This window comes from Tiliqua scincoides, chromosome 5 (assembly GCF_035046505.1).
Source record: "Tiliqua scincoides isolate rTilSci1 chromosome 5, rTilSci1.hap2, whole genome shotgun sequence".
Classification (NCBI taxonomy): domain Eukaryota; kingdom Metazoa; phylum Chordata; class Lepidosauria; order Squamata; family Scincidae; genus Tiliqua; species Tiliqua scincoides.
Genome location: NC_089825.1, coordinates 142,496,829 through 142,568,917, shown reverse-complemented (window position 1 = coordinate 142,568,917; position 72,089 = coordinate 142,496,829). Strand labels below are relative to the sequence as shown.

At 47.3% G+C, this 72,089-nt stretch overlaps 1 protein-coding gene and 1 pseudogene across 1 annotated transcript; both read right to left on the bottom strand.

Annotated features, from left to right (window-relative positions):
• Nucleotides 1–23,828: 23,828 nt before the first annotated feature.
• LOC136654018 (vomeronasal type-2 receptor 26-like) lies at nt 23,829–25,742 on the bottom strand. Its single transcript, XM_066630879.1, has 2 exons — nt 25,584–25,742; nt 23,829–24,674 (listed from the first exon to the last, which is right to left on the bottom strand). Exons 1-2 carry the CDS (start codon nt 25,740–25,742, stop codon nt 23,829–23,831), a joined length of 1,005 nt encoding a protein of 334 aa, XP_066486976.1.
• A 20,913-nt stretch (nt 25,743–46,655) lies between these two features.
• On the bottom strand, nt 46,656–60,505 carry LOC136654017 (vomeronasal type-2 receptor 26-like; annotated as a pseudogene).
• Nucleotides 60,506–72,089: the final 11,584 nt, after the last annotated feature.

Sequence of the window (72,089 nt, the reverse complement as noted above, 5' to 3'; positions counted from 1 at the left end):
AACAGGATAAGTGAAATACAGTATTGAGATCATACTTATTTCTTTTACATAACATAAGAACATAAGAACAGCCCCACTGGATCAGGTCATAGGCCCATCTAGTCCAGCTTCCTGTATCTCACAGCGGCCCACCAAATGCCCCAGGGAGCACACCAGATAACAAGAGACCTCATCCTGGTGCCCTCCCCTACATCTGGCATTCTGACTTAACCCATTTCTAAAATCAGGAGGTTGCGCATACACATCATGGCTTGTACCCCATAATGGATTTTTCCTCCAGAAACTCATTCAATCCCCTTTTAAAGGCGTCTAGGCTAGATGCCAGCACCACATCCTGTGGCAAGGAGTTCCACAGACCGACCACACGCTGAGTAAAATTTTACTGAGTAAAATTTTCATATTTTGCATTTAGCTTTTTGCCTAGCATAGAAAATGCTAACAACCCGATCCTGTATGTGCGACAAGCTGGTATAAAGGGAGCCTTGCCAGCATTCTGCCGGCAGAAGACAGTTTCTGCTGACAGACGTAGACCTAGTGTCAGCCAAAATGCTGCACCACCACGTATCAAACACAGACGAGATGCTAGTGCAATCCCAGCAACATGATGGCATTCCATGGGTTTGTCACGGAGTACGGCAGTGCCAAATCCGATCCCTGCCCCGCTTCTTGGGTCTTTCTGGGGCCTTTCTTGGATAGGTGGGTGCTTCTCTCTCATAGGGCTCTCTATGGGCCCTAGAAGGGAGGGTTTGTCTCTGGGGTGGTGCAATCCCTGGCCCACTTTGCACTCCCCTTCACTAGCTAATATACTGGGCTGTGATGGGCTCCTGGATGGCAGTGCCCCAGGAACTGCTGGGCTGGCTTTGCATCGGTGGGTGGGATGTCCATGGCCCTGAGCCCCCTTCCCCATCAGCCAGGGCTGCTGTGTTCTGCAGGCCATACTGTGGAACATGGCACAAACACCTTGGTGACCTTGGTCTTCATCAGAAGCCCCCTGGATAGTTGCAGGCACCAGAAGAACATCTTCAGCATCCCAAACACACACACCACAGTCATGGATGGTATGCCATGTTGAACCTGGCCATAGGCCTTGGGGGCTCCACCACATAAGGCATCATGGGCTATGGATGGTACGCCATGTTGAACCTGGCCATAGGCCTTGGGGGCTCCATCACATAAGGCATCATGGACTAAGGCCATGGGGGTAGCCATGGTTAAGATGGAGGCAGCTGGCTATCGCCATGTGACTGCACGGCCCTCCAACTCCAAGTCCCCACACCTACCTAGGGGCTGGCTCTTCCCCTCTGGCCATGACGCTAAGGTGGCCTTGATGGCCGAAGTGTCAAGAACCTGGGCACCATGGATGCTGCCAGGGAACTTGGCAGTGATGCTTGGCAGTGATGCTGGGGACTGAAGAGTCCCCAGGCATCACAGGTTGCCTAGACATTCAGGGTGTGCTGCTGATGTCTGTTGCAGTTCATCCTGGGCACTTCAGGTGGAGTGGATATACCCACATGTGTCACATCAGCAATGGAGATGAATTTGAGAAACACCACAACACCATAGTATTCTTAATGCAGGTGATGCAGCTATGCCACAGCAGTGAGGAAGGTGACATAGACAGACAGGTGCAGGAAGTTGGCACTGAGGAACTCATCAACAGATCAACTGGTAGATAATTAGGCAGTTCCTGTATTGACATGTGATGACCCCTGGAAGCTTTCAGTCCCCAGGTAGTGGAGGGCCATCAGGAATTTCCCGAGGAAGGGGATGCTCTTTCGGGTTGGGACTGGATCCTGGGGCTGAAGAGCTGGCACAGTCCCCTATCCAGCTGGTACGCCTGGATGCAGGACACATGTGTAAGAAGGGCCTGATGGATGAGAGGCAGGGTCCTCTAGGGGCGGTACCATGTATGCCATTCCTCTCGCTCAACGAGGTAGTGTGCAGGAGTGGCACATGCAGGGGGTCCTGACAATTGCTGGGAGGGAGGAGTGCCACTGCAAAGAGCTTCCCCAATGGAAAAATGAGCCCCGTGGGATGTGACCTGTGGTTTTTGTCCCGCTGGTGCTGCCATGGCCTGCTGCTCCCAGCCCCCCCACCCCCGGCTGTGCTTGCCACATACTTGAGTCCAGACCAATTGCTACACCTGGTGCTGCTTGCACAACCTATCCAACCTGTTCCAGCCAATCTTCCCTCAATCCCCCCCCCAAACCATAACCTGCCCTCATGACCCACAACTTCCTTCCACCTCTGACTTACCTGTTCCAGCTGTGCATCTGGAAGTTCACAACATTGCCACAGCTTTTGTGACATGGTTAAGAGGACATAACAGCACTAGAGTGTGAGATCTGCTGCTGTGGGCTCTCTATGGAATTGGGTTGCCCGACTGCTTTATTCCATGAGTCTGTGAGCCCACCAATTTTCTCTCCCAAGGAACTTCCATGGAACAGTGAGGCACTACCAATCTTTTTGTTGCCTGTGAATTATTTATTTTAAACATTTGTATCCTGCCTTTCCTATGCTGAAACAAAAGCGGAAGGTGGCTTTTGAGTGGCAAAGTGCAACTTTTGAGTGGCAACTTCAGCTCAGCCCTCAATTTAACTTCCCATCAAACAGAAGGAAAAAGTTTCATTTGCTTTAGTTAATAGAGTAATGTTTATAGAGAGATGGCTTCATTCAACATCACCATTGATTATCTTTTGACTATGAGGTGCTTCACAAGCATAAAGGTGGACCAGATTTTGCACATGGCCTATAGCCTTAAACAAGATAATAGACAGTACGGAAAGTGCAACAGTGATAAGAGGAAAGGAAGAATTTAGGGAGGGACCAAAATTACTTTTTCCTTACTGTCTGTTCTTTGGTGTTCAACTCAGGCCTCAGTACAATAATGTAGACTTTAGGGATGAAGATGCAACCCAGCAATCCAGCACTGGAGGCCAAGATGAAGAAGATCTCCACGGCCACCATGTATTTCCCCTTGGTGCTCAAGTAGGCCGGGATAAATGATACCCAGACACTGCAGAACACCAGCATGCTGAAGGTGATCAACTTGGCTTCATTGAAAGTATCTGGCAGTTTTCTGGCAAAGAAAGCCACGGCAAAGCTGATGATGGCCAGAAAGCCCATGTAGCCAAGCACAATGTAGAACATGGTGGGTGCACCTTCGTTGCATTGCACTATGATCTGAGTGGGCTGAGAACGCATGTCTGATTCTGGGAAGGGGGGAGACGTGGTCAGCCACACTGCACAGAGGCAACTCTGAGTCAGAGAAGAGAGTATGATGACCGACACTGCCAGTCTTTTCCCTACCCATTTCCTCATCCTGTTTCCAGGCTTGGTGGCCATGAAGGCCACCACCACAGTGAGGGTTTTGGCCAACACACAGGAAACAGCAGTGGAGAAGATGATGCCAAACACGCTTTGGCGGAGAAGGCAGTTCACCCTCCCAGGCTGGCCAATGAACAGAAAGGAGCAGAGGAAGCAAAGCAGCAGAGAGCAGAGGAGGGCACAGGTGATGCTCCAGTTGTTGGCCTTGACTATGGGAGTATCGTGGTGTTGAATGAAGACCCACATCACTATTCCAGTGACTGCAGAAAAGAAGAGAGCCAAGGAAATCAATGTCGTTCCCAAGGGCTCTTGACTCGACAAGTAAGTTATTCTTTTAGGGATGCACTGATCCTGCTTCCTGTTTGGGTGGTGATCTTCTGGGCACTTGTGGCATTCTTCTGCATCTGGAAATAACAAGCAAATTCATACAAATATAGTACAGGAGCACTTGCACACAGTTTGTGATTTTATTGAGTGTGCAATCCTAACCCCTTATGTCAGTGCTTTCCAGCACTGGCTTAGTGGTGCCAATGGGACGTGTGCTGCATCCTGCAGTTGGGTGTCACTCACGGAGTCCTCCTCAAAGGAAAGGAATGTTTGTTCCCTTATCTCGGAGCTGCATTGCCCTTATGTCAGTGCTGGAAAGCACTGACATAAGGGGTTAGGATTGTGCCGTTAGTTATATATCCACATACTGGTATGTAAGTATTGTTATATTCTCCCTATGGATTATGGCAAAACTTTCATCACCAGGATTGGGCTGTTGCGTGGAGCTACTTATGACAGCAGAAGACATCCTCTGTCGTAAGGTGGCTGCCAGCAGAGTACGCAGCACTCCGTTGGTGGCCATTTTGTGAGCGCTGCTTCAAGAGGCAGTAGTGCTGCAGCTCAGCCAAACAGACCCTGCAGAACCAGGTAAGGTCACAGTGGGGGGAGGTGATGAATAGGAGCAGGGAGGGGAGGGGTGGCTACTGGCAAAACCGGGTGAGGAGGGGGAGGACCAGGGGCATGGAGGCAGCAGGAGTTGATGTCCCTTTGTATTCTTTTACTTACCTGTCTGGACCGAGATGCCATCTTCAGAGCACTGAGCGCAGTCACAGCAACACACCTGAGCACCCTGACGAACAATCCTGCCGTGTCCAGGAAGGCAACTCTCCACACATCTGGAGTGTGGAAGCATCTGTCAGTAAGTAGAAGGGATGGGGTTGAGAGTGGAGATCATCTGTTTCTTTTCCTCAGCTCCACAAAGTGAGGTTCCCATCCATTTTACACAAGAACACACTAATGACTAATCCATAGTGAATATCTGTGGAGCAATCAGTGTTCACAGCAATGTTCTCTGTGATTTACTAGGCTTTTGATTTGTCTTTCTACATTTTACTTTTTGTTTTATCTTTTACTCTCTGCTCTGTTTTCCATTTGCAGTTCAGCCTCACCAGCCATAGGAACTTATACCATCTGCTAGACCAGTGATTTTTCAACCAGTGTGACATGGCACATTAGCGTATCATGAATGGTCCATAGGTATGCCGCAGGAATTTGGGAGAGGGTCACTTATTTGTGGGGCCATTGGGGATGTGAGCCCCCCATCGGTCACATGAGGTGCCTTGTCAACTCTCAAAAAACTGATAGTATGCCTTGACAACTTCACTGCATTGTCAGTGTGCCATAAGGTGAAAAGGGTTGAAAATCGTTGTGCTAGATACATGGTCCCTCTAGACCAGGGGTGCCCAAACCCCAGCCCAGGGGCCACTTATGACCTTTCGGGACTCCCAATTTGGCCCCCAGGGACCCCCCCAGTGTCCAATGAGCCTCTGGCCGTCCAGAGACTTGCTGGAGTCTGCATTGGCCTGATGCAACTGCTCTTAGCATGAGGGCAACTGTTCAACCTCTTGGCATAGAGTCATCCCTGAAAAGTTGAAATCAGAGAAGGGAACGGGAAGGGAGAAAAGGCAAGAGCCTTTCTCTGTTCTTTTTGAACTGGGGATTGTATACTTTAGAAACATGCTAGTGTTTCCCACCTGCTTAAACTTGTGATTCCACACTATGGCACTTTGGTTGATAGTGAACTCTTTTCCTTCAGAAGTCCAGGGATCCATCTTTCCCACGCAGATTCTATGAAAGGACTTATTCGGATAAGTGACTGTGTTCATGATATCAAACGGAGCGGCAAAATCCATATTTTCATCAAAAAATATTTCATCCCCAGCACTATTGTTGAAATGAATGTTTTTCAGAAAGGAGTGAAGCTATCTTGGAGGAGAGGAAGAAAGAAATGAACTCGGGTCAATGACCAAGAACAAGCTTGAATGCAATTTCTTTGACATTTGACATTTTCTAGAAAATATCTGACTAGCTAACACTTAAAGCCTCTTTCTTACTTTTCTGTGACGTATAAATTCCAACCAACGTAAATTATTTGTATCTTCCAGTCATCCTAAGAAGAAGAAACTGTGCAAAAATGTAATCCGTGGCTGAGATTTCCATCATAAGCTTCTCATATCTTTGAATCTGGTCATTTGAAAGAGTTCCCTTCTCCACGTCGGCCTGTTTTGCAGCCCAGTCCGGTCCAAATTTCCAGCACTGGGGCAGACACAATGCAGCCCCGAGGTAAGGGAACAAATGTTCCTCTACCTTGAGGAGGCCTCCAAGACTGCCTGCCCTACACAGGAAGCAGTGCATATCCCATAGGCACAGCAGCACTGACACTGGAAAATTGGATAGGGTTCAGCCCTTATTCGCTGCACTCATCAAGGCATGGCACCTGCTGGGCACTCCTTCAGTCCAAGGTGAGCAGGGTGACAGGGATGCAGGGAGAGGAGCACCTTTTAAACAATGTTCTTTCCTATACACCTCTCACGTCTTCAAATATGCTTTCTGGTTGCAGGTGAAGCTGTTTCTAATCTCCCAGGCTCTTCATGTCTGATGGGCTCTAATATTTACTATATTTACTGTGCTGTTTCAGGGCCGAATCCCATCCCATTTTCCAGTACCGGTGCTGTTGTGTCAGTGGGGTGTGTGCTGCATCGTGTGGTGGAGGGATAATCACTGGGCTCTTCTCAAGGTTTGGGAACATTTGTTCCCTTACCACGGGGCTGCATTGTGGCTACACTGGAGCTGGAAAGTTGGATAGGATTGGGCCCTTAGTTTTCTCTGTTGAATGTTGAATATATTTAGTGATTGAACTAAGGGGAAAATGCAGGATACTCTTGATGAAACCCACAGGTCCACTCCCCCAACACTCTCCAAATTACAGCTGAACATGCAGTCTTCTTAAAACAGTAATAAATGGTGCCAGCACAAAACCTAAGGTGAACGAGCCCCACCTGCCCCTTGAATAAAGCACTTTGGACCCAGTCCTATCAATTCTTCCCATCCTGGAGCCTCCTTGCATCTCATTCCTCCCCTTCCATGCCCCATTTCGCTTCCTCCCTGCCCCTGCTGCTGGCAGGTTTGTCAACAGATGGGGAGCACTGCTCCCTCTTGTGGCAGCACTCCCAAAATGTCTGCCGACAGTTGCACCAACAGCAGCCATTTTATGGAATCATAGAGTTGGAAGGGGCCTAATTGGTCAATTAGTCCAATCCCGACAGTGGAACTGTTTCTTTTCCTACTCACCAGCACCTATAGTCCCCATTTTTTTTTAACCTTGACTGTACCGGGGCCTGAAGATGTGAAATAACATAGGTAGATTAGAGGTCAGAATGTGGTTGCCAACAGGAACCAGTCACTGGTCAGATCAGCAGTGAATCAAGAAGAATTTGTTTGCTGTCCCCAAAAAGGTGTGGTAGTTCTGCAGGTCTCAGTAACGATTCCAAATAACCCCCCATTTTTGCAACCTGTGAAAGGAGCAGCATACATGGAGGCTGCTATTCATAACATACCTGGTGACAACATCAATTCTCCCAGACAGTTGCAATTGCCAAGAGAATCCACCCTACCTGCCACCGCTGGACATTCCGAAGATCCCATGTGCCTCCATCCCCCTTCAGCTTCTGTTTGGACTTTGATGACTCCATGGCATGGAGAGCATGCGCTATAGCATAAACAGCATTGTAGATACCATAGCTCTGCCCAGACATTTTCATTTCAAAGATGGACTTGGGCAGGCTGCTCAATTTCTCCTCCCCAGTGCAATCTTCTGCTCCTGGTATATGTAGACCAACTGAAGGCACAAAACACCGACATACAGTAGACCAGAAGAGTCTGAAGTGATAAAGATTAAAATTGTTAAGATTTATTTTCTCAATGATTCCCTGGTATCCTGCCACGTCATTTCTGTGCAGTGAAAAGGACAAAGTGCCATTGAAGGACTGTGGTGTGAACAGATCCAGATGGAATACGGAAGAGAAATCCCAGTGAGCTGTTATGATCCAGACCCTCTCTATTGGTTTCATTTCATCACGTTCACTTTTGGACAGAATCTTGCGCAAACCCTCCATAGAGCATAAACCCCCATGAACAAGAATCACATTGCTTTTGGCTGAGGAGATGGTAGAACGTGTTCATTCCAGTTGGTCATGAATCTGCTTCTTCATTTCTCCCAATAAGGACTTGAGCATTGGAACAACTTCCCTGAAGGGAAAACCAGAGATGTTTTCAGAGCACAGTAGAATCTTTCACAATCTGCAAATGTCAATCAATGCCCCCAAATGTGTGACACAATAGAAGTTTGATTTCAATTTGTGTTCATTGTCCAGCAAATATTGTGGAGACTTCTGATGCTGCAGTCTGCGCAGGACTACTGGAGTCCTAATTATATTTTATACATAATTTCACATCTCAGAGTCTAATTAATATTTTTAAAACGTTTAGGAATAGGGATTTGGAGCAGAGAATTGGGTGATATGTGCTTAGCTCTTTCCCTACTTACAGTTTCTCTACTAAAAATTCACTTATATCTTCCCCCCCCCCTCAGGATTCCAAAGAAAGGCCAACACATGTTAGGGGTTTCCCAGGGAGAACTGGGGCTGGAATCCAGCAGGAGCCAGGAAGGAGGGGAGAGGAGAGAAGCTATGGGTGAGAGACAAAGAAGAAGATGGGTTCCTGGAATTTGGGCTGCAGCTGAAGGCAGGATCTTTTTATAGTTGCCTGTAGTCTGAACCAAAGGAGGCCTGGAGGATGTGAGACCTCTTGCCATCTGTCCTGCTTCAAGGCACACTACTGGCTTGGGTCATGCTCTCTTGGGAGGTACCCAGCACCACATGCATGTGGGGCTCAAAATAAAAAGAAATAAAAGTGCTTCTCCAGCAACACAGCAAAGGAGATTAGATTCTGCTTGGTAAAAAAAAAAAAAAAAAAAAAAAGGCACCAGGGCTCTAATGCACATTATACCCAGAAATTCAGGTACTGCATTATTTAATACCTGATGATGAATACCTGAATATTTAACATGTTGTGGGCTAAACAAAGCAGAGCCATTTTAACTCATAAATCTTGATGGGAAACATGCTTCTGACTAAAGATAAATTTAGTAATGAAGTATTTTTTTTCTGAATGTACAGGAGGATATTTGATCAGACTTTTCACTTGGACAGAAGTTCACTTTTCAAATATTAGGTACTACTTACTAGCTCCTGCCCCGCCCAATGGGTAGGGATGGCCCAGGAGCTTTACCCCCTCTGGCTGGCTCCTTGTCCTCCCAGGGCATTCCCCTGGGGGGTTCCCTTGGGCTGTGCTCCCCCTCCTTCGGCTCGCCTTCCTTCGTCCTCCTCCTTCCCTGCTGTGCATCACTGTCAGGGTAAGTCCCTGGGAGACAGGTACTCAGGTAGGTTGGCACAAAGGACACCCAATCACTGCAAAAGTCAGCCTGGGGCTATTAACTTCACCTGGGGGTGGGGGGTTCTGCTGGCCTCCAGAAAAGTCCAAAAGACTCAGAGATTGGAGCTCTGTGCAGTCATGGGGGCTGTGAGCCTCCTGGACCCTGCTAGAGGCCACTGCAATCCTACCAGGTAAGGCGAAAAGCCCCTGGGTCCCCATGGTGTCATGATTACTGCAGCGCTATTGGGGCCTGTCAGTATTGCTTCATCTTCAAACTACATAAATGTCTTTAATTTACGCTTTTATTGGTTTGGATTCTCCATAATGTCTGGTGCAAAAGATCTTCGTACTCCACTATAAGAACACAAACAGGAACTTCTTTTGCTATCTCTGGAAGGGAAATGGGCCAACAATAAATGCATCAACAGAGAAAGGCACTCATCATGATTTTATTATCTAGTGATTGCTTAAAACATACTAAATGATTTTCTAATTATGAAGAAGATACAACCTTGTCCATAGGATTACATTTTAAAATGCAGTGAAATAGACAAGGAAAGAGGAAGCATGTGATGAACTGGGAACATTAGTCAGTACTGCAGATACTTGTTTCTTACCAGCTGCGCTCTGGTATTTAGGATAGGTCTCAATACAATAATATAGCACTTGGGGAGAAAAATGCATCCTAGTAGCCTGGTACTGGAAACCAAGATGGAGAAGATCTCCACGGCCAACATATATTCCCCCTGGTGCTCAGATATGCTAGGACAAAGGACACCCAAACACTACAAAAGACCAGCATGCTGAAGGTGATCAGCTTGGCCTCATTAAACGCATCAGGCAATGACCTGGCTAAGAAAGCCACAGTGAAGCTGATGAAGGCCAGAAGCCCCAGGTAGCTCAGGACTAGATAGAACATCTATCTAGAACAATAGGACAACACCTTGGAGGAGAAGGGAGGAACGAGAAATTAGATTGACCCTGAAATGTCAGATTGGTGAAAGTTGAAATGAATCTCAGGATTATGTCCAAGAGGAATAGTTGGGAATATAGAAGGAAATCACATGAGTTTCTATAAAACAATGGACATATCTCAAGGGGTTCATGCACAATGCTACGGATGAAGGTACTCAAGCAATTCAGTCAGGTGACAAAATTCTTTTTCCTTACTAAGTTCTCCTTGGTGTTCAGCTGGGGCCTCAACACAATAATGTAGAATTTGGGGAGAAAGATGAAACCCAACAATCCAGCACTAGAGACCAAGATGGAGAAGACCTCCACGGACACCATGTATTTCCCCTTGGTGCTCAGGTAGGCTGGCACAAAGGACACCCAAACACTGCAAAAGACTAACATGCTGAAGGTGATCAGCTTGGCCTCATTGAAAGTATCTGGCAGTCTTCTGGCCAAAAAAGCCACCCAAAAACTGACAAGGGCCAGAAATACCATGTAGCCCAGAACAATGGAGAACATGAAAGTTGAGCCTTCGTTGCACTGAACGATGATCTGAGCTATCAGTGAGTGTGTGTCAAGCTCTGGGAAGGGGGGAGACACTGCCAGCCACGCTGCACAGAGGCCAGTTTGGATCAGGCAACACACCATGATGACGGACATGGCCAATCTCATCCCTAACCATTTTCTCATCCTGTTGGCTTGTCTGGTGGCCATGAAGGCCAGGACCACAGTGAGGGTTTTGGCCAACACTGAAGAAACAGCCCCAGTGAAAGTGATGGCAAACAAGGTCTGCCGGAGAATGCAGGATGCCTTTCTGGGCTGCCCAATGAACAGAAATGGGCAGAGGAAGCAACACAGCAGGGAGAACAACAGGGCTCGGGTGATGTTCCAGTTGTTGGCTTTGACAATGGGGGTGTTCCTGTGCTTAATGAAGCTCCACACGAGCACAAGTGTGATGGTAGAGAGCAGCAGAGCAGAAGAAGCCAGAACGATTCCCAAGGGCTCTTCATAGGACAAAAAGGTTATGGCTTTGGGGATACAGTGATCCTGGTTCCTGCTTGGATGCTGGTCCTCTGGGCAGTCACTGCAATGATCTGCATCTAAAAGAAACATGCAGAGATTCAACAGTTCAAAGTATACTTGCGTCACCTGAGCCTGTCTGGCAACAGTGCAGTGCAATCATAGGATGAAGTGTGCTAATGAATACATACAAAAGAAATCACTCACTCAAATGTTTCTTTGTCTACATCCATGTATGTAACATATCTAGGTATGTTTGAATGTCAACCCTCAATAAATCTGGCATCAGGCTTTACCCAAATGTCAGCTGTGCTGTACCTAGGAAGTGTGTGCTGTCATGGGGGGCAAACAGCTGGCCAGCAGAGTTGCGTATAGGCTGCCCAGTCACCTGTAGGTCTCCTCCTCCATTTTGCTGATGCGCTTCCGAGGAGAGTCAGGGAGTGTTCCAAGGTAAGGTTCAAGGATTCGATCCTGGTGCATGTTGCTGCCACCAGGATCCACCTCCTCTCTCCCCTGGCCTGATCTCTCCTCACCCACAACATGCCCCACTTCTGACTTACCGGCATCTGCAGCAATGTGGTTCCAGATCTGTAGCTGCTTTGAAGCAGATGCTTGGTTTGGCCCAGTGGTGGCACCAGCTTCACGCCATCACTGGGCCTTTGACAACAGTAGACACCTGCCCCACTGTCATAACAGTCCCATAGGACTGGGCCATATGCTCTGCTGAATTGTTGCTTTACTGACTGCATCAGTATGATGAATTGAGGATTCGTCCCTAATAGTCCAATCCTAAAGGTTCCAAGCACCAGTGTTGAGCTCCAGTGCTGGCACTGGGTGTTGTAAACATGTCGTAAAGCACATTTACGGCACCCTTGGAGTAGGTAGTTCTGGATGAAGAATGCCATGTGACTGCGTGGAGAAAAGTGGAACTGCCAGGCAGTGGTATGGCCTTTCGGTTTTGGGATGGCGTTGTGAGCGGGGGAAGGGGAAATTGGGGAAGAGATGGGGTGGGAGGGTTGTGGGAGTGGCAGAGGCCTCCTCCGCCAGATCCCATCCTCTGTGTCCAACCTGTCAACCAATAGCTTGACATGAAGGTTCTCACATCAGTGCCTGCAAAATAGATGGTGCAAACATGAGAAACCCCATTGCGGGACCTGAAACAGTCCTTGGGGAAAGGGGACAAAAGTTCCTGGATGCCACAGTTCCTCTGAGTGCTGGGAAAGAAAAGATTGGGCTGGAAGACCTTTGAGGAGCTCATTTCCACAAACTTCTGGCACACCGATTGGATGGAGCATCTCCTTCTTCACTTACCCAGCTGGCTGGAAATCCTCCCTTCAGAGCACTGAGCACAGTCATAGCAACAGATCTGCTCCCCCTGGCGTACCACCTTTGTCTGTCCAGGATGGCAGCTCTCAGTGCATGTTGATCGGGGCAGCATCTTCAAAAAACCCCAGAGGAAATTGGTTTAATATGGAAATCAACTGTTTTCTCTTTGCGGTGATGTTTGGTTTGGTTTGGTACTGAGAATACAGTAATGACATATAAGTCACGTTTCTGTAAACATCTATATTCGACATGTGCTCCTCTGACCTCATATACTGATTAATTTACTCCTATATTTATATATGTTTCTTGCCAGATATTACTCAAGGTGGTTTACGTAGGCAGGCTGTAGACCCAATAAGTGTCCTTTCAACATTGTTCTATATATGAATCAAGATGTTTTCGCTCCTTGGTTACTTACCCTATGTACCATCCCTTCACCATATTCAATTCAGCCTCACAATTCATAGGAAGATATGGATAAACACAAAGACAAAAGAGCATAGATATCATATGCCTGGGCATGCATGAGCTTTGCATGTATTATCCATGGTTATTCATCCTATTCTACAAGCACAAGCATTACAACAAACCTGCCCCATTTGTCCGTGTTATTCTTGCATCACTGTTATGATAACCACAGAAGTCTGGCAGATCCAGAGTAAATCCCAGTGAATACCATAGGGCTTGCTTCGGAGTAAGTGCAGCATGCACTGGAAGATGAATTCCCAGACATCTGCTGAAGGGTACTTCCATGTTCTTCTGCAACTGTGGAACTACAGATTACATAAAAGATCCTTCCCACCTGATCAAACTTCTGATTCCACACAATGGCACTTCCATTAACGGCAAACTCTTCTCCTTCAGGAGCCCAGGGGTCCACCTTTCCCACCCGGATTCTTTGGAAAGACAGATTGTGGAATGTGATGGTGTTGACAATATCAAAACCTGTTGCCTATTCCCCATTTTTATCAAAGAATATTTCTTCGCCTGCACTATTGTTGAAGCGAACATTTCTCAGAAAGTGGTGAAGCTGATTGAAGAAAAAGAAAAATAATAGGGGTAAACTGTTGAGCAGGAGTTCTTTTGATATCACTGGAATCTGCGACCTTGACCTTCTGGCACTGAAGAGACTGTGATTATACATGCAGGCGCATGGCTAGGTCATTGGACACCTGGGGCCCATACATTATTGACACCTCCCCCTGTATATGACATAATTATTTTCAGTAGTAGTCATGACATGAAATTAATAATAATCAGGGCCAGAAAATAAATACTGTGAACATTTCCTGAAAGACTGCATACAAGCAAAACCTATGAGAACATTTTTTTCTATGTGATGATTATAAACATTACATAGTTAAACTTTCCCAGAGTTATTCTCACCCCCTCCTCCAACTCCCAGTCCCCATTTCCACCAGAATTCACAATTCATTTAATAACCCCAAAAGTTATCCTTCAATCTATTGCTCCTCTAAATTAAGTCCCTTTCCAAATGGAAAGGACTCCGGCTTAGACAAACTAAAGTGAAAATATTGTCTCACTTTTCGCTCAGTCCAGTTGCATTGCACGAATGGATCCAAGTCCATCCATGGGAATGCAGGGGTGATCGTACACATTAAAGGCTTACAGGAAAATCCTACCTGCCATGGCTGAACAGCCCAAACATCCCCTGTGCCTCCAGTTCCCTTTAATCTATGCTTGGATATTGAAGAGTACATGGATTGGAGAGCATGTGCTACGGCATGAGCAGCATTGTAGATATTGTAGCTCTCACCGGACATTTTCATTTCAAATACGGAACTGGGGAGACTGCTCAGCTTCTCCTCACCAGTGCAGTTCCCTGTGGCTGGTAGATACCAGTTGAACTTGGGGAGTGAACACCAAAATGCAACTGACCAAAACTTATGTATGAAAGAAAACACAGGCTGATGTGGATTTATTGCCTCAAGGAAGTCTTCATAGCCAGGCACGTCCTTTGTGTGGGGTGTGAATGACAAGGTACCATTGAAGGATTTGGATGTGAATAGAACCGGGTTGAATACTGTTGCAAAATCCCACTGAGATGTCTTGATCCAAACTTTCTCTGTTGGGTCTTGCTTCGCTTTTTCATAAAATGTTAGAATCAATTGCAAACTCTCCATAGATTGTGACTTTCCATGAACAACAATCACGTTGCTCCTGGACATGGAGACAATAGATCTTACGCCTTCTAAACGGTCATAAAAGGGTTGGTTCACTTCCACATACGTCTTTAGTCCTGAAAGAACTTCTGTAAAAGCCACACAAATGTTGTTTTGGAGGAGCCTGGGAATGAGAGTCCTCAGAAATGTTTCTCCAGTGTCATTGTCTGAAACAAGGAGGCCAATCCAGTTCCATTTGAAATGCCGAATCAGTCGAACAATCCCAGTGTACTGAGATCTTGCATTTGGGACCATCTGGTAGAGGGAAGGGAACTGTGTTCTGTCACCCAGTGCAGAGTCAAAGAAGTCATAATTGAGCTAAGGGGAAATGAAATGAGCTTTTTAGGGCAGACAAACATCTGATGATTGCTAAATAAAAAGGTCCTCTCTCAAATGCCTGGCAGGGTATATAGTAGAGTTTTTTGTACTTGATCCTGTAACTAAAATTTGGAAGTCTCCATTTTCTGGGGTGTAGTGTTTTGGGCAGGATGACCAAGAGGCTTAGGATAATTCATTCAGGCTCCAATTCTGTCCACACTTTCCTGGGAGTAAGCTCTATTGATTATCATGGGATTTACTTCTGAGTAGACAGGCATAGGATTGGGCTCTCAGAACCCACTCCTGTCCAACTTTCCAGCTTTAATTCCGCTGTCAATGTGTTATGCACTGCATCCTGAAGTGTGGGGCATTCATGGAGACTTCCTCAACGGAAGGTACTGGAGAAAATATTTTGCCCACATACATTTGCCGCTAATTCAGTACAAATTATTCCCTCCTTAAAGTGGTTTTTTAAGAACTTAATCAGGTTTTGACATTTTCACACATCACTTGATTAACATTTGATTCCAACTCTGCTAAATGGATAGAGAAGAGTCTTCTGTCTTCACTTATTGTAGCCCAGATTGTCTGCTCTCCTAGCAATCCTAGTGGCTGTACCTCTCTCTAGATTAGGGAACACACATACCTGTGGGATCCTGTAGATATTTAAGATGTGGGGCATCAACTTTGAGTTCTGAGGAATGAGCCCCCCAATGACGACAATGAGCTCCTTTTCCTTGCTGCAGACGTAATTAAGGGGATGCCCCTGACCTGTGAAAAGGAGACGCATAATTCCAGAACAGGACCCCCTGGCATTGTTAGCGTTTTCAATCGGTAAAAAATTCAATGTCTTGTTTGTCAAGAGGTTGACATCTTTCTCGATTTCGAACCTGGCAAACTTCATGGCAAAGAGACGATGGAAGTACTTCAGAATTACGCTGAAATGTGACAATCATGTAGTCTTAGGCTCTGGTTCATAGTCAATATGGTGAATGGAAATGCTTCATGCTCTTTGCATAGCCCTTACTTGTGCTTAAAATCAGGTTGATGGGCCCATATGCAGCTCTGCTTTTCTGAACTTTCTAGCTCTCACTATGCTCAGTTACAGGCAAGGAATTCCTGGTAACATCTTTTGATGCCCAACAAGGAAAAGAGATGGAAAATAATATAATCCTATCACACTAGTTCCTTCTGAACAAAAGTCCGAAGGGATCTGGTCACCTGGCCCGCTAGATGTGTCCACTCATCTTCCCATAGTTTATGGGTGGTTGAACAGGATGACATTTTCTTCTCCTGGAACAAGCCAATGAGGAAAGTGGAGTCTCAGTTCCCCAACTCCTGACAAGGGAAGGCTGGCTTGAGAGGTTTTGTTTCTGTCATGGAAGAGCCCTTTGCTCATGCCTAGATGACCTTCAAGGGTAGAAAGGGACAAACAGATCCCCTTATAGTGCAGGGATTGTTTCATTAAAAACTGGTTTTGTGTTATTTTGAAGATGCTCTAAGAGGATTTCCTACTTGGAGGCAGGGGTTTGGACTAGATGATGCTTTAGGTCCTTTCCAGCGCTAAGATTCTATTATTCTTTACTTTGCCAATGTATGCATGTCTCCTCATTGTGTTCAATGGGGCTTACATCCAGGTCAATGTGAATAGCCATGCAGCCCTAAGGCCTAATCCTATGGGCACCTTCTGTTGATGGAGCAAGTGTTCCATCACTGGAATCCCTCCCCACTACACAAGCAGTGACAGTGCATGCAATGGAGCCACCAGTGTGAATGGCTGGCAACCGTGTGTGTGCACCACCAGAAACCTCAAGCTCCCCCCAGAGCATGCAGTGTGCACCTCCACCTTTGAGAGTGGCAGGGGATGGGATTGGACAAAGTCTCTCTAATCAAGTATCCATTTTGCCTCTTTTGATCTATTTCCTTCTGCATTTTAAACTCTTCCAGCTTTTAAGAAACCAGCTTTGTTGCTGACATAGATCCAAGTGACTGCATTCGACCCGGTCTGGGGGCTTAGCCTACTGGCACCACCACTGTCACTGAGGCTCTCCCTCAACATGCCTCCCAGCCTGATCCTTCCTCTGACCCTCCTCTGCAGACTCGCCTGCTCTGGAATGGGATCTGCACTTCTTCCGTGTTCAGGGCCTCCAGCCATTTGTGCTGGGGGCCTGTGCACCGCCTCAGCCCAAGCCTTGGGCTGAAGAATTGCAAGTGCCATCAGCATAAGGCCCGGATCACACAGGCCAGTAGTCTTGGCAAATTCGCCCCATGATTCCTGCAACTCTTCAAACTCCTGTAGCAGATACAGATAGACCACCTTTAACAAGCCTGGCCAGTGACTCACTTAGCCTCTCTAGCTTCTTGTCACGTTTGCAGCCACGTTGAGGACACAATTAGCACCTCCATCATGTTCTCCTTGACATATCTGAGTCCAGGACTCTTGTCTAGGTTGGAATCATTTAAGGGGGAGGCCTGAGATCAGCCTCAAGCATTCAACATATGATATGAACATGTGGTCAGTGTTTATGGGATTGCAGCCCTAGCAACTGCTTATGATGATGCCGAGTTGTATGAGTGAGTAGTGAATACACTGCAGCAATTTTCAACCCCTGTGAGTGGCACATTGGTGTGCCACGCACGGTCTGTATGTGTGCCGTGGACGTTTGGGGAGGGTCATTTATTAGGCCACTCGGGGATGTGGGCACTCTGACTGGCAGCTGGGTGTGCCTTGTCCAAGAACCCATGGTGAGTCTTTACAATTTTACACCCCTGACAGTATGCCATGAGCTGAAAAAGGTTGAAAATATCCTATACACTGTATTGCTTTGTATTTTGAATGCACATTTTTGCTGTTGCATTATTATCCCCACAATAAAAGTGATCTATTGTTACACCCTCACCATTGTGCCCCATAGCTCTTGTATGTCATTCCACTGTTGTGCCATTGACCTTCACACTCGAACCTGCAGGCCTAATAGCTTTCCTCCATGTGTGGTCATGTTCCAGATGTCTTTAAAAGTACACCCACTAGCAAAACCACTTTAGTGCACTGGCTGCAGCTCACATAACCAAATGTTCTGTTCCTTCCTACAAAAAAACTTCTCCACACAAGGATAATGAGCAGGGAACATCAAATGAGTTCAAGACTAGTGCTCACCCTGACATCCTAGTTCTCTAGGTGTAGGGGTCTTTTGGTATATGTGAACTTGAACTCACTCCAAGCCACCTCTAGTGCCCCCACTATTGCCACCAGTCCCAAAGTATGTAATCCCAAGGAATTTTTCTATATTTACAACACTGATTTTAATCAGAATTACTAGACATCAAAACCACAACCCAACTTACAGTCTTTCCAGGGAAGATAAATCTGGAGTTTCTTTAAAAGAGAGATCTTTCTGCTCAACAGTACCGAAAGAGGCAAAGACACCAATAGTTACGTCTGGAGACAGATGGGTGTTCTTCTGCCTACCCCACCTGGACTGGCAGTTGTTGACGACACTGTAAGGCAGTTGCAGCAGCAGCACTGTTGACCATCTGAACAGCAGCATGTCTGAACCTCAGCCCCACAGCATTCAATCAATTTCCAGTGACTTCCACACATGAGACACCATGAACACAATCATCAGTCACGAGGAGAAATGACCGTAGAGGGGCTGAGCAAAGCCCCACTGCCAAGTTTCTCACATGAGGTCTTCATACTCAAGCGACAGGCACCTGGCTGTATGCAGTGAATACGCTACACCTGCCTCGTGTAGCTGGCTTTTCAAAAGCTGAAGTGCACATTTTATCCTCAACTCCCAAGTGGATTCAGCTGTTTTTGTTATGAATTTTGAAGGTGGCTTCAGATTATCCCTGGGACTTCTCTAACGGAAGGCAGTGATTTCGATAATGACCAGGCATATGATCACATTGAGAAACTTTTTCAGATGTCTGCAAGGCTGAAGAAGCTGTGTGTGTGTGTGTGTGAAGAGCCCTACACATGTAGGACCTAATGTTTTGTGTTGGATGGGTGGGTGGTGATCAACAGATGGAGGAGGTTTAGGACACAATCCTAACCCCTTAAGTCAGTGCTTACGTCAGTGCTTACGTCCTACCCCTTACGTCAGCACCAACATAAGGGCAATTCAGCTCTGAGGTAAGGAAACATACATTCCCGGACTTTGAGGAGGGCTCCATGAGTGACACCCAACTGCAGGATGCAGCACACATCCCATTGGCACCGCTGTGCCAGTGCTGGAAAACACTGACATAAGGGGTTAGGATTGTGCCCTTAGAGTCCAATTTTCAGCTTCTGGACATCCAGAGGAGCAGCAGCACCTAAAGGCAACCGCTGCATCCTGAGTTCCAAGTATGTGCCTGCAAAATAACCGTCGCAGTGTTGAGAGGTCCCATGTCAGACCTCTCCACTGCATGGATCCACTGCATGGATGCCCGATGCATTGTTCTTGATCCAGCGGAGCAGAGCTCCAACAGTCCCGCCCCTCTCCCTGCAATGCTTACGGTGTGCTCAGGGAGTCCCCGAAAGTGTCCACTGTCTGCCCCCTGCCTGGTTTGTTTGTCTGTCACTCCCACCTTCCCAGACATCTCCTGTGCCTCCATTTCCCTTTAATCTGTTCTTGGATATTGAAGAGTACATGGAATGGAGATCATGTGCTACAGCATGAGCAGCATTGTAGATACTGTAGCTCTCACCAGACATTTTCATTTCAAATACAGAACTGGGGAGACGGCTCAGTTTCTCCTCTCCACTGCAGTTCCCAGTGCAGTGCTTGGTAGATACCAGTTAAATGTGGGGAATGAACACTCAAATGGAAATGACCAGACATTATACAAGAAAGAAAACAGAGGCTGATGCGGATTTATTGCCTTAAGGAAATCCTCCTATCCTGGCACATGGTTTGCGTGGAGTATGAGAGACAAGGTACCATTGAAAGATTTGGGTGTGAATAAAAGCGGGTGGAATACTGTTGCAAAATCCCCCTGAGATGTCATGATCCAAACCTTCTCTGTTGGGTCTTGCTTTGCATCTTCATAAAGTACTAGAATCTTGTCGAGGAGGGAGTAGCTCCTTATCTGGTTGTCCAGCGAAATGCAGCTTCAAGGACACAGCCCACAACGTAGAGAGTGCACAGACGCAAGGAAATCCATCACCATTTCAGTCTGTATTTACAAATTTACAATAATAGCAGCAGCAAAGCAAAACAAAGCAGAGACAGCAAAACATACAACACACATGACCACCAACGACCCACACATGAGGGCTCTCACAGTCTCTTATAAAGCTCTGTGCACGAATCAGGATGGGTGGTGTCTCCACACCCTGTCTCATGCTACATGCCTCATCAGCTGGCTCACTCTACACCTGAGTCCTGGTGACTCAGCACTTCACAAACATTAGGCCCTACCTTATTCAGGCCTGCAAATTTAACCTGGGTTATGTTCTAACCCTGACAAATCAATCGCAAACTCTCCGTAGGTCGTGAATCTCCCTGAAGAACAATCATGTTGCTTTTGGACGCAGAGAGAATAGATCTTAGTCCTACTAGACGGGAATAATCCTGGTGGGGCCCTTGCAGCCCCGCCGCCATTTGCACTGCCCCTCCCCCTCAGCATAGGTGGCAAAGGTGGGAAAATACAGACATTGCAGTGGGCTGCCTTTTGGAACTGAGGGCTGTGGTGCAGCTGCGTATGTCTTTATACAGCACTCTAAAATGATTTGTAAACTCAGTCAGCACTCCTGGCTTATCAGAAGGGCTACAGGTTACTCCTTAATCATCAATGAAAATTTCTACACACATGATTGGGGACATGCCCTTTAATTTACAGTGTTTTTAATAATCATAATCATAACCATAATCATAATAATTGCAGCAGCTTACTTGCTGCACACCATGCTTGCTTGACATTACTCAGACCATTAGATGGAGGCTCAGGTCTCATAGACTCCTTTGTTTGGTCTTCCTTACTATGGCAAAACGTGTTCCTGAGCAGCAAGATTAGATATGTATAGGGCATTGATCGGTCACATTCTCTGTATTTTGCATCAGAATGCTCCCATTCCTTCTCTATTTCCCCATAAGTTTAGGTCAGTCTTAGCTCAGGCCACTCAAGACCAAATTGCATTCAGGTGGTTATTTCATCCCCATCTTATATGGGCTATGCCCAGTGGCGTAGCTAAGGGGGTGCAGGGTGTAGCAGTTGCACTGGGCATCAAGCTTTAGGGGGGCAACAAGCTGAACTTAACACTAGTGACCAAAATTGTGAAAATCTTGCTACGTATAACTAATACCATCATATTATATATCATTGGAAAGGTAATTCAATGCAGAATTAAACAAACCAGATTGGAATATCTGTATTCTATCAAAAGTTATGGCCAATTTACCAGAAAATGAAAGCACAACTGTCTTGTAGAACAAAAAGTGGATTTGCTTAACTCCAAACTGACCTGAGTCTGATAGTTCTGAGTGCCAATGAGATATTCTTATGATACAGCATGGAACCAATAACTTTTTATTTATTTAATTAAATTTGTTTTTATCATGTGGGGGCTACAAAATCTTCTTTGACCCCAGCTAGCAGATTGATGCCTTAGTTATGCCACTGACTGGGGGGAGGCAGCAGAACAAGTGGGTGGTGACCTGCTGGGGGGAGGAGGCAGGTTTCCCCCAATTTTCACTTTTTAAAAAGCCTAGGTGTGATGTCACTTCCGATTCTGACTTCACTTCCAGGGCAATATTTTGAGCTTGGCACTAGGCTACATGATCATTAGCTATGCCACAGGCTATGCCAGCAAGTAGATTAGGCCTTCTTGGGCCCATGGTTGTCTGGCAGTGACCAGCAAGCATTCAGCACCCTATTTTGGACTACATTTGTAAGTTGTTTAGTCCACCCAATAGCCTCTGGTTGCCTGGCAATGCCACTCTCTTTTCAGCACTCTGTATGGGGCTACCTTTGTAGGTGAAGCAGGCCTTCAACGGCCCATAATTGCCTGGCAGTAGCTAATGACAGTTCAGCACCCTATCTGAGGCTATATTTGGCCCATCATTGCCTGGCAATAGCTGGTAAGCATTTGGCACCCTATATAGGAGTTCCTTTGTAGCTTCAATATTACTTTATTGGCCCATGTTTTCATTGCAGTAGCCAGCAAGCATTCGGCACAGTATATGGGACTACATTAACAAGTGAAATAAGCCTATACTGGCCCATAGTTGCCTGGCAGCAGCCAGCGATCGTTCAGAACCCTCTCTGGGGCTATATCTGCAGGTGCATTTATTTGCCCATGTTTGACCAGCAGTAGCTGCTGGGCATTCAGCACTCTATGTGGGTCTACATTTGTAAATGAAGAAGGCCTTTATTGGTCCATGGTTGCAAGGCAGTAGCCAGCAAGCTTTCAGCAGCCTATTTGGGACTATGTTTGCAAGTGAAGTAGGCTTTACTGGCCCCTAGTTGCCTGGCAATAGCCAGCAAGTATTCAGCACCCTATATGGGACTACATTTGTAAGTGAAGTAGGCATTTACTAGTATATAGTTGCCCGGCAGTAGCCGGCGAGCATTCAGCACCCTATATGGGGCTATGTTTGCAAGTGAAAATGGTATTTATTGGCCAATGTTTGGCAGGCAGTGGCTGGTGGGCATTCAGGACCCTAGATGCAGCAGAATTTGCAAGTAAAATAGGTCTTCATTGGTCCGTGTTTGCCTGGCAGTAACCAGAGAGTTTCATTCCCCTATATGGGGCTACACTTACAAGTGATGACCTTTAGTTGCCAATGGTTTCCAGGAAGTAGCTGGTGGGCATTTAGCACTCTTTGTAGGAATAGGTTTTCGTGAGTGAAAGAGGACTTCATTGGCCCCTGGTTACCTGGCAGTGGCTGGCAAGCATTCAGCACACTGTATGGGCTACATTTGCAAGTGAAGTAGGCCTTCATTGCCCAGTGTTTGCCTTGCAGTGGCTGGTTGGTATTCAGCAGCCTACATGGGTGGGCTGCATTCATTCAGAATTGGGGCAGCATCTGTTGCAGCAGTATTAGTCTTTCACCAGTGGATGTTAATGCATCGGCCAGTGGAGGTTGGTCGCTTCTAAGTTCTACCTAAGTAAGTACTAGGCCAATAGGCTATGTGCTGGCCTGGCCTGCGGATGAACAGAACCTGGTGTGATAGGTACCACTGAGTGAGTGTTTGGGTGCCCGGTGTGATGGGCGTCCCATGTGGGGGCCATGGCTGCAGCCTGGTCAGGGACTGGTGTGATAGTTCCTAGTTCTTTTGCCCAGTGTGATGGACACTTAAGGCGTACTGTTACAGGTCTTAGGTTACAGATTCAGGTTACTTACACTCCTTTCTGTATTTTCAGGTCGTTGCTCAGTGTTCCCCACCTGTGTCCGCATCATTCTTATGTTCTTATTGGACACTCCACTGTGTTTTGGGCGAGGAAGAGGGCAGCGGCCTTGGAATTTGGCACCCAGCTCGACTTGGGCGACATGGCGGAGATCTCGTGGGCTTTGAAGAGATGTGTGCTCTGGGGCCAGCTACTCCCTTTGCACGTTTTGTGCTATTCCCACCAAGGTCCTGTCAGCAAGCGAAAGACTCAGATTTTGGAACATTCTGGATTTTGGAATTCCAGATAAGGGGTAATCAACCTCTCTCTCTCTCTCTCTCTCTCTCTCTCTCTCTCTCTCTCTATCTATCTATCTATCTATCTCTGTGTTTGCTTGTGTGTGTATACACATTCTTTTTCATCAAATTAAAAGCAGGGCTCTGCTGGAACAATAATTGGGCAAAAAAAATGACATATGAGGAATCCTTTCTAATGTACTAAATGCATGCATGATCCAAAGTGTTTTACAAACATCAAAGTAGTTGGACTTAACAATTTTTTTAAAAGACAAACCATAAATGTGAGGGGGAAAATAACGAGACAAATAAGAAGAAAGAGAAGTTCAGTCAGGTAGCAAAATCCTTTTTCCTTACTAGCTGTTCCCTGGTATTCAGTTCAGGCTTCAGAACAATAATGTAGATTTTAGGGATGAAGATGCAACCCAGCAATCCAGCACTGGAGGCCAAGATGGAGAAGATCTCCACGGCCACCATGTATTTCCCCTTGGTGCTCAAGTAGGCCGGGATAAATGATACCCAGACACTGCAAAACACCAGCATGCTGAAGGTGATCAGCTTGGCTTCATTGAAAGTATCTGGCAGTTTTCTGGCAAAGAAAGCCACGGCAAAGCTGATGATGGCCAGAAAGCCCATGTAGCCAAGCACAGTGTAGAACATGGTGGGTGAACCTTCATTGCATTGCAATACGATCTGAGTGGATTGAGAACGCATGTCTGATTCTGGGAAGGGGGGAGACGTGGTCAGCCATACTGCACAGATGGCACTCTGAGTCAGAGAAGAGAGTATGATGACTGACACTGCCAGCCTCTTCCCGACCCATTTCCTCATCCTGTTTCCAGGTTTGGTGGCCATGAAAGCCACCACCACAGTGAGGGTTTTGGCCAACACACAGGAAACAGCAATGGAGAAGATGATGCCAAACACAGTTTGGCGGAGAAGGCAGGTCACCCTCCCAGGCTGGCCAATGAACAGAAAGGAGCAGAGGAAGCAAAGCAGCAGAGAGCAGAGGAGGGCACAGGTGATGCTCCAGTTGTTGGCCTTGACTATGGGAGTATCGTGGTGTTGAATGAAGACCCACATCACTATTCCAGTGACTGCAGAAAAGAAGAGAGCCAAGGAAATCAATGTAATTCCCAAGGGCTCTTGACACGACAAGTAAGTTATTGTTTTAGGGATGCACTGATCCTGCTTCCTGTTTGGGTGGTGATCTTCTGGGCACTTGTGGCATTCTTCTGCATCTGGAAATAACAAGCAAATTCATGCAAATATAGTACAGGAGAACTTGCACACAGTTTGTAATTTTATTTAGTTATAGTTCCACATACCGTTATTTAAATATTGTCATATTCTGCTCTATGGGTTATAGCAAGCCTTTCATCGCCAGGATTGGGCTGTCACATGGAGCCTCTTACGATGGTGGAAGGCACATCCATTGTTGGAAAATGGCGGCCAACAGAGCAGGCAGCACTCCATTGCTGGCCATTTTTATGAGCGCTGCTTCATGAGGCAGCAGTGCTGCAGCTCAGCCAAACAGACCCTGCAGAACCAAGTAAGGTGTTCAGTGGGGGGAGGTGATGGATAGGAGGGTGAGTGGGGAGGGGTGGTTAGTTGCAAAACTGGGTGAAGAGGGGGAGGAACAGGGGCGTGGAGGCAGCAGGAGTTAATGTCACTTTGTATTCTTTTACTTACCTGTCTGGACTGAGATGCTATCTTCAGAGCACTGAGCGCAGTCATAGCAACACACCTGGGCACCCTGACGAACAATCCTGCTGTGTCCAGGAGGACAACTGTCAACACATGTGGACTGTGGAAGCATCTATCAACAAGTAGAAAAGCATCACATTGAGAACCTGAAACCAGCCATTTCTTCCTGTGTTCTGTCATGTTGAGTTCAACCTATTTACCCACTGAGGTTCTAGGAGGGATTGAAAGAGTCTCTGTGACACTCAAAATACCATGGTGCAACAGGGCCTGAGACAACAACAGCACGGAGAATGAAGGGTTCTGGGTCAGAGCACAACCTTCCTCTGATCATTTTCTGCTGTGGATTCTACAATTCAGGAAGATAATAGAAATCCTCACTTGGCTGTACTTGTGATTCCACACTATGGCACTTCTGTTGATGGTGAACTCTTTTCCTGCAGGAGCCCAGGGGTCCACCCGTCCAACACGGATTCTATGAAAGGACTTATTGGGATATGTGACTGTGTTCATGATGTCATATGGAGCTGCCAAATCCATGTTTTCATCAAAGAATATTTCTTCCCCAACACTATTGTTGAAGTGAACATTTTTCAGAAAGGAGTGAAGCTAGTTTGGAAGTGAGAAAAATGTGAATGAGCTGCTTTCAGTGGTCAAAACCTAGTGCAACTTCCCTGAAAGTATTGGATTTGTTACATTTGCACATAAGTTAATGGCCCTATCCCCAGGGCCACAGCACTAGTCTTAAGTGTGTGGCCCTGGCAGCAGCCATCACAAACCTACTGTAAAGTGATGGAATGTTTATAGTTATTAGATGCCATTTGAGGAACATTTGCCTGGAAGTAACCCCATCTGAACTCTAAGAATGCCCTGAGAATCAGTGATTGAACTGTGGGGGAAATGCACCACGTCCTGGATGACATTCATAAGCACACTCCCAAACTCCAACCAAATTTGTCCAAATTATGGCCCACCCTGTAGTCTTCTTAGAAATGACTCATTAGAGAAGACTAATTAAGGCCTAAATCCTAACCAACTTTCCAGCACTGACATGGCTGAGCCAGTGGGGCATATGCTGCAGTTGGGGGCAGTCATGGAGGCGTCCTCAAGGTAAGGGAATGCTTGTTCCCTTACCTCGGAGCTGCTTCGCCCTGATCTCGGTCCTGGAAAGATGGTTAGGACTGCGCCCGAAAGGGGACTGCACAAAACCTAAGATGATTTTGCCAGTCCTAGTTAAATGACTGAGAAAACACTTCCATTTTTGCCATATGTGAAACCAGCAGGAAAGAGAGAGGGTGCTGGTAATATCTGCAGTAGGGCAAGGTACTCTTGCCAATTACAGGTTGAGCCTCTTTATTTCTGTGGGTTCTGTTCCAAGCACTCACATAGAAGTGTGAAAAACGCACTACAGCAAATCAATGTTAAAAACAAAGTTTCTTTGCTCTGGTGATTTACAAACAACCTTGCTGTCCTTCGTGATGTAAGATAAGAGTCATTAAGAAGACAATCCATCAATCAGTCGTCCTGCAAGGGCTTACAAAGGCGCTTCACTCAATCCCTCCCTTCACCAATGCAAAGTGATTACCTTTCTTTCACATGCTCAGGGGGAAGGGAGGGGTCACTTGGAGAGAGAAGGATTGATGGATTGTCAGCCAGTTGCCCTCTCTCTCATTAAGGAGGCTATTGTTAAAGGACTGGTCAGTTTTTTAAACTGATTATAAAGGGATGCATTTTTCCCCTTCTCCAGGGATCAGCACATTCCTTCTCATCTGCAGTGGCCATTTGTGTTGAGACAAATCTGTGTATAAAACATCCATGTATAACAAGGCTGGACCTGTATGACATTTCTTATTAAACTGAATTAATAGGAGAATTCACTCTACCTGCCACGGATGAACATCCCTGAAGTCCCATGATCCTCCATCTCCCATCAATTTCTGTTTTGACCTCGATGAATCTATGGCATGGAGTGCATGTGCCAGAGCATAAACAGAATTGTAGATGCCATAACTATGACCAGGCACTCCTGTTTCAAATATGGACTTGGGGAGGCTGCTCATCTTTTCACTCCCCGTGCAGGGTTTTCCTGCTGGTATATATTGACCAATTAAAGGCAACGAACAGTAAAACATACTGGACCAGAAAAGCTGGAACACAAATTGATGAAATTCTTTAAGATATAATGTCTCAAGAAAATCTGCATATCCTGCCATTTCATTTGTGTGGAGTGCAAAGGACAAAGTGCCATTGAAAGATTGTGGTGTGAATAGTTTCAGATGGAATACAGAAGAGAAATCCCAGTGAGCTGTTATGATCCAAACCCTCTCTATTGGTTTCATTTCATCATGTTCACTTTTTGATAGAATCTTGCGTAAACCCTCCATGGAACGAAACCCCCCATGAACAAGAATCACGTTGCTTTTGGCTGAGGAGATGGTAGAACGTGCTCGTTCCAGTTGGTCATGAATCTGCTTCTCCATTTCTCCCCAGAAGGACTTGAGCGTTGGAACAACTTCCCTAAAAGCGATGCAAATGTGGCTCTGGAGGAGCCTGGGCTTGAGGATCCGCCCAAAGGTCTCTCCGCTGTCGTCATCTGAGACAATGAGGCCAACCCAGGTCCATCCGAAATGCTGAAGCAGCTGCACAATCCCATCGTACTGAGACTTTTCATTTGGGATCATCCGGTATAAGGAGGGGAACTGAGTTTTGTCACTTAAGGCTGGATCAAAGGAGCCATAACTGAGCTAAAAGGAATGCCAGTGATATTTTCAGAGCTAAGAACCATTCACAGCCTGCAAATAGCAATTGTGTCCCTTGATGTGTGACACAATAGAAATTTGATTTCAATTTCTGTTTCATTCTCTAGCAAATATTGTGGAGACTTCTGATGCTGTAGACTGGGCAGGATTACTGGCATACTAATTATACCTTATGCACAATGCCACATGTCAGAGTCCAATTAAAATTTTTAAAGGGTTCAGGATTTGGCATAGAAAATGGGCAGGTTGTACTTTCTTTCCCTGCCCATTGCTTCTTTACTACCAATTTCTCCCATTTTCCCCTTCCCCTCAGTGTACAAAATGAAGGCCGGCACATGTTATGAACACTACCAGTTGACACATTGCTGGTAGCAGAAGAGCTTAGCTTCTGGTTTTCTAACTAGAAAGCAACCTAACTCTAATACCCAGTATGCACACATTCTCATGCAAAGTGTAATTAGAACCTGATTGAAACATGAATGACCAAAGCTAAGCAAAAAGAGCACAACAGAGTCTTTTGGCCCATCACTTTGGGTGAGACATATGTAGGAATACAGCATGTTTGCCTTCCCTAACTTTTCCATTGCTTGAAAATATACACAGAGATGAAGGCACATACCTGTGGTATCCTATAGAGATTGACAATGTGGGGCATCTGCCTGGCGTTATAAGTGGTGAGTCCTCCAATGATAGCCCTTAGCTTGACTTTCATTCCACAATTGTAATTGAGGGGATTCTGAAATTCTGAGAAAAGAACTTCCATGGTGCCAGCACAGGATCCCTTTGCATTGAAAGCATTTAGGCAGATTGTGTAACTCAGTGAGTTGTTGGGTAAAAGGTTGGAATTTGTGTTGATCTCACTTATGGCAAACCAAAAAACAGAGACATGGTGGAAGTTCTGAGGTAGTAAGCTGTAAAGAAGTATGCTCGTTGAATATTAGACCTTGTACGTGTAAAAAAGCACAGTACCTCTGAACTAAGGTATAGCTACTAGGCACTGCGGTTTGTAGTACTTAATATCTCATAGTAGGTCTTTTGTATTTTGATCCTTTAGAACAGGGATGGCCAACCCGCAGCATACCCCATGCCATGTTTTATGTAGAGAATCTTCATTGTGCAACTCCACCTTAATGTCACTTTTAGCGATTACCATGACAGATAAGTAGAGCTGTTAGAGCCTCCAAATTTAAGGGCAGTATATCTCCCAGTGCCAGAAGGTACAAAGCAAGAAGGCTGGGAGTGCTGTCTGGTGCTTTCTAAAGTCATCTGATTGAGACCAGAAAGGTGGCCTGCATCAACCCTGAGTCCAGCCCAGCAGGACTTGTTCCAAGGTGCATGTAATGTATGTTCATTGCCCTTCTGCACAGTGGAGCCTCCCTCTGCCTGCCCATCTTCTCATCCACAAAGATGATCTTAGCCAGGATCTCTTTGCAGATGATTTTTCTGAAGATGTGATCTTTGCCGAACTGGGCTTTGCTGATCTTGTTGGTCATCTCTCGTTGGCACCACCACCTTCTCGTTGGCACCACCCCATTCTGTCCCTGCCGCTTTCTACAGCCACCCCTTGCCTTTTCAGTGCTCTACCAATACCCGCCTTGTCAGGTAAGAAAGTAACCCACCAGTTGGCGGAATGCAACTCACTGGCATCCGCCCTATTGGTTTTCTGTCCTGTCCATCATTCTTTTCCTCCCCTTCTCCCATTTTCCTACTAGAGCAAACCAAGAGGAGTGGGCGTGGCTGCCCTGAATGGACCCATTACGGTGTTAGAAACTTGGGGGCATGCTGTGTAAGGAGTTGCAAAGGAAGCAAGCAAACCATCAACTGCTGCAATGCTTTCTTTGTTATGATTTACATGTTTTTCAGAAATGCATGGCGACTTTGTGAGTGCCACTTGGAAAGTGTCCACGTGCCACTAGCGGCACATGTGGCACAGGTCAGCCACTCCTGCTTTAGAACATTGGTACATCATTGGAAAGGAAAGAAGGATGAGGTGGAGGCTAAGAGGCAAGAATGGGACAGGCACCATTGGGGAAGCAAAGGAAAAGAAGGATGGGGAGAGAAGTTGCTACTAAACTGGAGTGATGAGAAGAAGGGCAGAGGAAGAGAATGTGGGGCAGTGGTAGCAGGAAGGAGAAACACTACAAGGCAATGGGCGTGGCCTGATGTAGAGAGGAGGGCAGGCACCCGAGAGCAGGGGTGTCAAACTCATTTCATATAGAGGGCCGAAGTTAGCATTCAGGGCTTTAGCTGAGGGCCAGAAGTGATGTCATTAAGCAGAAAGTGACATCATTAAGCAGCTAGTGGTCAGAAATCAGACCCTGTTCTCATATAAAAACACATTAACTGCAAATGACAGAAGAGAAAATACACAAATCTTGATCATATCTCAAGATTTGGGAGAGCCCAATTTTCATGTGGGCTTCCTTTTCAGTGATAACACCTCAGAAGCTGAGAGCCTGAGGGCCAGATAAAAAGTTTCCAGGGGCCACATCTGGCCCCTGGGCCTTATGTTTGACACCCCTGCCCTAGAGACTGGGGGAGCTTTGTGAGGGGAAGAGGGCTATTACCAAGGAGTGGCCACCAAGGTCCCGAGTTCTGCACAGGATGGCACTGGAGAAACGGGAGCCCTAATGCAGAAGCTCCAGACTGGGGAGGAGTGGAGGCCAGGAGGAGGGAAGAGAAGGAGGGAAGAAGCTAAGTCTGAAACTGAGCAAAAACGAGAGCAGAGAACCCCTGGCTTCAGCATTTTCAGAAACTACATATCTAGCCATCACTGCATGATATTGAAAGTCAATGCACATTTTTAAACTTCTGCACCTCAAACGCTCCGCATCTGATTCCTCTGAAATTTGACCAGTGTACGGTGCACAATAAGGCTGCAATCCTATACACACTTTCCTAGGAGTAAGCCCAGTTGAGCACAATGGAACTTACTTCTAAGCAGACATGCATAGGATTGTGCTGTCAGTATATTCTCTGAGCCTTGGTTGATACAGTTCAGACAATATTTTTTTCATATTACAATTAATGGAGTGTTTATAATGGGGAATGCAGTTGGATTCATCGGCATTAAATGGCCCCATTATAACGAGATCAAAGATAATGACGACTTTCCCCCTTCTAGTCACAGAAATATTGAGAATGTCCATTTTCACACACTGAGGAACTACATACTTACATGCCACTTTGTGAGAAAAGTGGGCGTGTACTAAAGTTGAACTCATCCCAAAAGTTAAGGTAAAGAGAGACAAATTCAGCAATCAGTATTTCATCTGGAGAAACCTCAATAGGAGTTGGAGACCTTGGCCTCCAGCCACATTGGTAGTCCTGGTGCTTGCAGAAAACATGAGGCAGCAAAAGGAGCAGCAGCAATGCCATCTGCCCACAGTTCTTGTCCACAGCTAAACCGGTCGAAGTTTGTTGTGCGATACACACCAACTGCGCAATCACCACAGGAATCAGTCTTGAAAGAGGCTCCTAAAACCAAGACACTGCTGCACCCAATTCCCCACCTGGAGTCTCAAACATTCAGTTGATCCTTCCTTGCCTGCCTCCAATTTACCTTGAAGAAGCTGGTAGCTGACAGGTTGCTTTGGAACCAGCCTTCATAGATGGAGTGCCTCATCAGCTCCTGGGATGGATTCATCTGTTTCTGTTTTGAATTCTGCTTGTGGTCTCTGGTTAGCCATGGGACTTTTGGAGCTAGATAAGTATAATTATCCGAATTACAGGGTTGAGAATTGCCATTTCCAACTTGCTCAGTTCTCTTCAAAACTCAAGAAGTTATGTCTGTTGGCTATACAGCCAGGGGCCAGACGCACTGCATGATGGGTATGGAGTAGAAGTTTCTGAATTGATTTAGACTAGCATGAGAACAATGGAAATAGGAGGAAGAAGTGACCACAGGTGACCAGATTGGATTTCTATCTGTGGCTTTTAGCCAGCAGCAGTGGACCTACCATTCACTGAAAAGGGCTAATGGCCAGATGCAAAGCTCTGCATGCCTCTAGGACCACGCAGAAGCCTTACTGAGACTCCAGACGTGGTCGGACAAACAGGGAAACCTCAGATGCCCTCCTTGGTTTGTCCTGGAGTTGTGCGAGGCTCTGTAGCGATCCCATGAGTGGGGGGGGGGTATGGATTCGAGCACAGGGCGGTGGCAGCATCTTGCGGGGGAGCCATCACAGACCTTGACCCTGAGCGTGGGGCTGGGGAAGTCCACCACTGTTAGCCAGCCAACCAAAAAGTCACCCCAGATAACAGGATAAGTGAAATACAGTATTGAGATTGTACTTATTTCTTTTCATATTTTGCATTTAGCTTTTTGCCTAGCATAGTAAATGCTAACAACCCGATCCTGTATGTGAGACAAGCTGGTATAAAGGGAGCCCTGCCAGCATTCTACTGGCAGAAGAGTTTTTGCTGACAGAGGTAGACCTAGTGCCAGCCAAAATGCTGCACCACCGCGTATCAAACACAGACGAGATGCTAGTGCAATCCCAGCAGCATGAGGGTATTCCATGGGCTTGTCACGGAGTATGGCAGTGCCAAATCCGATCCCTGCCCTGCTTCTTGGGTCTTTCTGGGGCCTTTCTTGGGTAGGTGGGTGCCTCCCTCTCATAAGGCTCTCTATGGGCCCTAGGAGGGAGGGTTTGTCCCTGGGGTGGTGCAGTCCCTGGCCCACTTTGCACTCACCTTCACTAGCTAATATACTGGGCTGTGATGGGCTCCTGGATGGCAATGCCCCAGGAACTGCTGGGCTGGCTTTGCATCAGTAGGTGGGATGTCCATGGGCTTGAGCCCCCTTCCCCATCAGCCAGGGCTGCTGTGTTCTTCTGCAGGCCATACTGTGGAACATGGCACAAACACCTTGGTGACCTTGGTCCTCATCAGAAGCCCCCTGGATAGTTGCAGGCACCAGAAGAATATCTTCCGCATCCCAAACCCACACATCACAGTCATAGATGGTATGCCATGTTGAACCTGGCCATAGGCCTTGGGGGCTCCATCACCTAAGGCATCATGGACTAAGGCCATGGGGTAGCTATGGTTAAGATGGAGGCAGCTAGCTATCATCATGTGACTGCAAGGCCCTCCAACCCCAAGTCCCCACACCTACCTAGGAGCCGGCTCTTCCCCTCTGGCCATGACGCCATGGTGGCCTTGATGACAGAAGAGTCAAGAAACTGGGCACCATGGATGCTGCCAGGGAACTTGGCAGTGATGCTGGTAAAGAGTCCCCAGGCATCACAGGTTGCCTAGACATTCAGGGTGTGCTGCTGATGTCTGTTGCAGTTCATCCTGGGCACTTCAGGTGGAGTGGATATACCCACATGTGTCACATCAACAATGGAGATGAATTTGAGAAACACCACAACGCCATATGATTCTTAATGCAGGTGATGCAGCTATGCCACAGCAGTGAGGAAGGTGACATAGACAGACAGGTGCAGGAAGTTGGCACTGAGGAACTCATCAACAGATCAACTGGTAGATAATTAGTCAGTTCCTGTATTGACATGTGATGACTGTGCTTGCCACATACTTGAGTCCAGACCAATTGCTACACCTGGTGCTGCTTGCACAACCTATCCAACCTGTTCCAGCTAATCTTCCCTCAATCCTCCCCCTAACCATGACCTGCCCTCACGACCCACTACTTCCTTCCACCTCTGACTTATCTGTTCCAGCTGTGCATCTGGAAGTTCACAACATCGCCACCGCTTTTGTGACATGGTTAAGAGGACATAACAGCACTAGAGTGTGAGATCCGCTGCCGTGGGCTCTCTATGGAATTGGGTTGCCCGACTGCTTTTTTTCATGAGTCTGTGAGCCTACCAATTTTCTCTCCCGAGAAACTTCCATGGAACAATAAGGCACTACAAATCTTTTTGTTGCCTGTGAATTATTTATTTTAAACTTTTGTATCCTGCCTGTCCTATGCTGAAACAAAAGCATGGCTTTTGAGTGGCAAAGTGCAACTTTTGAGTGGCAGCTTCAGCTCAGCCCTCAATTTAACTTCCCATCAAACAGAAGGAAAAAGTTTCATTTGCTTTAGTTAATAGAGTAATGTTTATAGAGAGATGGCTTCATTCGACATCACCATTGATTATCTTTTGACTATGAGGTGCTTCACAAGCATAAAGGTGGACCGGATTTTGTACATGGCCTATAGCCTTATCCCGATCGCCCAATTAAAAGGTGATTGAGTTTGTTTGGCCTGGGCAGGACACGAGAGTCCCTCCCCATGGGGGAGGAGAAAGGGGCTGGGGCTGGCAGCTACAGCAGACCTTTTAAAAGGGCACGAGACCCAGTCCTCTTCCTTCTTTGCACGTGGGCACCGTGGAAACAGAGTGGACCTGACCCCATCCAGCCACCTTAGGACCAGTGCAACTCCCGAGGAGGCCTCCTGCGCTGGATCTCATGTGCAGCATGTTTGATCTGTAAGGTGGGGATGGGTGTTTGGACAGGCTCTGCCCAGGGAAGGATCAGGTGCAGTCCAGGCACACTTTCCTGGAAGTAAGCCCAGGGGAGTTTCCCACACTTTCCTGGAAGTAAGCCCCGGGGAGTGCAGGGGGACTTGCTCCAAGCAGACATGCTTGGAGTGTGCGCTCAGTCCCTGGCCTGGTGGGCAGAGGGGGCAGGCTGCCGCCTTCTAGCTCAGAGCCGGGACTCCCTGCTGGCCTTGCCCTGCTGCTGCAGGTGCCCACAAGGGTTGCCCTGGGAGGGTGCCCACAAGGGTTGCTGGAGAGGGGTGCTGTGATCACAGGGCTGCTCCAGGGCTCCCGCCTGCCCAAGTAGCAGGTTGCAGTGCACTCCACGTGGGAGCAGGCTCCGCATCGCGTGGAGCTCTCCCGAAGGTGCAGGTGCCTGACCGCGCAGCCGCAGGAATGTTGCAGCTCCCTGCATGCGGCTGGCAGGCAAGCCCAGGGCTCCCAGTGCGCTCCTCAAGGGAGCAGGATCTGCATGGCACGGAGCAGGCATCTGGCCGCACGTTGCTCGAGCTGCAGGACTGTTGCAGCTCCCTGCATGTGGCTGCAGGCCAGCACGGGACTCCAGGAGGTGTCCCGCCAAGCCCAGATCCCTGCTGCATGCAGGATCACGCACATGGGGAGTCGCCATGGGAGGCGGGCACCAGCTCAGCGCCTCCACATCAACCACTTTCATGCGAGTAAGCCCCAGAGATAGGCATGCAGAGGCTTGGACCATGGGGCTGCAGTCCTCGCCCCACTTTCCAGGGAGTAAGCCCTTTGGACTATAATGGGTCTTGCTTCTGAGGAGGCAGGCAGAGCCTTGGAATCTGGCTGCAATCCTAGGCACACTTTCCTGAGAGTAAGCCCCATAGTCTGTAATGGGCCTTGCTTCTGAGGAGGCAGGCAGAGCCTTGTACTCTGGCCGTAATCCTAAACACACTTTCTTGAGAGTAAGCCCCATAGTCTATAATGGGCCTTGCTTCTGAGGAGGCAGATAGAGCCTTGGACTCTGGCCACAATCCTAGCCACGCTTTCCTGGGAGTAAGCTCCATGGACTATAAGGGGCCTTGCTTCTGGATCATAGGGCTGCAGTTCTCACACCACTTTCCAAGGAGTAAGCTCCTTGGGCTATAAGGGGGCTTGATTCTGAACAGGCACACGGAGACTTGGTCATAGGGTTGCAGTCCTCGCCCACTTTAAGTAAGCCCCTTGGGTGATAATGGGGGCTTGCTTCTGATGGGGCATGCAGAGGCTTGGAGCATAGGGCTCAGATCCTGGCTCCAACTTCCAAGGAATAAGTCCCAGGAGTATAAGTGGTCTTGTATCCAGGTAGACATAGCTGGGCTTAAGGCTACAATACTGTCCTCACTTTCCTGGGAGTGTATTCCATCCATTTTAATGGGACGTAATGATGAGTATACGGGCATAAAATGAGCTCCAAGCCAGTACAGATACACCAGCCCAACCTGACCTCCTCCTTGTTAATACTTCATCAGTTTTGGAGGATATTTAGAGGCACATGGGGAGCAGCTTTGAAAGCTGCCTGGCCAGGCTTCAGCACCCAAGGAATGGGGCAGAGTGGATGGGGCATTTAATATGAGAGTATAGCATTTAATATTATGTTTTCCCTGGGCATCAGCAGGGCATTTAGTAACTCACTTGGTGGACATGTTGCCCTTGCTCCTTGAGAGAGGAGATATGTGTTCCACCCCCTACGCCTTTAAGGGAAGAGTGGCGTTCTATTACCAACCTGCTTAACAGGCAGGCTACCCCTTCTCCTTAGGGGAGGATGACGATCTGTTACCAGGCTGCCAAATGGGTATGCTTACCCGACTTCTGTGTGTGTGTGTGTGTGTGGGGGGGGGGTGTTCTGTCAACAATGTGCTTACCAGGAGTACTGCCCCTACTCCTTTCAGAGAAGGGGGGTGTTCTGGTGCAGACCCACTTAGTGGGCATAATGCCACTAGGCCTTTGGAAGAGGGGAGGAGGTTTCTGTTAGCAACCCACGTAGCCGTTTCTCCTTAGAGTGGGGTGAGGTTTCGTTACCAGCCCACTTAATGGGTGCACCGTCCCGGCTCCTGCGGGAGGGGCAATGTTTGGTTACAACCCCCCTTACGGATTTGTGGCCCCTTCTTCTTCGAGAGGGGGCGTTCTATTAGCAACCGTTTAATGGGTGCTCTGCCCCCACCCAGGAAAGTTGTAATGTTCTGTTACTAGCCCGCTTGACAGGATTGACAACCCACTGGCAGGTATGCTGCCTCTGTTCCTTGAGAGAAGGGTGAGGTTACCAACCCACTTAATGATGAGCGGTCCCTCCTCCAGTGGGGGAGGGCTGAGGTTATGTCAGCAAAGTTGCTACCAACCTGCTTAACAGGCAGTGTTACCAACCACATTAATGGGTGTGCTATCCCTGCTTCAGTGGGAAAGGTGGGATGTGCTGTCAACAACCTGCTAACAGGTACGCAGCCCTTATTCCGTTGTAGAGAGGGGCGATGCCGCTAACTCACTTAACAGGTAAACGGTCCCTGCTCTGGTGAGGGAGGGGTGAAGTTAGGGTGACAAACTGCTTAGCTACCCCTACTCCTTTAAGAGAGGGGTGAGGTTTTCCAACCTGCTTGACAGGCGGGTTGCCGCTGTGCCCAGTTGAGGCACTGCAGGAGTACGAGTGGGAGTCCTGTTCCAGCACGCGGACGGCTCCCCGCTGACTTTATCCCAGTCTAGGGTGGTCTTTTCGCATGCCCTCATAGCCCTGGAGTTGCAGCCAAAGGAGTATAGCCTTCATTCCAGGTAGGACCTTGGCATTCTACAGCTTATAGGCACTACATCCGGATCTTTTAGAGGCAGGCTCCTTCATTGGCACCCCCCTTTTATGGGGGGGGGGCGCTGCAATGGGCAGGGTTGTGGCAAAAACTTATCTTTCTTCTTCTGCAGGATGTGGTGAGAAGCTGGTTTGTGAACTGTCTGTGGCCATTCCATGGTAGTTTGATGGCCGGATCCCAAAGGATCTCCTCTATGGAGAACTTGTGCAAGGTAAGTGCCCTACAGGTAGACCACAGCTGTGATACAAGGACATCTGCAAGAGGGATCTGAAGGCCTTAGGGATGGACCTCAACAAGTGGGAAACCCTGGCCTCTGAGCGGCCCGCTTGGAAGCAGGCTGTGCAACGTGGCCTTTCCCAGTTTGAAGAGACACTTGGCCAACAGTCTGAGGCAAAGAGGCAAAGAAGGAAGGCCCATAGCCAGGGAGACAGACCAGGGACAGACTGCACTTGCTCCCAGTGTGGAAGGGATTGTCACTCCTGAATCGGCCTTTTCAGCAACACTAGACGCTGTTCCAGAACCACCTTTCAGAGCGCGATACCATAGTCTTTCGAGACTGAAGGTTGCCAACTACAGTATTGGGCCCGCAAGTGGGCAGCCATGAGGCATTTTGGAATGCAGCTTGGGCATGGCCCTGCCATGCAAGTTGGCTGACTGGCCAAGCAGGGGATGCGGTGGGGCCAGCTGCTACCCGCAATGGCGGAGTAATTGAAGGAGAACTTGTCGTCTGACATATTGGTGATCCACCTGTGCAAAATGATCTGTGTGGGATGTCCGGGGCTGCCGCTCAGGCCCAAAGCAGGCAAGGAGCTCGCCACCCTTCAGGGTTGGCTGCACGGCATCACAATGGACTGGTTGGACTCCTTCAGCAGCGGGTGTGGCATGGTGCCAGCCACTGTGCTGAGGTGGAGAGGATGAGGTGAAAAGTTGCCAAAGAGATTGGCCAGATTGTGGCACGGACCTTCTCAATGCCTGCTCTCTACAGAGGAGATGGCTGCACTTGTCTGAGCAGAGGGCGGACATCTTTCTGAGAGACCTGCAGGATGGCCTTAAGGCACTTCTCCCCCTGGTTGGGAGCGGGGGGGTCAAGCGCTAGGCTGACCCCTCCTTGTGACAGGTTTTGCGGGTTAGGAGGTGTGAATGGGACTTTTGGTATGCACCTTCAGGCGGCATAGGCAGGGCAGAACCCTATTTCAGTCCTCAGGGGCTGAGGCACGAGGACGTAGACGGGGCCCTGGCCAGGACCGCGGGGCACACCTCAGAAACAATCCCGATCATCCAATTAAAAGGTGATTGGAGTTTGTTTGGCCTGGCCGGGACACGAGAGTCCCTCCCCAAGGGGGAGGAGAAAGGGGCTGGGTCTGGCAGCTACAGCAGACCTTTTAAAAGGGCACGAGACCCAGCCCTCTTCCTTCTTTGCACGTGGGCACCGTGGGAATACCCGCCCACCCACCCTGGAGGCAGTCTGAGTTTAACTGGTCGCCGTTTGGGGCCGGGTAGGATTTTTTTGCTCCCTGCCAAGATTGGCTGAAGGACAGGCAGTTTTTTTCACCTACCCCAGACTGTTGTGGGCCAGGGGGTTACACTCCCCCTGTTTGCAAGCTGCCATTGGTCACTTTAAGAGGGAAGGTGGTGCGGGTTAGGAGGCGTGAATGGGACTTTGGCATGCACCTTCAGGCAGCATAGGCAGGGCGGAACCCTATTTCAGTCCTCAGGGGCTCGGCGGCACGAGGACGTAGACGGGGCCCTGGCTGGGATCGCGGGGCACACCTCAGAGGCTCAGCGGCTCGAGGTGGCGCAGTCCGCGGTCCGGCTGCCTTCCCCTTAAGGGATAGACATGGATGAGACGCGCCGCCCAGCAGCGGGGCACGACTTGCAGTCAGGTGCATGCCCGCCTGGGGGCAGAGGTTTCTGGTACTGCCCAGAGGTCCCTCCCCGCACCACACGGGCTTTCGCTGCCTCGGATGCTGCAGGTCTCAGCCTCTGCTTCTCTTGCTAATGTGAAATAAAGTGGCCCTTTCTCCCATATCTGTTGTCTCGAGTGTTCATTGGACAGTGCCGAAACAAAACAAGATAATACACAATACGGAAAGTGCAACAGTAATAAGAGGAAAGGAAGAATTTAGGTAAGGACCAAAATTACTTTTTCCTTACTAGCTGTTCTTTGGTGTTCAACTCAGGCCTCAGTACAATAATGTAGACTTTAGGGATGAAGATGCAACCCAGCAATCCAGCAATGGAGGCCAAGATGGAGAAGATCTCCACGGCCACCATGTATTTCCCCTTGGTGCTCAAGTAGGCCGGGATAAATGATACCCAGACACTGCAAAACACCAGCATGCTGAAGGTGATCAGCTTGGCTTCATTGAAAGTATCTGGCAGTTTTCTGGCAAAGAAAGCCACGGCAAAGCTGATGATGGCCAGAAAGCCCATGTAGCCAAGCACAGTGTAGAACATGGTGGGTGCACCTTCGTTGCATTGCACTATGATTTGAGTGAGCTGAGAACGCATGTCTGATTCTGGGAAGGGAGAATTTTCCCTTGCCTTCCAAAAAGGAGATCCATAGTGCCTAAACAGGTCCCCATTGAATTGGTGGCACTCTCTCCAATCTGAAATCCCAATGTCTTGTTGGGTAAGAGGTCAGCATTCTCGTTGATTTCATTGATTGCAAATACAAAGCTCAGGAGTTGGTGGTATTTTTTGGAACAAAGCTGCAATGACAATTTCCCTTAGTTAATATGCACATGATTCCTATTTTCATTGTATAGACCAGTGGCGTAGCTAATGATCATGTAGCCTGGTGCCAAGCTCAAAATATTGACCCAGAAGTGACGTCACAACCAGAAGTGACGTCATGCCTGAGTTTTTTAAAAAGTGGATATTGGGAGAAAACCTGCCTTCTCCCCCCAGCAGCTTGCCACCCACTTGCTCTGCTGCCTCCCCCCAATCAGTGGCATAACTAAGGCATCAGTCTGCTACCTGGGGTCAGAGATTTGTAGCCCCACACCAGACAAAATCAAATTTATTTAAGTAAATAAATAAAAAGTGTGCCTCTGATTGGTTCAAGACACTATGCTGGTGATGGAAATATTTTAGGATTCGTTCTCTGACGCAATGCTAAACAGTCATAAAGCCTTTAGATTTCAAAATGTAGGCTTTTATTTACAGCTATTTACAGATTAGAAACAGATTTCAGATTCAGGTTGGATACAGGTTGGATACAGAAGTTTTACCCTTTTGGCTGCTTCCTTTGTTTCTCAGAGAACCACACCCAGACCTTCTTACTTGTAGTCTGTAACAAACAACTGACCATGTGATATTGCATGTGACTTCCACGTCCTTATTGGGCATACTGGTGCATGGTTCCAGCCCTAACTGGGAAGTCTGTTACCCATTTATGGAGAAGTTTCAGGCCTGCAACTTTGATTACACAGGAGTCTGGAATTTTACTTCTTGGGACACTATGACATACATGTTCTTTTGTGCAGGTCAACTTGACATAATGGCTTTCCTATCCTGTTTTTAACAGCAATACTAGTCACTGCTTTGGCTCCTAATTTTGGTTGTTTTTCTCATCTGAGAGAAGTTAGGTTAACCCTTTAAAATCTCCATCACTGGGGTGAAGAGGGATGGTTATTCTCTCCCTGCTGATATATATAAGAGGGGCACCACTTGAAAAAGTGCCTTTTTACCCAGTTAGCAGGGGTAACTATATTATGGTACATGGAAATGAGAGCTGACTCATATTATCACCTTATTGGTTTCATGCTGTATCATGATAACATGTCATTGGCTCTCAGAACAGTCAGTCTCATAGGTCAGTTTTGAGTTAATAAAATCCACTTTTTGTACCATAAGGTTTTTCATTTTTTAGTTAATCGGCCATAACTTTTGATAGAATACAGATATTCCAATGTGGTTTGCTTCATTGCATTCAGCATTAAATTGCCTTTCCAATGATATATAACATGATGGTGTTATTCATACATACCAAGACTTTCACAATTTGGTTGCTAGTGTCAACCTCAACTTGTTGCCCCCCTAAAGCTTGATGCCTGGTGCAACTGCTACCCCCTCAACCTCCTTAGCTATGCCACTAGTATAGAGAAAAGGTCAGTTTGATCACACGTTTATGGCAGTGGATCTCACAATCTGCTGCTGTTAGTCCATTTACAATGGCATGAGAGGGGTGCTACCATCAGGCACTTGGGAGCTGCTGGTGCAAATGTCCTGAGTCTCCAATCACTGCTAACATGACTGCTTTTACTCCTGGGTTCCTCTCTTCTCCTCTCCCCCTTATCTTTTTTTCCCAGCAGCCAAAAAAAGATGTGATTTTGACTTACCAGCACTGTAGAATTTCGCACATATATATTCATAGTTACTATATGATCAATAGCTTACACTAAGTGTGTGGCTACAGAAGCCCCTTCCAGATGCAAATTCCTCCTCCCGGTCAAAATCTCCTTGGCAGAAGCAGAGAACTTAAAGGATCCTATTTGCATGCAACATGAAGGGTGCAATTCTAACTGCACCCTGAGCTGGCACAATTTCATTGGGGAAAATTAGCAAATAATAAAATAATAATAATAACAGTATTTATATACCGCTTTTCAACAAAAAGTTCCCAAAGCAGTTTACAGAAAAAAAAAATCAAATAACTAATGGCTCCCTGTCCCAAAAGGGCTCACAATCTACAAAGATGCAAAAAAAAAAAAAAAAAAAAACACCAGCAGGCAGCCACTAGAAAAGACACTGCTGGGGGGAGGTAGGCCAGTTACTCTCCCCCTGCTGAATAAAAGAGGAGCACCCACTTGAAAAAGTTCCTCTTACCAGTTAGCAGGGGTAATGTACTGTATGTACGATGGACTATCGTTAGTCTAAGGTCAAGTTTTATGATCATTATAGCTACTTGGAAGCACCTTAAACTTTTCTTTAAAAAAAATATTACCAGGCTCGACACTGAGGTGGCAGTCGTTCTTCCAGGCTTTAACTCTGGATGGTGCCAATTTCCTCTCTTGCTAAAGCTGGTGATGGAATGTGTTGTAGCTGATCCCTCCTGTTCACCAGCAGAACACATAAGACATGTTGAGGGACTGCATGCACACTGGGCATTTCACAAGCACACACCACAAATTGTATGAGACAAGATGGTATAAATTGGGCCACTTCATTGCTTACAGAATTCATTCCACTTAGTCATGCTGTGGATTCTGACTGGGGAGCTCCTTCCATCCCCCTTTGGTCTGGACACCTCCCCTGAGGGAGTCAGATGCAGGTGTTTGTGTGCCCCTTGGGGTATTAGCACCCTGGCTCCAACCAGCAATCAGCTCAAGCCAACCTCTGATTCCCCACCAATCCCTGGAAACAGGGTCAAGGCAGCAAAATTGCTCAGCTCATCCCAAGCTGGGAAGCATTTAGGATGCACCTGGCAATTCAGGCCTTAAGGGTCACCAGCCAGCATCCCCAAGACAGCACCTGGAGATTGGTATTTGCTTCCCCTGAAGCCCTTACATACCATAGATGCACAGAGAACCTTATTCCTAGCCCCAAACCTGTACTGTTCCTGCCAGAAGTGGCCAACTGGCTAAACCAGGGGTGTTAATCAGGGGAGGGCAGGCGGTCTGGTCTAGAGGGTTGAGCCTCCATTTGCCTGAATATAACATCCGAAGGTCGCCAGTTCGAGGCCACCGGCACTGTGCGACATTGAAGCAGCTGACAAGCTGAGCCGAGCTATTCCATCTGCTCTGAGCGTGGGAGGATGGAGGCCAGAATGTGCGACCAGATCAAGAAAGAAACATCTGAATGTTGTGGTTTCTTGAAAGATAGAAACCTTCTTTCAAATTGTAAAAATCACTATGGGGATTTAAATTGCCTGCCTATGTAAACTGCCTTGAATAAACTCTAAGAAGAAATCTGAGGACCAAGGAAGGCGGTATAGAAATACCTGTATAATAATAATAATAATAATAATAATAATAATAATAATAATAATAATAATAATAATAATAATAATAATAATAATAATAATAACAACAACAACAACAACAACAACAACAACAACAACAGGTATTTATAGACCGCCTTTCTTGGTATTCAAGACTTTATTCAAGGCGGTTTACATAGGCAGGTTTATTAAATCCACGCAGGGATTTTTACAAATTGAAAGAAGGTTCTTTCTTTCAAGAACCACTACATTCAAGGTGTTACACTCCAATCTGGTTTAACATTCTGGCCTCCATCCTCCCACGCTCCGAGCAGATGGAACAGCTCAGCTGCAGCTTGCCAGCTGCTTCAAGGTCGCACGGTGCCGGTGGCCTCGAACTGGCGACCTTGTGGATGTTATCTTCAGGCAGACGGAGGCTCTACCCTCTAGACCAGACCTCCTGTAGTATTATTATTATTATTATTATTATTATTATTATTATTATTATTATTATTATTATTATTATTATTATTATTAAACCTAAGGCCCACAGGTCAGATAGGGCCCACAGAAGCTCTTTCTCTGGCCCATGTGATAATTGGGCTGTCCCAGTGGCACTCTTTCAACAGTGCTGCCTCTACTGAGGCAGTACTTGGCAGAGCTCCTCTCAGCTGCTGAGCTGGGCAGTGATGCCCTGGCAAAAGTGGCAATGCTGAAAGGGTAACCCACATGAAAATCGAGCACTCCCATATATTGAAAATAAGATTAAGATTTGAATATTTTCTCCTCTGTCATCTGCAGCTAATGAGCTCCTACGCGAAAACAAATTGCTTATTTCTGGCCATCATCTGCTTAACGATGTCATTTCCAGCCCTCAGCAGCACAATTAGACAGCAAGCCACAAGTCACTCACCTGCAGAAATAAGTTCTTGGAGAATGAATTAGTTGACTATCATCTCACTACAAGACTTTTAATCAAGTATTCTCCGGGGGTATCATTTCAAACAATAAAAGAACTTAATAATTAGGAAAAGCGGTAATTGGAGGTTCATTAAACGGTAGTTCCCTTGAATGCACAACAAAGAAAGAAAGAAATTCACCAATGATGAGATCTTGCGTTGGACTAAGTACTGCACTTTCCATTTGTGGCAGGACACCCCACCTGGGGTTACAATTATTGCCAGAAACATGATACAGGTGCAGAAGCAAAGACAGCACTCTGAGTCCAAAGTCATTTTGTCCCCTGTCTAGGATGATCTCCTTCATTGTCCCGTAAACACCCAGCCGGTTGATGGCCACATTCATTGGTTCAATTAGCCAAGCATCATCAGTCGCTTTCAAAGCACTCTTGCTTTCAAAGCACTCAGTGGAAAAACTGGGCTGCAAGGAACTAGTCCTTTTGCAAGAAGCCTTTGTAGATGTTGCTGAGCATGTCATCAGCTCCTCAGAGGAGCAGTGGCTTTTGTTGTTCAAGTGGGAAGTGTGAAAAAAACCAGACCACACTCCTCCTGACAGTGTGATCTCTTTATTGCCCTCAGGGTGATCAAGTGGCCACAAGCCCTTATGGCCCCTTGACACCCGCAGATCTCTCCAAGACTGTTTGCCAATTAGCTCTTAAACCCCCAGAGCTTCCACTCCTGGTAGCCAGGACAAATTTGGGGAACCCTCCCCCTTGAGTAGTACTCCAGCTTACACCCCCCCCTTGGACTCAGCTTGGAAAAAGTAGTCGGCTCCCGTTACAGGGTCTCCAGGGTCCTCCCCAGACACACTGGATTGTCTCCCACAACCAGTCCCCTGTACTTCCTCCTTCCCAATAATCCAGTCAGTGGTAAAGAATAGGATTTATTGAATAAAAGATTAAAGCAAGGTTATACAGACAGCACTGCATCAGTCTAAGATTAAGAAATTTAGAAAAGAGCACTCCAATACAATACAACACCCAGCACAAATAAAATAACAACTAACTCCTAGCTCTAACTATCACTCACCAAAGTCCTAGCTTTCAAAGTCCAATCTACCCCATCTTGCCGCAGTCAATTTGGGTCACTCTCACCAGGATGGTCCAGGATCTCAGGCTCCCTCAGCCACAGACAAAGTGAGAACAACAGGTACTCTTCTCCCTTACCTTTATAGGTCCCCTGACCCCTCCACCAATCAGAACTCGGTTCTATCCGAACATTCTAGGGATGGACGTGCCAGAAGCCTTCTCACTCATGGTGGAATCCCCCCTCCCAACCTGAGAGGTCCACAGCTGAACCCTGTTGTTAATCATGTTGGCCTTGAAGCTCACTTGGTAGCTTGATACAATATCTGAGGGCCCTGTGAAACGGCCTCTTCCACAGTTCTCCCAGGCCTGGTATGCACTAATTAAAATCGGTTACAGCTGGAGCCCTATACCTAGGCCTCTCAACATGGCTACAGGCAGAGACTTTCCTAATTCAGATGTTACCTGACCATTGATGTCCCCTTTTTTGTCACAGGAAGGAGTCTTTGTTTAGCTGTTGGAGTATTCACTTCCTGATTACAGTAATTATGATCATTACTGCATAGATCATTATCATCCTTCCTAGCAGCCTTCTCAGATCTTTGCAAAGTGTAAGAAACATGTCTGCTTGATCCACAGCCATTAACTCTTCCGCACTGAGGCAGTGAATGATTGAAATGAATGGCGGGGATTGGGGATAACGGGAGAAACTGAAAATCATGGGGCCAACTAAGATAGTCATAATGGAGTGAGAAGATGTAAAAGCCACTCAGAATTCAGAGAGAGTCAGCCCAACCCTACCTACTCCCCCCCACACACGCAGATGGAGGGACACCAATAGAGCATGAGCTGCATTCCATGGTGGTGGCAGAGTTCCAGCTGTAGTGAAAGACAGTGGCTGAGTGGCAAATTCCGTGTAACCTGTACCAAGGTTATGCAAGGAGTGAGCACCTGGACTCCCTAGGTACGTGCCCCCCCCAACTGGGTGGACAAAGTGGGAACGGATGACTTTTTGGATGTGGAGGTGATGCAAGGCTGTCATCAGACAGCCATTGTCACAAGGAGGCAGCCTGCTCAGCTGTGTCAGTGTTGTTACAGATACTAGCAGAGTACCTGCACCCGCAAAAATAAGGCAACTCTTTAATGACTTCTCTGATTCTTCCATATCTAACAGTTGGACCAATTTACAGTCTAAGTGGAATCTACGAGTATGAATGCTTCACAACAAATTATCTTCACAACTGTTGTTTGGAGAACTAAAGAAAAGAATCACTTTTGCTGCTGTTGTGAGAGAAATGGGTCAGTGCTAATAAGCAAGTCTGAAAGGTCAGTTCATCCTTGTTTATTCCTTGTACAGTTGAAACCTCCTAAATGTTTTACAACCATAACAAGAGACACAAGCTTGTCCACAGCCTTAGGTTAACATTGGGATAAAAGAAAAGGCACCATATTGAATGGGAGGAGAGAGAGGCTTAAAAAGATTGGAGGTGATCAATCAAGTGCTAAAATTCTTTTTCTGCACTAGCTGTTCCCTGGTGTTCAGCTCAGGCTTCACCACAATAATGTAGAGTTTGGGGAGAAAGAGAAAACTCAACAATCCAGTACTAGAGGTCAAGATGGAGAAGATCTCCACGGCCACCATGTATTTCCCCTTGGTGCTTAGGTAGGTTGGCACAAAGGACACGCAGACACTGCAAAAGACCAACATGCTGAAGGTGATCAGCTTGGCCTCATTAAAAGTATCAGGCAATGTCCTGGCTAAGAAAGCCACAGTGAAACTGATGATGGCCAGGATCCCCACGTAGTTCAAGACAATGTAGAACATGTTATTAGAGCCTTCATTGCATTGCATGAGGATTTGGCCCATCTGAGAATGCATGTCAGACTCTGGAAAGGGGGGAGAGGTGGCCAGCCACACTGCACAGAGGCCAGTTTGCGTAAGAGAACAGAGAAGGACAATGGACACCGCCAGTCTCTTCCCCACCCATTTCCTTATGTGGTTTCCTGGCTTTGTAGCCACAAAAGCCAGAACCACAGTGATGGTTTTGGCCAACACTGAGGATACGGCCCCAGTGAAAGCGATGGCAAACCAGGTTTGCCGGAGAATGCAGGACACTTTCCCAGGACAGCCAATGAACACAAAGGAACATAGAAAGCAAAGCAGCAAAGCAAAGAGCAGGGTGCAAGTAATGCTCCAGTTGTTGGCTTTGACTATTGGAGTCATCCGGTGCTGAATGAAGCTCCCATCACCACGAGCGTGACCAAAGAAAGGAACAGAGCAGAAGAAGACAAGATGTTTCCCAAGGGCTCTTCATAGGACAAAAACGTTATGATTTTGGGGACACATCGATCCAGGTCGCTGTCTGGATACTGGTCTTCCGGACACTTGTCACAATGATCTGCATCTGAACAACGAGGACACTATTTTAACATGTCAAAATGTGCATGGGTCATCTTACCTGCTTAGCCTAGTGGCATCAGTGCCTTAGTCTTATGGTAGGTTGACCCTGAATGGTATGAAACATGCCATTGGAACAATACAAGATGAATCACACACATGGCCTGTGGTTAATATCACTAGTGGTCCAATAGCATGAGGTGTGGTGGCTGAGTGGTTAAAAACACTAGACTGTTGGCTGGAAGGTCAGCAGCCCAGGAGTTCAAGACCCCGGTGCTGAGGTACAGGGTGACCTCCTGTTACTTGCCTCAGCTCCTGCCAACCTAGCAGTTCAAAAGCATCTAAATGCTAGTAGATAAGCAGGTACCACTTCAGTGGGAAGATAACAGAGTTTTGTGTGCTTCGGCGTTTAGTTACGCTGGCCACATGACCACAGAAGACGTCTTCGGACAACGCCGGCTATTTCAGATTTGAGATGGAGTTGAGTACCACGACTGTGCAGGGGAAACGATTACTTTACCTTTTTATTCCGATAACAGATTAATGTTCAGGGCTTGATTTTGTTTAGCTGAGTTTGGCATTATAATGATACTGCATGGGTAGAGAATCATGATCAGACTTCATAAGTTGTATACCATAGAAACAATAAACAAAGCATTAATTAAAAATCATATTCATCATATCCCCATGCTTTCTTTCTTTCTTTCTGAAACCTTTATTGGCATATCAAACGATTAACAATTGTACTTTACAATTGACATGACAATTTGCATAACACTCAACAATTTAAACAAGATACTAGAATTATTTAAATTCTAACAGCGTTACTTTAAGGATCTCGGATAAATAACCAGCAACAGCTGCAGTTAGGGAATCACAAACATCACTCATAAACTTGGAGAGAATAATATCAGAGGGGATAAGGTCAGAAGGGATCCAAGAATCAAGGTAATGATTCCGAATATCAAAGTGTGCTGGGCAAAGAAAGAGTATATGAAACAAAAAATCAGGAGTCTCATGACAAAAGAGACAGAGCCTTTTCTCCCATGGAATGTTAAAAAAACGGCCAGAATGAACTGCCGACGGGAAAATGTTGAGGCGAGCTAACATAAAGGCTCATCTATGTAACAGATTGGTTAATGTATAAAAATAATTAGATGCATGATTAAAGGATTGGGCCAAACCAAGGGAAAGAGGGGAACAAACAGAATTGAGACTATTACTTAGATAATTGAATTCAAGTGCTAAGAGCTTGTCTTTTATCAATGAATATGCTCTTGGAAGACTCATATCTGCCAGGGATTCTAATGAGAGGTCGAGAGAAGCAAGTTTATTTTCTATCAACTGAAACCAAGAAGAAAAATAAGAATCTCTTAACAAATCATATAATAAGGAACCGGAATGAGAATTTAAAAACAGCTTAAGCCAATATTTAAAAGTAAGTAACCAGGCTGTAGTTGTTGGAAGATGGATACCTAATTCTAGGATAATTGTGGAAACATGAATTAAATTTGGAATCCCTAGAATTCTACGAAAAAAAAATGCTGCGATCTGATCAATATCCTTATTTATTGCTTTAATCCAAATTGGGGCACCATAAAACAAATGAGAAAGAATTTTGGACTGAAAGATCTGGATAGCAGCAGGAACATACTGGTTACCTTCATTATAAAAAAATTTTAAAATGGCTTTAAGTTGGGGAGAAAGAGATGAAGTGATAGCTTTCTTATGAAGAGTCCAAGAAAGTTTATAATGAAATATAAGGCCCAAATATTTATAAGACTGGACTTGCTTATATATATTTGGACCTATCGTCCATGTTGTAGGGGACCAAGAGCGGGAAAACACCATAATTTGAGTTTTGTTTGAATTGATTGTTAGGTCATTTAGTGTACAGTACTCCTGAAATTTAGCCAAGATGCAGCGAAGTCCAGATTTAGTTAGAGATAATAGTACTGCATCATCTGCATACAAGAGGGTAAAGACAGGGACCCCGTTTAGAACCAGAGTAGAATGAGTAGAAGAAGAAAGAAAAGAAGGTAAATCAGATAGAAATAAATTGAATAATAAGGGAGCAAGGATACAACTCTGGCGGACACCATTGTGAATAGGAAATCTGTCAGTGAGAATATTAGAATTTGGGATCCGAACCTGACAAAAATTTTGAGAGTGTAATTGACGTAGCAGGAATAATAAACGCAAGTCTATTCCCCATTTAAGTAGTTTAGACCATAAAAGGTCTCTATTCACAGAATCAAAAGCACCTTGGAGATCAACAAATGCAGCAAAAAGGTTAGCTTTATTATAAATAAAATACTTCTCTGCTAAATAAGTCAACGTAAAAATATGATCAAGGGTAGAAGCTCCTGCCCGAAAACCAATCTGTTCCTTTCCGGGGAGGTTTTTAGAAATTGCCCAGGAAGAGAGTTTTGATAAAAAATACTTTGAATACAATTTTCCAATGTTTGATAATAAACTTATTGGGCGATAATTTGAGGGTGATGAAGGGTCACCTTTTTTGTAGACTGGAATGAGAGTAGATGTCAACCAGGCATCAGGAAAACGACCTGTGGAATTAACCAAGGTAAAAAAGGATGCAGGTGGTTCTGCCCACCAATTGGGATTATTAGACAAAGTCTCATTCAAAATGTTATCGGGCCCAGGAGCTTTACCGGGTTTTTACCGGGTTTTATCCCCATGCTTTCTCCAAGTGTGAGATCTCTTCTTTTCATTTTGGAGTAAATAAATAAATAAATAATACAGAATTTCCTGTTTTACCAGTGGAATAGGAGCTGGCATGTCCCAGTTCAGCTAATTAATTCAGCATCACACATTTCTATGGACATAGCATTCCTCTGGAAATAATGCAACATATACCTAGTAAAACTGACCAGAAGGAACAGCTTCAGAAAGCTTGCAAACCTGAGAGGCAGTGTAGTGCAGTGGGTAGAATAAGGCCCTGGAAGATCGAGATTAAATTCACCATTTGACCAAAACATTCCATAAGTGATCTTAGCCCAGGAACTCTGAGCCTAACGTAAAGTGCTTTTTGGCCCAATCCTATCCTCTTTTTCTGCCGGCACAACACATATTCTAGCAGAGGAAAGAGAGGGTAGAATTGGCCCATCATTCACCCATTTGTGTGATCACTGTGATTGCAGGCATTTATGCCTATATGAACCAGTCCTTTCCGCAGATCACTTATACAAACATCGGAATGTCCTCCCCATTTAGCTTTGAATGTGTTTACTTACCCATCTGGCTTGAAATCCTCCCTTCAGAGCACTGAGCACAGTCATAGCAACAAACTGGCTTCCCCTGACGAACCACTCTGCTCTGGCCAGGACGACAACTCTCAACACATGTGGATTGGGGCAGTACCTAAAAACAACAGAAGAGGTTTTCTGGGGAGAATTGTCATATTGCTTCATGATACTTATACCATCAGCCACCCTAATGCAGTTACAGATATATGCACGCCTGTAGCAGTAATGCATAGTCCCTCTACTCACTTCCCAATGAATTGGAATTAGACCTCCTGAAGCACTCTGGGGAGAGCTACAAGGTGACAGTAGACTGTTTCCCTGCACTTTTCTGCTTTTAAAAGTAGCAGTTTGAGAGCAATGTCTGAATATGTCACATTCATAGAGCAGATTTTAAGCACTTCATATGGTTTCTGAGGTTCAAACTACACAATGCATTAAATGAGTAGATTGTTTCTTTCCAGATCTTTGGTGTCTGTAACCAGGAGGTGTCAGACTGGGGACAATCTGCATCAGGGGGGTGATGTAAAGATAAAGGACTTTTTACTTTTCTCCCAGTGCAGCCCCAATTCTGACCCATCTGCCCCCTTGGCTCCTATGTGAAAAATATCCAAAAAGCACGCAAGGGCCAAATTATGCATTTAAAGACATGTGCAGTTGATTATCAAAAATCATTCCAATAGCTCTTTAAGTATATTACATGCACTTGGCAAAAAAAAAAAAAAAAAAAAAAAGATCAGAGGAAAAGAGTTTAAACACTGCAGACTATTCACCACCTGCAATTCCACTTACTAAATGCGTACCCCAGAGTGAGCCTGACATTGGAGACTGAAGCTGCTGTTCTCTCTGTCAGTCTACTTCTCACATACCAATCATAGTTTTTTAAGAGACAGTATTTTTATACTTTTTTATAGTATATAAAAATTATATATATATATATATATATATATATATATATATATATATATATATATATATATATATATATATATATATATATAGGATTATATTTTATTTATATAAGGATTTGCAAGGTAATTTTGAGTATGTGCAATTTTAGCTTTACATGCCGACTCTGGAATGTAACCCTTGAATAACATGCAGGTTGACTGTATATCATAATGCAAATACCACCATCAACTAGCTCCACCAGCTTTATAAGAGCAGCCAAGAGTATCTCAACAGTTACCCAACAACCTGGATTACAACTTGCAACTGTAAAACCTACAGTTTGGTTCTTTCTACAGTAATGGTTCATTACCTACAGTAATGGCTCTTTCTACCTGATTAAACCTGTGATTTCACACAATGGCACTTTCATTAATGGCAAACTGTTTTCCTCCAGGAGCCTGGTGGAACATCTTTCCAACTTTGACTTTATGGAAGGATTTATTGGTAAATGCAACCAAATTGATGATATCATATCCAGCTTCCAACTCCCCATTCTCATCAAAGAATATTTGCTCTCCTGCACTATTGTTGAAGTGGACATTTTTCAGAAAGAAGTGAAGCTAGATTGGAGGAGAAACCAATGAATAAAGTGGGACAAGTGTTAAAATTCACCATTTTTTTTAGTTATTATGCTAAACTATAATCTTAACATTAGAAGGCAACATTATTTTAATCTCCTCTTCAGAAATCATAAAACACAATTGTTCACCAGGACATCTTTTTTTCCCCCCCAAATTTCACATTAGCAGTGTTTCAGACAACCTATTATTGAATCCAATAACAAGATCCTTGAGTTCATCCAGGGAAAGGATAGTGTCTCTACATACTTCTTGATCTTTATAGTACAGATGGAGAAATTATTCCCACCTGCCACGGCTGAATTTTCTGAAAGTTCCAAAGGCCTCCATAGCCCACTGCTTCCTGCTTGGATTTAGAGGAATACATAACATGGAGAGTATGTGCTACAGCATACAAGGCATTGTAGATACCATAGCTCAGGCCAGACATTTTCATTTCAAAGCGGGATCCCAGGGCAATCGCATCTCCCGTAGCCTGCAGCAGAGTGTCTGTCTACACAACAGAGAGACTCTTAATGCAAAGAAGAGGCCATCTGTCTCCAGTAGCCTGTGCAGCCAGCTAGTGTCTGGCTGCACAACAAAGGAAATTGATTGGACTGAATGTTCGCTTAATGACCTCATTGCATAACAGGGATCAGCGGACGTGCCCCTGTCATTAAGTGGTGCAGACCTGTATTTATATAAGGCCTTTCTCATCACCATTGGGCAACATCAAGGGGATGTATGATGGTATCAAGCAGGCCCTAGGTCCAACACAGAAGAAAATTGCCCCTCTGAAGTCTGCCACAGGCGAGGTCATCCAGGATCGGGCGCAGCAGATGGAACGCTGGGTGCAGCACTACTCTGAGCTATATTCCAGAGAAAATGTAGTCACTGAAGAAGCACTGAACAACATTGAGTGCCTGCCTGTGCTGGAAGAGCTTGACAGTGAACCAACCCTAGAAGAACTTCACGTGGCCCTGGACTCCCTTGCCTTTGGCAAGGCACCTGGAAAAGACAGCATCCCTGCTGAAGTCCTAAAATGCTGCAAAGAGATCATCGTCACTGAGCTGCATGAAATCCTCTGTCTCTGCTGGAGAGAAGGTGGAGTACCTCAAGACATGAGGGATGCAAACATCATCACGCTGTACAAGAACAAAGGTGACAGGGGTGACTGCAACAACTACCGTGGCATCTCTCTCCTTAGCGTTGTAGGAAAGCTGTTTGCCCGAGTTGTACTAAAGAGGCTCCAGGTACTTGCAGAGAGCGTCTATCCAGAATCGCAGTGTGGATTCCGAGCCAACAGGTCCACCACTGATATGGTATTCTCCCTTAGACAACTGCAGGAGAAATGCAGGGAACAACGACAGCCACTCTTTATAGCCTTCATAGATCTCACAAAGGCTTTCGACCTGGTCAGCAGAGACGGCCTCTTCAAGATTCTCCCCAAGATTGGATGTCCACCCAGGCTCCTCAGCATCATCAGATCTTTCCACAAGGACATGAAGGGCACTGTTGTCTTCGATGGCTCCACATCAGACCCTTTTGACATCCGAAGCGGAGTGAAGCAGGGCTGTGTTCTTGCACCAACCTTGTTTGGGATTTTCTTCGCTGTCCTGCTGAAGCAGGCCTTTGGAACTGCAACAGAAGGCATCTATCTCCGGACCAGATCAGACGGAAAGCTCTTCAACCTCTCCAGATTGAGAGCAAAATCCAAAGTCCAGCTGGAATGTCTGCGTGACTTCCTCTTTGCCGACGATGCAGCTGTCACTACCCACTCTGCCAAAGATCTCCAGCAGCTCATGGATCATTTTAGCAAGGCCTGCCGAGATTTTGGACTGACAATCAGCCTGAAGAAAACACAGGTCATGGTTCAGGATGTGGACTCACCTCCCTGCATTACAATCTCTGAGCATGAACTGGAGGTTGTCCATGACTTTGTGTACCTTGGCTCAACGATCTCCGACACTCTTTCTCTCGATACCGAGCTAAACAAGCGCATTGGTAAAGCAGCTACCACGTTTTCCAAACTCACAAAGAGAGTCTGGTCCAACAAGAAGCTGACGGAACATACCAAGATCCAGGTCTACAGAGCTTGCGTCCTGAGTACACTTCTGTACTGCAGCGAGTCATGGACTCTTCGCTCACAACAGGAGAGGAAACTGAGCGCTTTCCACATGCGCTGCCTCCGACGCATCCTCGGCATCACCTGGCAGGACAAAGTTCCAAACAACACAGTCCTGGAACGTGCTGGAATCCCTAGCATGTATTCACTGCTGAAACAGAGACGCCTGCGTTGGCTTGGTCATGTCGTGAGAATGGATGATGGCCGGATCCCAAAGGATCTCCTCTATGGAGAACTCGTGCAAGGAAAGTGCCCTACAGGTAGACCACAGCTGCGATACAAGGACATCTGCAAGAGGGATCTGAAGGCCTTAGGGATGGACCTCAACAAGTGGGAAACCCTGGCCTCTGAGCGGCCCGCTTGGAGGCAGGCTGTGCAGCATGGCCTTTCCCAGTTTGAAGAGACACTTTGCCAACAGTCTGAGGCTAAGAGGCAAAGAAGGAAGGCCCCTAGCCAGGGAGACAGACCAGGGACAGACTGCACTTGCTCCCGGTGTGGAAGGGATTGTCACTCCCGGATTGGCCTTTTCAGCCACACTAGACGCTGTGCCAGAACCACCTTTCAGAGCGCGATACCATAGTCTTTCGAGACTGAAGGTTGCCAATACAATTCTCATCACCATAATCAATTCAGTCTGAAAATTCATAGGAAGAGATGGACAAACAAGGGGACAAAAGAGCATGGATAACATAGGCCTGCACATATGAGAGTTTTGTGTATATTATCCATGTTATTCATCCTAGCCTAGAAAAACAACCATTACAACAAGTCAGCCACATTTTTAGGTGTTACTCTTGCATCACTATAAGCACAGAAGGCTGGCAGAACCAGAGTAAATCCCAGTGAATGCCATAGGGCTTGCTTCAGAGTAAGTGCATCATGTACAGGAATATGCATTCCCAGGCATCTGCTGAAGAGTACTTCTGGGTTCTTCTACAGCTATGAAATTATAGCTCAGAAAATGCATTCAGATCCTTCCCACCTGATCAAACTTGTGATTCCACACAATGGCGCTTCCATTAACAGCAAACTCTTCTCCTTCAGGAGCCCAGGGGTCCATCCTTCCTACCATGACTCTACGGAAAGAGCGATTGAGGAATGTGACTGTGTTGACGATATCAAAACCTGTGGCCAGTTCCCCATTTCCAAAGAATATTTCTTCACCTACGTTATTGTTGAAGCGAACGTTTCTCAGAAAGTGGTGAAGCTGATTGGAGAAAAAAAAAGAAAACACTGGGGTAAACTTGAGCAGGAGTTCTTTTGATATCACTGGAATCTGACACCTTGGCCTTCTGGCAATGCAGAGACTGTGATTATACATGCAGACGCATGGCTAGGTCATTGGACATCCGGGGCCCATACATTTTTGACACCAGCCCCTGTATACGACAAAATTATTTTCAGTAGTAGTCATGACATGAAAAGAATAATAATCAAGGCCAGAAAATAAAGGCATTGAACATTTTACCACAAGCAGGGGGTGAAAGTCCCTTCACGTAGTACTCTGTGATATACTGCCCCTGCACCTGGAGGTTCAATGTAGCCAGAATGGTTAATAACCACGGATAGACCTGTAGTCCACCATTAATGTTTGGAACCCACTTTTAAAGTCATCTAAGGCAGTCACCAACAACACACAAAGTCCCCAATGTCCCACATTAACTTGCAACCCCTCCTCCTAGTCAGGAATCTGCAGAAATTCCATGTGACCTGAAAGACCTTGCGTGCAAGCAAAATCAACAAGAACATTTTTTTATCTGTAATGATTATAAACTTTACATAGTAAAACTTTCTCAGAGTTATTCTCACCCCCTCCTCCTTTTCCCAGTCCCCATTTCCACCAGAATTCACAATTCATTTCATAACCCCCAATAGGAATCCTTCAGTCTATTGCTCCTCTACTCATCTCCGTCCTTCCAAGATAAGAAACTTTCTATCCCCAATGTTATCCCCTCCTCCACATGTCCCCCTCTTTGTGATCCTGTCCCCACCAGCTTCTGGGGTTCACTTTAAGAGTCACTAACTTAAAAGTGACAAACTAACTTCAACACAGCCAGTGACTAACACCACCCAAATGTCCCACTAGTGACATGACTAGGGTTAGTGTCAGCCCCATTAACTTTATTTATTTATTTTATTATACAACTTACAGGTCAACCAACAAATCAGTCACCAACAAAGAACAAGTGGCAAATTTGATGACACACACAAAAGAATATGAGTGCTAGTGTGAGTTCTCATCTATGGAAATTAGAGCTGACTCAGACTAACATTTATTGGTTCCATGCTGTTTTATCACACCTCATTTGCTCTTGGAACAATTAGGGCACAATTGTTGAAGAGCAACAATTAGGGCATATGTTGAAGAGGCCCCTTTGACTGCCTCCCCACTGCAGGATGCCGGGCACACCACATTGGCACAGCTAAGTCAGTGCTGGAAAGTTGGTTAGGATTGCACCCCAAGTCTCATTGGTTAGTTTTGAGTTTAAAAAATCCACTTTCTGTTACATAAGGCAGTTGTGTTTTCCTTTTCCGGTTATTTGGCTAGAATGTTTGACAGAAAACAGATAACACGGTTTGTTTCATTACATTTGGCATTGAGTTACCTATCGAAGGATATATATCATGATGGCCTGATTCAAAAATACAAAAGTATCCACAGTTTAGGCCACTCATAGTATCACCGTCCCCGAGTGTGTCACATGGTACTACCTGCCTCCCACAAGCTAAACCACTGTAGACATACAAATATTGTGACATTCTGTTCAGAGGTGATCAACATAGTAGCAGAGCTGAGGGACAGCCTGTCTCAACTGGGTTCCTCGCTGTTAATAATGAGCTTAAAAACGGTTAATACATGGCTGAAGCTGCAGGCAATTAACAACCCAATCCTATCCACGCTTTCCTGGAAGTAAGCCCCATTGACTGTAATGGGACTTACTGCGGAATAGACATGCAGAGGATTGGGCTGCCAGTCCCTTTCCAAATAGAAAGGACTTGGGCTTAGACAAACTAAAGTGAAAATATTGGCTCACTTCTTGCTCAGTCCAGTTGCAGTGCAAGAGTGGATCCAAGTCCATCCATGGGAATGCAGGGGTGACCATACACAGTAGAGGCTTCCAGGAAAATCCTACCTGCCATGGCTGAACAGCCCAAACATCCCCTGTGCTTCCAGGTCCCTTTAATTTATGCTTGAATATTGACGAGTACATGGAATGCAGAGCATGTGCTACGGCATGAGCAGCATTGTAGATACTGTAGCTCTCACTGGACATTTTCATTTCAAATACAGAACTGGGGAGACTGCTCAGCTTCTCCTTCCCAGTGCAGTTCCCTGTGTTTGATACAATCAAGTTAAATGTGGGGAATGAACACTGAAATAACGTTGACCAGAAATCATACGAGTAAGAAAACACAGACAGATACGGATTTATTGCCTTAAGGAAGTTTTCATATCTTGGCACATCCTTTGTGTGGAGTGCGAAGGACAAGGTTCCATTGAAGGATTTGGGTGTGAAAAAAAGCGGGTGTAATACAGTTGCAAAATCCCACTGAGATGTCATGATCCAAACATTCTCTGTTGGGTCTTGCTGTGCATTTTCATAAAATATTAGAAGCATTCGCAAGCTTTCCATACATTGTGAATCTCCATGAACAACAGTCACGTTGCTTTTGGATGCAGAGAGAGTAGATCCTATACCAAATAGATGATCATTAAAGAATTTGCTCTCATCCATCTTTGCTTCCAAAATAGCCTTCGAAAAAGCCACACAAATGTTGTTCTGGAGGAACCTGGGAATGAGAGTCCTCAGAAATGTTTCTCCAGTGTCATTGTCTGAAACGAGGAGGTCAATCCAGTTCCATTTGCAATGCCGAATCAGTCGAACAATCCCAGTGTACTGAGATCTTGCATTTGGGACCATCTGGTAGAGGGAAGGGAACTGCGTTCTGTCACTCAGTGAAGAGTCAAGGAAGCCATAATTGAGCTAAGGGGAAAGAGAATGAGCTTTTTAGGGCAGACAAACACCTGATTATTGCTAAATAAAAAGGTCCTCTCTCAAATTCCTGGCAGGTTATATAGTAGAGTTTTTTGTACTTGATCCTGTAAGAAGAATTTGGAAGTCTCTGTTTTCTGGGGTGTAGTGTTTTGGGCAGGATGACCAAGAGGCTTAGGATAATTCATTCAGGTTCCAATTCTGTCCACACTTTCCTGGGAGTAAGCTCCATTTACTATCATGGAACTTACTTCTGAGTAGACAGGCATAGGATTGTGCTCTCAGGACCCAATCCTGTCCAACTTTCCAGCTTTAATTCAGCTGTCATTGTGACGTACACTGCATCCAGCAGTATGGGTCATTCATGGAGGCCTCCTCGAGGGAAGGCACTGGAGAAAATATTTTGCCCACATAGATTTCCTGCTAATTCAGTATGAATTATTCCCTCCTTAAAGTGGTTTTTTTAAAAAACTTTATCAGATTTTGACAATTTCACACAACACTTTATTAACATTTGACTCCAAGCTATGTGCTAAATGGACAGAGGAGAGTCTTCTGTCTTCTCTTGTTGTAGCCCAGATGGTCTGGTCTCCTAGCAATCCTAGTGGCTGTACCTCTCTCTAGATTAGGGAACACACATACCTGTGGGATCCTCTAGATATTTGAGATGTGGGGCATCAGCTTCGAGTTTTGAGGAATGAGCCCCCCAATGATGACAATGAGTTCCTTTTCCTTGCTGCAGACGTAATTAAGGGGATGCCCCTGACCTGTGAAAAGGAGACGCATAGTTCCATAACAGGACTCCCTGGCATTGTTAGAGTTTTCAGTCGATAAAAAATTCAATGTCTTGTTTGTCAAGAGGTTGACATCTTTCTTGATTTCGAAACTGGCAAACATCATGGCAAAGAGAAGATGGAAGTACTTCGGAATTATTCTGAAATGAGACAATCATGTAGTCTTAACTCTGGTTCATATTCAATATGGTGAATGGGAATGCTCCATGCTCTTTGCATAGCCCTTACTTGTGCTTAAAATCAGGCTGATGGGCCCACATGCAGCTCTGCTTTTATGAACTTTCTATCTCTCCCTATGCCCAGATACAGGCAAGGAATTCCTGGTAACATCTTTTGATGGCCCAACAAGAAAAAGTGGTGGAAAATAATATAACTGCATCACACTAGTTCCTTCTGAACAAATGTCAGAAGGGATCTGGTCACCTGGCCCGCTGGATGTGTCCACTCATCTTCCCATAGTTTATGGGTGGTTGAAGGGGATGACATTTTCTTCTCCTGGAACAAGCCAATGAGGAAAGTGGAGCCTCAGTTCCCCAACTCCTGAGAAGGGAAGGCTGGCTTGAGAGGTAGCATGTTTTGTTTCTGTCATGAAAGAGCTCTTTGCTCATATCATACCTTGATGACCTTCAAGGGTAGAAAGTGACAAACAGATCCCCTCATAGTGCAGGGATTGTTTCATTAAGAACTGGGTTTTTTTTATTTATTTTGGAGATGCTCTAAGAGGATTTTCTGCTTCCAGGCAGGGGTTTGATGACCCATTAGGTCCTTTTCTATTCTAGGATTCTTTGCCACCGTATACATGTCTCCTCATTATGTTCAATGGGGCTTACTTCCAGGTCAATGCGAATAGCCATGCAACCTCAGGGCCCAATCCTATGGGCACCTTCTGTTGATGGAGCTAGTGTTCCATCACTGGAATCCCTCTCTACTACACAAGCAGTGACAGTGCATGCAATGGAGCGTGAATGGCTGGCGACCGTGTGTGTGCACCACCAGAAACCTCAAGCTCCCCCAAGAGCATGAAGTGTGCACCTCCACCTTTAGAGTGGCAGGGGATGGGATTGGACAGTGTGTCTCTCTAATCAAGTATCCATTTTGCCTCTTTTGATCTATTTCCCTCTACATTTTAAACTCTTCCGGCTTTTAAGAAACCAGCTTTGCTGCTGTCATAGATCTGAGTAGATCCAAGCGACTGCATTTGACCCAGTCTGGGGGCTTAGCATGCTGGCACCACCACTGTCACTGAGGCTCACCCTCGACATGCTGCGCAGCCTGTGCAGTCAGCACAAGACCCAGATCACACTGGACCAGTAGTCTTGGCAAACTAGCCCCATGATTCCTGCAACTCTTCAAACTCCTGTAGCAGGTACAGATACAGATAAATCACCTTTGGCAAGCCTGGCCAGTGACTCACTAAGCCGCTGAAGCTTCTTGTCACATTTGCAGCCAAGTTGATGACACAATTAGCACCTCCATCATGTTCTCCTTGACATGTCTGAGTCCAGGACTCTTGTCTAGGTTGGAATCATTTAAGGGGAGGCCTGAGATCAGCCCCAAGCATTCAACATATGATATGAACATGTGGTCAGTGTTTATGGGATTGCAGCCCTAGCAACTGCTTAAGATTATGCCGAGTTGTATGAGTGAGTAGTGAATACACTGCAGCAATTTTCAACCCATGTGAGTGGCACATTGGTGTGCCATGCATGGTCTACATGTGTGCCATGGACATTTGGGGAGGGTCATTTATTAGGCCATTGGGTGATGTGAGAACTCTGACTGGCAGCTGGGTGTGCCTTGTCCAAGAACCCATGGTGATTCTTTACAATTTTACACCCGACAGTGTGCCATGAGCTGAAAAAGATTGAAAATATCCAATACACTGTATTGCTTTTTATTTTGACTGCACATTTTTGCTGTTGCATTATCATCCCCACAATAAAAGTGATCTATTGTTACACTGTCACCATTTTGCCCCATAGCTCTTGTGTGTCATTCCACTAAGTTGTGCCACTGACCACCACACTCAAGCCTGCAGGCCTATTAGCTTTCCTCCATGTGTGATCATGTTCCACATGTCTTTAAAAGCACACCCACTAGCAAAACCACTTTAGAGCACTGGCTGCAGCTCACATAACCAAATGTTCTGTTCCTTCCTGCAAAAAACTTCTCCGCACAAGGATAATGAACATGGCACATAGAACGAGTTCAAGCCTAGCATTTACCCTGACATCTAGTTCTCTAGGTGCAGGGGTCTTTTGGTCTATGTGAACTAGAACTCACTCCATGCCATCTCTACTGCCCCCACTATTGCCACCAGACCCACAGTATGTAATCCCAAGGAATTTTTCTATATTTACAACACTGATTTTAATCAGAATTACTAGACATCAAAACCACAACCCAGCTTACTTTCCTCCCAGGGAAGACACATCTGGAGTTTCCTTAAAAGAGAGATCATTCTGGTCAACAATACCGAGAGAGGCAAAGACAGCAATAGTAACATCTGGAGTTTCTTTAAAAGAGAGATCTTTCTGCTCAACAATTGAGAGAGAGGCAAAGACAGCAATAGTTATGTCCGGAGACTGATAGCTGCTCTTCTGCCAACCCCCCCTTGAGTGGCAGTTGTTGCTGACACCGTAAGGCAGCTGCAGCAGTAGCAGCAGCACTTTTGACCATCTGAACAGCAGCATGTCGGAACCTCAGCCCCACAGCATTCAACCAATTTCCAGTGACTTCCACACACGAGGCACCATGAACACAATCATCAGTCACGAGGAGAAATGACAGTAGAGGGGCTGAGCGAATCCCCACTGCCAAGTTTCTCACATGAGGTCTTCATACTCAAGCGACAGACACCTGGCTGTATGCAGTGAATACCCGACACCTGCCTCGTGTAGCTGGCTTTTCAAAAGCCACAGGCTATGCCAGCAAGTAGATTAGGCCTTCATGGACCCATGGTTGTCTGGCAGTGACCAGCAAGCATTCAGCACCCTATTTTGGACTACATTTGTAAGTTGTTTAGTCCAACCTTTCAATAGCCCCTGGTTGCCTGGCAGTGCCACTCTATTTTCAGCACTCTGTATGGGGCTACCTTTGTAGGTGAAGCAGGCCTTCAACGGCCCATAATTGACTGGCAGTAGCTAATGAAAGTTCAGCACCCTTTCGGAGGCTATATTTGGCCCATCGTTGCCTGGCAATAGCTGGCAAGCATTTGGCACCCTATATAGGAGTTCCTTTGTAAGTTCAATATTACTTTATTGGCCCATGTTTTCATGGCAGTAGCCAGCAAGCATTCAGCACAGTATATGGGACTACATTAACAAGTGAAATAAGCTTTTACTGGCCCATAGTTGCCTGGCAGCAGCCAGTGAGCATTCAGAACCCTCTCTGGGGCTATAATTGCAGGTGCATTTATTTGCCCATGTTTGTCCGGCAGTAGCTGCTGGGCATTCAGCACCCTATCTGGGGCTACATTTACAAGGGAAGTAGGCCCTTTAGTGGCCAATGGTTGCCTGGCAGTAGCTGGTGGGCATTCAGCACCCTATAAGGGCCTACATTTGTAAATGAAGAAGGCCTTTATTGGTCCTTGGTTGCATGGCAGTAGCCACCAAGCTTTCAGCACTCTATTTGCAAGTGAAGTAGGCTTTACTGCCCATAGTTGCCTGGCAATAGTCAGCAAGCATTCAGCACCCTATATGGGACTACATTTGTTAGTGAAGTAGGCATTTACTAGCATATAGTTGCCCAGCGGTAGCTGGCGAGCATTCAGCACCCTATATGGGGCTATGTTTGCAAGTGAAAATAGTATTTATTGACCAATGTTTGCCAGGCAGTGGCTGGCGGGCATTCAGTACCCTAGATGTGGCAAAATTTGCAAGTAAAATAGGTCTTCATTCCGTGTTTGCCTGGCGGTAACCAGAGAGTTTCATTCCCCTATATGGGGCTATACTTACAAGTGATGTCCTTTAGTTGCCAATGGTTTCCAGGAAGTAGCTGGCGGGCATTTAGCACTCTTTATAGGAATAGGTTTTTGTGAGTGAAAGAGGACTTAACTGGCCCAAGGTTACCTGGCAGTGGCTGGCAAGCATTCAGCACACTGTATGGGCTACATTTGCAGGTGAAGTAGGCCTTCATTGCCCAGTGTTTGCCTTGCAGTGGCTGGTTGGTATTCAGCACCCTACATGGGTGGGCTGCATTCATTCAGAATTGGGGCAGCATCTGTTGCAGCAGTATTCGTCTTTCACCAGTGGATATTAATGCATCGGCCAGTGGAGGTTGGTCGCTTCTAAGTTCTACCTAAGTAAGTACTAGGCCAATAGGCTATGTGCTGGCCTGGCCTGTGGCTGAACGGTACCTGGTGTGATAGGTACCACTGAGTGAGTGTTTGGGTGCCCGGTGTGATGGGCATCCCATGTGGGGGCCATGGCTGCGGCCTAGTCAGGGACTGGTGTGATAGATCCTAGTTCTTTTGCCCAGTGTGATGGACACTTAAGGTGTACTGTTACAGGTCTTGGGTTACAGATTCAGGTTACTTACACTCCTTTCTGTATTTTCAAGTCGTTGCTGAGTGTTCTCCACCTGTGTCCGCATCATTATTATGTTCTTATTGGACACTCCATTGTGTTTTGGGCGAGGAAGAGGGCAGTGGCCTTGGAATTTGGCACCCAGCTCGACTTGGGCGACATGGTGGAGATGTAGTGGGCTTCCAAGAGATGTATGCTCTGGGGCCAGCTACTCCCTTTGCTGTGTGAACTTTCTGGATTCCAGGACGCCCGCTCAGGTACTGTTAATACACTTTAGTGAGAATGACCTGCTCCAGAGGACCTCGTTGTCCTTCAGGCTACTGGTCTGTAGGGATCTTGCTCTGACTCACAGCTGGCTATCAGGAATTATCATAATCTGGTCAGACATGCTCCCCAGAAGGGACTGGCTTGGGGCTGTCAGCCCTCTTGTAGTTGACGTCTCCAGGCACAAGATCTATGCATACCTGAGGTGGATAAAGTTCAGACAAGGTGGAAACTCATCTTCCACCCTGACATCATGTTCTCAAAGGGTACATCTATCTATGACTGGGGCCGATATTTTTCTGTTTCACCTGCAGCAGGGTCTGTGGAGCATGTTGGGTTTTTACTTGGGGTGGTGGGGCTTAAGCGCTAGGTTACCCCCCCCCCCGGTGTGGCAGGTGGCGTGCTGGCTGGGTAGCCAGGAGTGGGGGTCGGCGTACATGCTGAGGTTAGCAAGGCCAAGGGGTAAGCCAGAACTACTCTGACAACATTTGCCCGGGTTGATGAGGCTGGCTGGTGTGGTTCGAGCAAAGGCTTACACAAGGTTTTCCGGTGTGGGTCTGTGCTGGCCGGGTGCCTCGACCCTTTGGGGTTGGCCGTGATAGGATAACTCAGTCCTCGATTGAGTGACACCTTGAGCCAGGATGTGACATCCTATTGGGGTCAGGGGGAGGTAGATGGCCAGTGCAATTTTCCCCAAGCTATTAGATGCCAGCACGCTGGGGGACTTCAGATAAATTTCTCCCTGCTGCAGGTTTGTTGTTTATTAATAAAGTTTAAATCATTCCAAGCCTGTGTCTTGTGTGCTTCTTTGGGGGGTGCCAGTGTAAAACACTGATCAGACTGGTGACTGCTTAAGACGTACTAGATTGTTTTCCAACTATGATGAAGACACAACTTGTCTGTAGGATTACATAGAGACGGGGAGGGGGAAGGTGTGTGATGAACTGGGAACATTAGTTAGTGCTGCAGATGTTTGTGTCTTACCAACTGCTCTCTGGTATTTAGGTTAGGTCTCAGAACATTAATATAACACTTGGGGAGAAAAATGCAACCTAGTAGCCCAGCACTGGAAGCCAAGATGGAGAAGATCTCCACTGCCGCCATATATTTCCCCCTGGTGCTCAGATATGCTGGGACAAAGGACACCCAAACACTGCAAAAGACCAACATGCTGAAGGTGATCAACTTGGCCAGATTTCACTGGCATAGATCAGAACAGCCCCGTAAAGGGTGGCTGGTGCGTGACATGGGGTAAGGGGATAGATATTTGTTTTCTCCAAGTTGCACCACAGCCACCTCCTCACCTGCACTGGATACAGCACACGCCAGTTGGCCTGCCTGCTCCAGCGCTGGTTAGCACTGGGCTGCCTGGGCTTTGTGATATGGTTCTCAGGAAAGGATTACCAATGATCTAATTCAGTTATCTGCAAATGCAAGACTCAGAACCTCAATTATCCCCCCCCCCCAAAAGCAGTTTATACAGGTGAGATTTAGGAGCAGAGCAACAAGAAGGGGTTGGGGGTGCTTGCTAAAACCTTTGTTTCCGCACTGTCCAATGAACACTCGAGACAACAGATATGGGAGAAAGGGCAACTTTATTTCATGTTACCAAAAGAAGCAGAGGCTGAGACCTGCAGCATCCGAGGCAGCGAAAGCCCCTGTGGTGCGGGGAGGGACCTCTGGGCGGTACCAGAAACCTCTGCCCCCAGGCGGGCATGCACCCGACTCCGAGTCACGCCCCGCTGCTGGGACGGCAATCTCATCCATGTCTATCCCTTAAGGGGAAGGCAGCCGGACCACAGACTGCACCACCTCGAGCCGCTGAGCCTCTGAAGTGTGCCCCGCGGTCCCGGCCAGGGCCCCGTCCACGTCCTTGTGCCGCCAAGCCCCTGAGGACTGAAATAGGGTTCTGCCCTGCCTATGCCGCCTGAAGGTGCATGCCAAAGTCCCATTCACGCCTCCTAACCTGCACCACCTGCCACAAGGAGGGGTCAGCCTAGCGCTTGAGCCCCCCACTCCCAACAGGGGCAGAAGCGACTTAAGGCCGCCCCGCAGGTCCTTAAGAAAGATGCCTGTGCCTTTCTCCAACAAATGAACCCACATCGCCCTGTACAGGTAAGGTAGCGACAACACAATTGCAAGATGCATTACCACGCTGCCACCAGTGCGAGACACCAATCCACCAATGCCCTTGGTGATCTTCCTGCACATCCTTTCAATCTTAGTGCAGCAGAAGGCCCTTCGCCATCCACAACGCTGCAAGAGGTCCGACTAGACCAAGGCGGTACCAGGCAGCCAACGCATAAGGGTGCTGCTGTCCTCACAGGTTCTGCTCAGCAGAACCAGACCAGACCTCCTGCAAAGGTCATTCTCGCCCAGGTGGAGCACCCAAAGCATTCGTTGGGTGGTTCACATTCAGTAACTCCATCAACGTGGGCCGCAGCTGGCCCCATCTCATCCCCTTCTTGGCTAACCAAGCGACCTGCACTGCCAGGCTGAGGCCCAAGTGCGATCTGCAGGGGGTTGCAGCCACCCTCTTGCGGGCCCAAAAAGACCATGGAGTGGCCGCAGATTAATACGCATACAGGGCTACCACCGTGTCCTGCAAAATGAAAGCAGAGATGTTAATGCAAGGTATCCCTGCTGCTGCTGCCGCAGCTTAACACACGCCCTGGGCCACCACAGCATCCTGCAAGATGAAAGCAGAGAGATTATAACAAGGCATACCCTCCACGCTGCTCCCCCACAGATTGGGGAATGCCCGGAATGCCAGTGTCCCTGAAGTGAACTGTGCAAATACTAGTCGTGAATGCCATTGTTCACCAATGTCCTGTGGGTAAGACACTTGTTGAATGAGGTGGTATACCCCAGGGGCCTTCTTAGGCACCACCCCCAGCAGAGAACCTAAGGCCAGGCGGGGGGTAAGAAAAAAGGGGGGCCCAAACTCACCCACACCCACCCCTTGGTAATTGTCCTCTAGACTGTGTCCTCCATGCCTGTGACTGACTTCAGGTTGTGAGCTAAACTCACGCCCTTGGGGTGTGGCAAGCAGACACAAAAAACCTTGAGTGAAACCCTCCCACAGGAATACAGCCACAGCGCGATCAGAGCCCTCGCGCAGCAGCTCGGCCTAATCGGACTTGTCTTCTTTGGAGTTGGATGGGTCACCTGCACCTCCTCCCTTCTCCTGGCCTGAGCCATGGTGCCTAGATCTCCTGTCCCGGTAACCCTTCGGGCAGGAGGTAAGCGGGTGGTCGTCGCCGCACAGTCCACAGTTGTGCAAGAATGTACAACTTGACCTAGAACAGTGCCCCGAGGAGGCATACTCATAGCAGAGACGCGAGGGTTGAACCCATTGGCCTGGTGCTCCCGCCTGAGGCGGCCCCGCCAGGTGCGAACTACTGCTCCTGGCAATCAGGTGGCCGCTGTCCGAGCGCTCACCCCCAGCAGCACCACCCGCCATCACGAGTTGCATCCATAGCTCTGAATTCTTCCTTTCCCAGGAAAGCTGCGGGTTATTTCCCATGCGCATGCGGAACTGCTCATCATAGGCCAACCAACCTGAACCTGAGTATCCCCTAAAAGCCCTGTGAATCACGTCCAGGTACTTTGCCAGCGCTGGGCCCTTAGACAAGTCTTTCTGCAGCACCACCCCCATGTAGATGGTAAACCCTGCTAGCCAATTGGTCCAATTGCGATCAATTTTGGACTTATGCAATGCCTGATATTCCCGACAGCACTCCCTTGCCTGGCTTGATCTCAGGCTCTGGCTCCCTATGAAGAAGGCTGAAGAGGTCCACATACTCGCCCCTCCATATCTTTTCTTTAACTGCAGGGGCCAGATGGTCCCCAAGTGGCAGAGACTCCTCCCCGTATGGCATGGGGGGAAGGGGTGGTGCCCCTTGAACCACCGCCTTGGAAACTGGTGATGATAGGGGCCATGCACCCGCTGCCAGCCCCACCCCGCTCTGCACAGGCAGCCCAGCATGCCAGGCTTGGGCTGCAGCGGCCAGCTGTGACGCTGAGCAAACTTCCCTTTGCGCTGGTGGGAGCACGCCTGGCTCTGTAACACCCGCTGCTAGCTGCCCGCTCGTCCCTGGGGCGCCGTCCTGCACCTGAGAGGGGCCTGAATGTAGCACTGCCATCACTTGCAGAGGCAGCGCCACCGATGCCACACCACCCCGCCAATACGCAGCCTGCTGCGTGGCCCATCCTTGTGATGAGGCTGGTTGTCTGCCCTCAGGCAGCTGTGTCGAAACTGACTGGCAGCGGGGCTGTGGAGTCTCCCCAACTGCCAGGACGGGTGAAGGCTGACGTGATCCTGGTTGTCCCCCAGGGCCCTCCTGCATAGCCCCTGGGTGCCCTTGTTGGTTGTGCGGGGCAGCGCAGCTTTCCCATACTTCCGCCACTCCAACCAAGCCTCCCCCTTCATACTCACCCCTGTTGGCCCGGGCCCCCATGTTGGGGTCGGGAACTTCAACAGACACAGTTGGAGCTGCTGCTGCATCATTGTCCGCAGAGGCCTCTGGATATTCTCTCGCCGGGGTCCAAGCCGGGCCTGTTGAAGGCCTCGCATCTGCCACTGGTATCATCGCTGCCGCAGGCCTGCCGTTCTCCAAGGCTACGAGCCTGTCCAGAATTCCTTGCAGAATATCGGACAGGGAGGAGCATGCCCGCTTCCCAGGCGGGGCATTGCCCCCCACTCGGGGAGTACCTGACGAAGGCACCATCTCCCTTTGTAATGCCAGTACCTGCGCAGCTATGCTGCCCAGACCTGGTGTGGGGACCACCTGTCCCGCCGTGGAAGCCCCTGTGCTCCCATCTGGCACTGCAGCAGCGGGCGTCTTGCGGTTGGCTCTACGCTGAGACCTACGCATGTTGACAGAGAGACTGAAGCAAAGAAACAAGGAGCTAACCTGGAAGGGAAGTGATGAAGACAAGTAGTCAATGCCAGCTAAACCCTCACGCATAAACCCGTATGAGCAGTAACCAAGCACCAACTGTAAGGCCCCGAGGAGGGGGGTGTGGCAAGAAAACTTCCCCGCCGACCCCCCCAGCCAGACCAACCTCCGGCCGTGCCTGGCAAGGGGATCAAATGGAGCCCGACAGCTCCTCAGCGGGGGCCCCTCCCAAAGGGAAAGAACCCTGCCACATTCGCATTGCCATGGGGGGGTGCTTAAGGGTGCAGGTTTCTTCATGAGGAAGCTGCTTGAACCCATCGGTTGGCAACCTTCGGTTTTGAAAGACTACGGCAGAAACCCACAGCCCCGATGCACAGGCAGTCCCATCCAAATTACCAACCGGGCCCGACTCTGCTTAGCTTCTGAGCTCAGACAAATCCTGCCACCGCAGGGGAACAAGGGAAACCCCCAGAGGGAAAGACCCAATCATATTTGCCCTGCCATGGGGGGGGCGGCAATTAAGGCACCTCCACCAGCCTCCCCTCACCTGTCAGCAATGAGAGGGGAAAAGCTGCTCTCCTAAGGGGGGGGCACCATGTCAGCCAGCCAAGCCCCCCCCGCAGCTCCACTCCCTGGGAAGGGGGGGTCCCGAGGCACCCAGGCAACTGCCCTGAGTGGTGGGCGGCCCCCCCGCCAAGCCCCCCCAAGCATGCGGAAGGGGGGATCCAGCCCCCTGGGCACTGACCACACCAACTCAGGCGGCCCAGCGGTGCCCGGGGTCCCCTCACCCGACGCAACCCGCTCCGCCAAGCATGCAGGCAGAGGGGTCCAGCCCCCACAGGCGCCGATAGCGCCGCCAACAGCAGCGCAGCAGGCCCGGCCCGGCCCGCCGCAAGCAGGCGCGGGAAGGGGGGGACCTCCCCAAGATGGCGCCTGAAGGGGCCGGAGGAGGTCCCTCCAAACATGGCGCCGGCTATGCACGCGCAAAGCCGGCGCCAGCGCCTCATTGCACAGGCGCGAAAGGGGGCAACCCTCCCAACATGGCATCCACGATCGGACGGAGGGACACCTCCTCAAAATGGCGCCGGCCGTGCATGCGCATGCCGGCGCCCCGATTTGCACATGCGCGAAGGCCCCAGACCTCCTCAAGATGGCGTTGGTCTCGCGCATGCGCAGAGGCGCCAGACAGGAAAAAGGCCCTCCCTAAGATGGCGGCCGCCACCAGCAGCGGAGGCGGCAATGCCCCGCTGTGGGCCAGCCACGAACAGCCCAGCGGCCAGGGCCTCGAGGGCCATCAGAAAGTGCCAGCCCTGGAGAGGCCATCTCAGGGCCTGCCCCGTCTACCCAGCCCCTTGGGATAAGCAACCGTGGCAGCTGGTCCCGCGGCATACCGGCCCGGCAGCGGCCCCCCGTCATCACCCGTAGCGACCCGCTAGCCCAGACCACGTGGGTGCCCCCATTGGTGAGTAAAGCAGGGCAGCATGGGGCCCAACCTGGCCCCAATACACAATATTTGTGTCAGGCAGCCCGGGATGCTCCCCGCACCTGGGCTGCTTCGCGGGCACCATTCAATGGGGGGTGGGTGTGCGCCTGGAATGATAGGCACCATGGGAAAGTTTGTGAAAAAAAGGGGGGAAAATATGCAGGGGATTAAAAAGGGGAAGCGAAATTGCAGGGGGGGTGGGTAATCAAAAAAGGGGGGATGAAGCGGGCAGCCCCCCCACCTTACCTTGAACCTAGAAGTATGCTGGAAAGCACCACCTGTTGCTATTCTCAGTATGCTGCTATTCCCACGGTGCCCACGTGCACAAGGAGGAAGAGGGCTGGGTCTCGTCCCCTTTTAAAAGGTCCGCCGTGGCTGCTAGACCCAGCCCCCTTCACCTCCCCCTTGGGGAGGGGCTGGACTCTCAGAGTGTCCTGGCCAGGGCCAAACAAACTCCGACCACCTCTTTAATTGGGTGATCGGGATTCTGTGCACATTGCTGCCAGTGGTTTTCCTGCTTTTCATGGCTCATTTATAACAGATATGGAGATATGCAAGAGGAAAACACCTGCTTTGCAAGTGCTTCCCAACCCCAGAGGGCTCTTCCCATTAAACTGATGGCCCAATCCTAAGCGTGCAGAGCACCAGTGCAGCAGCAAATATTTTTCTGGAGGAGCCTCAGTCTCAGTGTTCGGTGAAAATTTTCTCCATTGTCGTCATCTGGTATGAAAAGGCCAATCCAATTCCATCCAAAATGATTAAGCAATTGAACAATTCCAGCATACTGAAGGCTTTCGTTTGGAATCATCCGGTTGAAAAGGGGGAACTGAATTTTATCACTCAAAATGGGGTCAAAAGTGCCATAGCTCAGCTCAGGGAGATGAATTTTTTTAAAGCGAGAAATGTATTCCTTCATTATTAAACAGTGTATTTCTTCTTACATTCAGAGAAAACACTACTCCAACAGATGTACCCTTCAAAAACGTGCTATTGGAGCAGAGAGCACAGATACACACATAAAATTATACCATGGAGTGAATGCTAAGCAACTATGAGAGGAATTGCATTGACTCATGTCTGACTCATGGCTTAAAGTACAGTGGGCTCATGCTCTGTAATGAGGTGAAGCAAACCGTACTAGAATTATGAGGCCATGGCCCTGTCATTCCAAGAAGCCCAAGGAATTTGTAATGATAGCAGCTTCTGCTGAGTAGTCCTGTCAACTTCCACACTTGGAGGGGGTACAGGTAGGGTACTGGAAGCAGATCTCCACTTCTCTGCATTGAAGGTGCACACCTGTGAAGAAACATGCCTACGAAGACACATACCTGTGGGATTGTGTAGGCATTCAAGATGTTGGCCATCTGCACGGAGTTTTCAGAAGTGAGCCCACCAATCACAGCCATTAACTTCTTCCCCCTGACACAGTTGTAATTGGAAAGTTTCACTTTGCTGAAGAGGAGTTCCAGAGTGTTCCAAGAGGTTCTTCTTGAATTAAAAGAATCGTCCAACATTTGGTGTCCTAGCATGGCATTGGGCATCAGCTTGGCATTCTTGTTGATCTCATTGATGGCAAAGAGAAATGCAAGGGCATGCTGGTAGTATTTAGGCACGAACCTGCAATGTGGGGTTTCTCAAATGTAGTCTTACTCCATGTATTAGATGAACAAGT

Bases quoted from the DNA above. Each gene is read 5' to 3' on its own strand.
- LOC136654018 (XM_066630879.1), bottom strand. From the start codon at position 25,742: ATGGATTTGGCAGCTCCATATGACATCATGAACACAGTCACATATCCC. The intron at 24,675-25,583 runs GTGAGGATTTCT...GATCAGTGCATC, and splicing joins GGAATCACAAGTACAGCCAA to CCTAAAACAATAACTTACTT.